General features: G+C 40.8%; 1 long non-coding RNA gene across 1 annotated transcript; it reads right to left on the bottom strand.

The window, feature by feature from the left end:
- Window positions 1-37,178: 37,178 nt before the first annotated feature.
- Window positions 37,179-58,003, bottom strand: LOC122687918. Its single transcript, XR_006339264.1, has 3 exons — window positions 57,991-58,003; window positions 54,992-54,996; window positions 37,179-37,247 (listed from the first exon to the last, which is right to left on the bottom strand). It is a non-coding gene; the product is annotated as an uncharacterized LOC122687918 (long non-coding RNA).
- Between the last annotated feature and the right edge of the window lie 14,086 nt (window positions 58,004-72,089).

Below are 72,089 nucleotides of genomic sequence, written 5' to 3'. Positions count from 1 at the left end.
TGTAGCATCTTCCTTTTTTGGTGGAGAGGACACACAAGCCCAAAGAAAGTTTCTTCATAACTAGCTCAAAGAGGACACTAAAAAGGTTCAATAACTGAAATCAGTACAAAATATGATTATTGCAATAGAAATAGTCTACTTTCTTACAAAAAGCTACTTGCAGAAAGTTGACCAGCAATCAAAACCCATTTCATTTGACTAGGATGGGATAATAAATCCTGTAGCTATTTAGCAAAAAAAAAAAAGCCATTTCTAGATATTTGTAAAATTTCAATAAACTGTATGATGGAGCAAAGCTATACTGCCTGATTATTATTAACTTAGATTGTATTCCACTGGCTTAGGGCAGAATATTCTCCTCTTTTTGCTTTGGAAGTTAACCAACGTCCCATGGGTTATTTACCTATATAATAGTATCTTAGAAATGACTGACTGTTGAGAAACTGATTACCAATGAGAATTTGCATTGCCATAGGTATCTTCAAAGTCTAAGGTGTGTAATATTATAGATCCAAGATTAAAGAGTATACATAGCATGGGAGAAAAAAAATATATTGCAACTCCCCTCTAGACTATGAGATATTTGAGGGCAAAGACTGGATCATATTCATCTTAATGTCCAACTTTTGAGAGTACTTAGAACTAGTAGGCAATTGTGAAATGTTTCCTGTTGAACTGAAATCCAATTTTCAATTATTTTGTGCCAGTGAATCTACACACAAAATGACTATTGCACTAAGTTTTGCTGACATTGATGGTCAAGGTTTGCCATGAGAACTGGATGGAGCATTACAGTTGAATGTCAATGCATATTATTTGGAGCAACTTTTCACTTTGTCAGGACCTTACAGGAGAATTTTGAGTTCTGTGTATCTAAAATAGGAGAAAGCATTTATAGGTCTGACTTGGACTGCAGCTGTTTGGGATTACATCTAATTGCTTTGCTGCTGCTATTTTTATCAGCCTGCTGAAAGGATTTTTCTAAATGCTGGAAAAGAGCCTAACTTAAAGGGGTTAAGCTTCTAAACTGCTGTGATCTACAGTCAGTTAGAAGTGACAAATTGTAAGCAAAAGATAATCTCTTCCACTTACAGAAATGCCAGTCCAAATATCATCTGTAGAAAGACTTCAATAACTTTAATATATTCATGTTTGAGAAGCAGAATTTAAAAATAGGCATTTGTGGATCTTTTAAGTCCCTGTTGCTTTACAGATTTTTACTCTGCTCCTTAGCAAGTCTTTTCAGCTGTGGTCTGAAGGTTTACATTGAAATTCTGCTTTCGTGGAGGTTTATGGAAAGCCTGTACCACAGAGTAAGCTAATACCTAGCTTTCCACCTTCATGCATCTTCCACACAATGGAAACCACAGCTTGTGAGGTAAAGGACCTTGAATCCATTAGGAAAATCTTAAGCTGCAGGTAACAGAACACTCTGGGGCTTCCTTAGTGGCTCAGTGGTAAAGAATTCACCTGCAATGCAGAAAATGTGGGTCCCCTGGAGAAGGAAATGGTAACCCACTCCAGTATGCTTGCCTGGGAAATCCCATGGTGAGCTACAGTCCATGGGGTTACAAGAGTCAGACACGACTGAGCAGCTAAACTACCACCACCAACAGAACACTCTACCAAATGTGGCTTTAATAGACAAAAGTTTTTTTTTTCTTTTTTTTTTACAAATAAATTATGGAGTATATTTCTTTAACTAGCATCTAAATTATACCAGGGATGTGGGTATTTTTTGCTTATCTCTCATCCTTCCCTCCAGGGAAGCTGCAGTTGTAGCCCCAGGCAAGCAGGATATCACCACATCCCTTCCTAAACAAGAAGGAAGGTAAAAAAGAGGTCTTCCTTTTGCTAAGAAGTAAAATCCTTCTTGGATTCCCAAGTTGCCTCTCTTTATGTCCAATTAGCTAAAATCAGATAACATGGCCATTTCTGAGTACAAGAGCAGCTGGGAATGGGTGTGCATGCTCAGTGGCTCAGTTGTGTCTGACTGTGATCCCATAGACTGCACAACATGACAAAGAATGAGACACATAATTATAACCAGCTTGGATAAAGCATCTTTAGTTCCATGAGATTGGTTGCACTTTTCATTTTAAAGAAATTTGAAGATTATTAGCAAGGAAAATAGAAATCTAGAGGAGAACCTTGTAACACTGTTTGCAGACTCCTGGTCAATCCTATGATTATCCTAATTTAAAAGAGAGTCAAGTGAATTTCTGGCTTCCCTCAGAGCTCAGTCGGTAAATTATCTGCCTGCAATGCGGGAGACCCAGGTTCGATTCCTGGGTCGGGAAGATCCCCTGGAGAACAAAATGGCAACCCATTCCAGTATTCCTGCCTGAAGAATCCCATGGACAGAGGAGCCTGGCAGGCTACAGTCCATGGGGACGCAGAGAGTCAGACACGACCTGGCGACTAAACCACCAAACCAGCACCACCAGGTGAATTTTATCTGTCTCCACATATGCTAATGTTGATACATGTTCAGTAAAAAAGATCAAAAAGAAAATTAAAGCTAGTAAAAGTTAACAACAAACACATAACATTTTTCCATAATCTTATCACTAAGAAAATAATTTGTTTTCAAATTCACATATTATTGTTAACTTGTTCATATTATTTTTATGCAGTTGTAACCTCAAAGTTAGTATTCTTTTGCATTCTGTTTGTTTCATGGGTCGTAAGTATTTTCCTTTTTCCCCAATTATTAATTTTTGCTTCCTAGTTTCCTAGTTTTTCATCTTTTGTTGGTCCCAAGTATATGTGACAGTCTTCTTATGACGGGAAGTCAGTGCAGCATTAAGGAAGCCACTTAGTTGCCTGATTATGAGTTAAAGCATAATCCTACCTGGTCTAAAATTTCAGTTATATCACTTACAAAGTGGATATGCCTTGCAAGTTATTTAACTTTCTTTTGCTACAATTTTCACAAAAGTAGAATAAAGTTAATAGGCAGATGTTAAAGTTGATAATAATTAACTGGTATTAATACTTCATTAGGGTGAAACAGGAAAGTAAGAAATAACCTGCTTAAAGCTCAACATTCACAAAAAGAAGATCATGGCATCTGGTCCCATCACTTCATGCAAATAGAAGGGGGAAAAGGAGAAGCAGTGACAGATTTTATTTTCTTGGGCTCCAAAATCACTGTGGATGGTGACTACAGCCATGAAATTAAAAGAGGCTGGCTCATTGGAAGAAAAGCTATAACAAACTTAGACAGCATATTAAAAGGCAGAAACATTGCTTAGCTGACAAAGGTCCATATAGTCAAAGCTATGGTTTTTCCAGTAGGCATGTACATGTGATTGTTGGACCTATCATAAAGAAGGTTGAGTGCCAAAGAATTGATGCTTGCAAACTGTGCTGTTGAAGAGGACTCTTGAGAGTCCTATGGATTGCAAGGAGATCAAACCAGTCAATCATAAAGGAAATCAACCCTGAATATTCATTGGAAGGACTGATGCTGAAGCTCCAATATTTTGGCCATCTGATGTGAAGAGCTGACTTATTGGAAAAGACCCTGATGTTGGGAAAGATTGAAGGCAGGAGAAAGAGGTGACAGAGGATCAGATGGTTGGATGGCATCACTGACTTAATGGACTTGAGTTTGAGCAAACTCTGGGAGACAGTGAAGGACAGGGAAGCCTGGTGAGCTACAGTCCATGGGATCACAAAAGTCAGACAAGCATTAGCGACTAAACAATAACAAATACTTGAGTAAAAGTACACTTTTATTAATTTAATATGCAAAGTTAACAGTTAAATATTTCATATAATTGCTTAATATGTGTCTTACTGTGTAGCCTAATATGGTAGTTACACATGGCTACTTAAATTTAAAATTAAATTAATGTAAAAGAAATTAAATATTCAGTTCCTCAGCTGCACACTACATTTCAAGTGCTCTGTAGCCACAAGTGGTTACCATAGTCAACAGTGCAAGTAAAAAACATTTACATCATCACAGACAATTTTATTCAGCAACACTGGCTAAAATATACTAAGAGCTTGGTACATAGTTATGCATTTGCCTTTTTCTTCTTAATGTCTTTGGGGAAATAGGTCTAGGAGTATTGTTTCTGCATCAAAGAAAATGGACTTATTTATTGTTCAGCTCATACATGACTAGTGGAAAAACCATAGCTTTGACTATATGGACCTTTGTCAGCAAAGCAATGTCTATGCTTTTTAATACACTGTCTAAGTTTGTCATAGCTTTTCTTCCAAGGAGCAACCATTGTTAAATTTTCGTGGCTGCAGTCACCACCTGCAGTGATTTTGGAGCCCAAGAAAATAAAGTCTCTCACTGTTTCCATTGATTCCTCATCTACTTGCCATGAAGTGATGGAACCAGATGCCATGATCTTCATTGTTTGAATGCTGAGTTTTAAGCCAGCTTTTTCATGCTCCTCTGTCACCTTCATCAAGAAGTTCTTTAATTCGTCTTGGCCTCTGTCATTAGGGTGGTGTCATTTGCATATCTGAGGATATTTATATTTCTCCCCACAATCCTGATTCCAGCTTGTGCTTCACCCAGCCTGGATTTTGCATGATGTACTCTGCATACAAGTCAAATAAGCAGAGTGACAGTCTTGATGTACTCCTTTCCCAATTTGGAACCTGTCTGTTGCCCCATATCTGGTTCTAACTGTTGCCTCTAGACCTGCATACAGGTTTTTCAGGAAGCAGGTCAGGTGGTCTGGTATTCCCATCTCTTTAAGAATTTTCCAGTTTGTTGTGATCCACACAGTCAAAGGCTTCAGTGTAGTCAATGAAGCAGAAGTAGATGTTTTTTCTGGAATTCTCTTGCTTTTTGTATGATCTGACAGATGTTGACAATTTGATGAAAAAATGTCCTTTTCATCATAAAGGACTGGAATGCAAAAGTAGGAAGTCAAGAGATCCCTGGAATAAGAGGAAAGTTTGGCTATGGAGTATAGAATGAAGCAGGGTGAAAACTAACAGAGTTTTGCCAAGAAAATTCTCTGGTTATAGCAAATACCCTCTTCCAACAACACAAGCGATATCTCCATACATGGACATCACCAAATGTTCAATAATGAAATCAGATTGATTATATTCTTTGCAGCCAAATATGGAAAATTTCTATACAGTCAGCAAAAACAAGACCAGGAGCTGACTGTGGCTCAGATCATGAACTCCTTATTGCAAAATTCAGACTTAATTGAAGAAAGTAAGGAAAACTAGTAGGCCATTCAGGTATGACCTAAATCAAATCCCTTATGATTATACAGTGGAAGCGACAAATAAATTTAAGGGATTGGATTTGGTAGACAAGAGTGCCTGAAGAACTATGGATGGAGGATTGTAATACTGTACAGGAGATGGTGATCAAAACCATCCCCAAGAAAAATAAATGCAACAAGGCTAAGTGGTTGTCCGAGGAGGCCCTACAAAGACCTGAGAAAAGAGAAGCAAAAGACAAAGGAGAAAAGGAAAGACACAGCCATCTGAATGCAGATTTCCAGAAAATAGCAAGGAGAGATAAGAAAGCCTTTTTACGTGAACAATGCAAAGAAATAGAGGGAAATAATAGAATGGAAAGATTAGAGATCTCTTCAAGAAAATTAGAGATACCAAGGGAACATTTCAGGTGAAGATGGGCACAATAATGGACAGAAACATTAAGGACCTAACAGAAGCAGAAGATATTAAGAAGAGGTGTCAAAAATACACAGAAGAACTATACAAAAAAGATCCTAATGACCCAGATAACCATGATGGTGTGATCACTCACCTAGAGCCAGACATCCTGGAATGTGAAGTCAAGTGGGCCTTAGGAAGCATCACTCTGGAAAAAGCAAGTGGAGGTGATGGAATTCTAGCTGACCTATTTCAAATTCTAAAATATGATGCCTTGCAAGTGTTGTACTCAATATGCCAGCAAATTTGGAATACTCAGCAGTGACCACAGGACTGGGAAAGGTCAGTTTTCATTCCAGTCCCAAAGAAAAGTAATGCCAAAGAATCTTCAGACTACCCCATATGTCTAAATTTTACTATAAATCAGTTTTCAGAGGCTGATTGCTCACCAAGCAACAATACTTACAAATATTTCAACATGGCAGCCATGGCTGTCTTTACTGATCTTGCAGCATGAACAGAAGATCCTAAAAGTGAGCTCCAGAGCAATCCCTAACTTCTTTCAGAGCTGACTTCCCCAGAGCACGCCCTGCTTTGGTATCCAGGGAACAGGAGGAAGAAGGGAGAACACAGAAGGATTACATCCATGTCTCTGAGCATCACCTTTTAATGCACAGTCATCTTTCCACTAGTAAAGTGGTCTCATTAGAGTTCCAAGGCATGACCTGATACAATGAGCTGCTTCTTTATTAAGGAGGAACAGACAGTGAGGCGGCATGGAGCAGTGGACCGTCCCTCTTCTACACTGTCAAGGAACAGACTCACTCTTCTTGATCTCTTGGAGAGATTTTGTATTTAGTTCTAGAACCAGGTCTGCCAAACTTTGTTTAAACAACATTTATCTAAAAGTATCTCTTGGAAGTGCTTTTCACAGTTCCGTAGGCAAACTTTTTTTTTTTTAATATAGATATTATACAGGCTCTTCTTTAGACTGCATGTTTCTCTTTTCCCAAAAATCATATGTTGAATCTTAAGAAATTAAACATAGAACTCCCATGTGCTATGTGCTCAGTCACTTCAGTCATGTCCAGCTCTTTGTGACCATGTAAACTGTAGCCTGCCAGGCTCCTCTGGCCATGGGATTCTCCAGGCAAAAATACTGGAGTGGGTTGCCAGGCCCTTGTTCTGGGCATCTCCCAACTCAAGGATTGAACCCCTGTCTCCTGCATCTACTGCAATGCAGGTAGATTCTTTTCCTGATCCATCAGTCCCATGACTGGTCATATACCAGAGAAAAACACACTTCAAAAAGACACATGCATCCCAATGCAGCACTGTTTACAAGAACCAAGACATGGAAGTGGCTCAAATGTCTTGACAGAGGAGTGGATAAAGATGATGTGGTCCATACATACAGTGGGATAGTACTCAGCAATAAAAAGGGATGAAATCGGGTCCTTTGTAGAAATGTGGATGGACATAGAGACTGTCATACAGAGTGAAGTAAGTCAGAAAGAGAAAAACACATATCATATATTAACACATCCATGTGGAATATAGAAAAATGACATAGATGATCTTATTTGCAAAACAGAAATAGAGAACAGACATATGGACACCAAGGGAGGAAAGGGGAGGTTGGATGAATTGGGAGGTGGGGACTGACGTGTGTACACTGCTGTGCATAAAACGGATCCCTAATGAGGCCTACTGTACAGCACAAGGAACCCTACTCAGGGCTCTGCGGTGACCTAAGTGGGGAGGAAATCCAAAAAGGGGTGATCTGTGTATACACACAGCTGACTCACTTTGCTGTGCAGTAGAAGCTAACTCAACGCTGTAAAGCAATTATGCTCTGATTTAAAAAAATCAAAACAAAACAGCATGTTGAAACCTAATCTCCTATGTGATGGTATTTGGAGGTGAAGCTTTTAAGAGGTGATTAGGTCATGAGGGCACAGGGCCTCCGTGAGTGGAATCAGAGCCCCTGTAAGGAAACCCAGAGAGTTCCCTTGCCTGTTCTTCCACACGAGGGCAGAGAGTGCACGGGGCTCTGTGCAACCCGTATGAGGGCTTTCCTCAGAATGCGACCGTGCTGGTGCCCTCATCTTGAATTTCAAGCCCCAAGAACCAGGAGAAGCAAACTTCTGTTGTTCAAAAGCTTCCCCAGTCTTTGGCACCTTATTGTAGCAGCCCAGACTGACAAAGGCAGACTGGAACTGAATTTAAGCAGAGACTGACAGAAGCTGTTTAGCCAGATTCAACCATACGTACTGAACGGTTGAAGCCTCGTGACATACAAGAGGTTCAAAGAAAGAAGAATTATGAAACATCATTGAGTAAAATTGTGTGGGTCTTGGGTGATCTTTGTTTGTGTCAGATATCATCCTGAGAGAAATCATTCATCCTTAGTTCCTAAGAATATCTGGAGGCAGCAAAATGATAGTACCTTCTTCCCAAAGGAGTTTTCATAGACTAAATATCATTACTTTATTCCACAGATGGAAGGGTATTTTTAGCCTTATTTTCATCCAATTGCTGATTGCTGTATGGACTGATTTAAATACAGAGTGTGACCTAACTTTTCTGTTTTGACATACATTAAGATTTACCTCATATATATAATGCTTTTAAATTGGGCAAAACAGTGATAATCAATTTGGTGTTGGCCATTTTCCTCTCACAATTATAGAAATAGTGATAAAAAATGAAAAACAACTAAAATTTTCTGAAGAACAAAGAGTCTATCGGGGACCATGATCACACATAACTAGTGTAGTAAATCCTGTTCTTTGGTCTACATAATTTTGTGCACTATCCTAGATTAGGAAATTTATCCAGGATTTTAATAAAAATATAAAGTTGGACTTCCATTATTTATGATAAATTACTATCATCTAACTCCACTCTTTTTATAATAATGTTGATATATCATTATTTCAGCTTGTTAACTATTGGATGAAGCCTATCAAAAGATGAGACATATCGCTTCTGTTTATAAATTACTGTATTAAATACAAAATGAAATAGTTCTATGGAATTAATAGTCAAAGGTTATGAAAACCTCAAATGGCAAGGAGATGGATGTGTGTGTGTATATCTGTGCAGCAGTATGATAAGCAGTGGGGGTGGAGGAACGGAGCTAGTGTGAGTTTTCTCCAAGTTCTGAGTGGACTATGGTCGCATTACAGTGCTGTGTTAGTCTCCGCTGTGCAGCAAAGTGAATCAGGCACGTGCATACATACATCCCCTCTTTTCCGCAATCCCTTCCCAGTTAGGTCACCGTGGAGTACAGAATTGCTGTTGACAGGATATGTACTGTGTTCAAGGCAGGGTCCTGGGTTCTTTTATTCTCAGAATACTTTTCATTAATTATATTTTAGAGGTTAATCCATCCAAATGCAGCATTTTTTTTTTTTTTTTGTCGTGAAAAACATTCTGATTTAGTCCACTTGGTGGCGTTAAAATCAATTCACATTTCATCTTTTGGCAATGCCTTTAGTTTTTGAAGTTAGTATAAATGAGTATAAATGCTGCTTAACTATAAACAAATCTTTTAGTCCCAGAGGGAGACTGAAATTAGCATATCGAGTAAACATACTTAGTTTAAAAAACAAACTATTTTTGTCTGTGGTTTCTATGTAAAAATGTGTCTGTGTATACTCATACAAAAGTATCCTCACAGTCTATTAAAATTAATACCTTGTATGATTTCAGATGTAGTGTGTACATACATGTATTAATCTGGTAGGGCAGCCATTATAAAATACCACAGACTGGGTGGCTTAACGACAGAAATTTATCTTCTCACACTTGTGGAAGCTGGAAGTTCCAGATCAAGGAAGCAGCTGGCTTGTTTTCTGGGAAGAACACTCCTCTGCTTGCAAATGGTGACTTTCTTGCTGTATTCCCGTGTCTTCAACCCTCTCCTGTGTGTAGTGAGAGAGATCTCTTCCATCTCCTCCTTTTCTCACAAGGACGCCAACTCTAATGTATAGGGACCCCACCCTCATAACCTCATTTTAAGTGAATTACCTCCTAAAGACCCTGTCTCCAAATACAGTCCCATCTCAGGGCTTTGAACAATGAAGAACCCTAAGCACATAACTGTTCAGACTCCTGCAGGAAGAGACTTGGCCAAACTCTGGTACAGATTCCATGTCCCTAGGATGACCCCAGAGCCCCCATTCAATTCCTGCCTGAGAAGGCTTCAATGCTGCCTAGAGAATCTATTCTAGTCAACACTGGGGGAGAGGCCCCTGACTTCCCTTTCTCAGAGCCTTTACTGAAAAGGGCTCACAGTTGTGAATGTGAATCTCCTAGAGCATGTCTTCTCTGAAAGACCTAAGAGCCGTTCTACTGAAATGAGATCCTCAGGATGGATAGAGCCAGTGTCTTCCGGTTTTTGTGCAGGGAAAGAATCCTAACTCTGCTAAGTGCCAGCTCACAAGCACACGTGACCAATCACATTACACTGACCATTTATAACTCTTCACTTCTCTGACTCCAATGGGACCCCCAAACTCTCCATATACTTCTTCCTTCAAACTGACCAACCACCCCGGCACCAAGCAGAGTGGAGCTCAGCCGCTGTCAACAGTTACTAAGTAAAATCTGCTTTCCCCACTTTCACTGGTGTTTGTCATGTTTATCTTGCACAGGATCAACAAAATGTAATTTGCTCCATAACAGAATTACATCAGGGAGTAGCACTGAAGTGACACGCAGGCCCTTCCGGGTCTACCGGAAGTGAATGCAAGCAAGGGCATCCTCTCCCCTTTCCAGGAAGGACATTATCAATTATCCCCTGCCTCCTCCCTCCTTCCTAGAATTTCTGTCAGTATCTGTGACCGGTCAGCTCCGCTCCCTACTCACCCTTTTCAGGAACGGCCCACTCTTCACTATAGGCCAGTTTAGGTCACTAGGGATCATGAAAGCGTCTCCTTGCTTGGAAAGCGGAAGAGCGCAACCGTGTCTTACCTATCAGTGCTGTTGCGGCCTGGAAGCTACGGGCAGCTAACTCTGAGAGGGAGATGGGCGGAGAGGGCTGAGGCGGGAACACCCTTGGAAGGAAAGGGAAGGAAGCAGGATTGGGCAGAAGAGACGTTTGGCGGCAACACAGTCTCGCCGGGGGCTCATCTGGAGCCGCTGGGAGTCCTGGAGCGACCGTGACCTGTTGGCGCTGGCGGAGCGGCGTGCGGGGAAGCCTCAGGCCCGTCATTGCACGCAGGCCCTCCAGGCAGGGACGTGCAGTTCCCCAGAGGCTCTTAGCGAGCGCTTCCTGCTGACAGCGCCCTCAACACCCAGGTGAGGGCTTTCCTCGCTCCACAGCATGCGCGCACCACAAGGCCCAGTAACAGCGGGCCACTTTCTGAGAAAATGCGCCCTGAGCTGGCAACACAAGAGAAGACAGAACCAGAACGGTCAGAGTTCATTCGTCCCAGCGACAAAATGGCTAGAGCTCATAAACAATGTTCAGGGAAAGAAGTCAAATATAAGAATATGCACCCTATAATTCCATGGCCTAAGATGAAAAAATTAACTGGTAACTTTAAAGTTTAGATGTTAGAAGTCAACATTATGTTTATACTTGATTTCTTTTTTGTCTGGTAGAATTTTTACCATTAGCTAGTGTTGATATTTATAATTATAGAGAGCTTTAAGCACAGATTCTATACCTGATTTTGTATGTGTTTTTGTGAAACATTATAATCTTAAAGAATATTTCGTATAAATTTATACAGTCAAAATCAGTGCTCCATAAAAGTTTTTATTTAAGAAAATTCCATCAGATTTTCAAACTTTTAAAAATGTCTTCATATGAATTCAGTTTGGCAGTGGCCAATGTTTGGCAGACAAGTATAAGCAGGTAGGAAAATGAAAGCTAGATTACCTGGCTGAAGGCAAAACGTGAAATCAGAACTGAGGAGCCTGAGCAAGACATTGGGAAAGACAACACTAGATGCTAGGAAGTAGGGCACAGAGCTCTGGCACAAGGTTGGGGATGACTTTTTGCAGAATAATAACAATAGTGACATATATTTCAATCTCTGGGTTGGGAAGATCCCCTGGAGGAGGAAATGGCAACCTGCTCCAGTATTCTTGCCTGGGAAATCCCATGGACAGAGAAGCCTGGTGGGCTAGAGTTCATGGGGTCGCAAAGAGTCAGGCATGACTGATGACTGAACACACACACATGCCATATATTGAGCACTTTCATGCGTCAGACATCCTGGTCCATGCATTTTAAAATGCTTTTTAAAAATATCATCAACAATATTCAGAATAAATAAGCTGTCGTTTTTATCTGACATTTTACTGAAGCAGCTACTGAGATACAAATTGGTTAATATGCCAAAATCATGAAGCAAAGTATTTTAGCCAGAATTCAATCCAAATCTGTTCCAAAGAAAGTTTATACTATTTATATTATCTAATAATAAACTGAAAGTGATTATATGTAGATTTATATAAAATATATACACAAAAATGTGTATATATACATGCATTATATGTATATGTGACAATAATAAATGTATTTAGCCACACAGCCATGACACAAACCATAAAACAGACAAGTCAGAAATGATCTGACTGAGAAATTGTTTAGTTCTGAGGCCATTCTGCTCAGACATTGCATACATTTTTGTTTCCTTTTCCTCATGTTAATCAGCAGAAGAATTTACTCGGAAACAAAAAAACCTCAGTTTCTTAACTATTATAACCCACCTGAAGTCATCATTTCTGTTTATTACATCATAATCATCTCTGCTTGCCACCAACTGTACATTCTCAAAGAGGAAATTATGATCTCAAGTAAAGACAATGAAACAGGAACAGATGTGCTACTAAAACACAGACATCCTATTATCCTGAAAATGTTCTCCATAATGAAGAACAAGGGAACAGAGATCAGAAGGTATTGTCATATTTCAAAATAGTGTCTGTTCTAGCAGTAGGATTATATTCAAATAGTAATATCTGCCAAACTTTCCATGTACCCTTCATGGTACTTTATGCTTGACACTTTGTGTTCTAGAGACACTGCAAAAAGTTAGGGGGAAAAAATCCCTCTGCACACAGTTGTAGTATATTTTTTGCTGTAGCTTTTGCAAAAGTTTTCTCTTTTTTGATTTTCCTTGGTCAAGGCACAGCAAGTTGACCCTTCTTCCAATTATGGCATTTCGGTTTGGTTCTGACTTCCCTATTCCCAAGACCTCTGTTGGACTGCGCTACCTGATTCTTAATATCTGTGTCTTTTCACCCTGAGAAAAGAGACATTGATAGAATGGGAAAGTGTGAAATAATTCACATTGTTTAAAAAAAAAAAGATGCTTGGTTATACACATTAATTCATTAAAGCAGATCTTGCTCAGTTGATATCTGTCAGACATTTGGTAGGCTAACAATACAGAGAAAAAAGATCTGTTGTAGAATAGTAAAGTGGCCATAGTAGAGTGAGGGAGACAGACAAGGTAATTGTGCACCTGCGTGGGTGCTCATTCGTGTCCAACTCTTTGCAAACCCATGGACTGCAGCACGCCAGGCTTCCCTGTCCTTCCCATCCCCCAGAGCTTGTACAAACTCAGGTCCATCAGGTCGGTGAGGCCATCCAACCATCTCGTCCTCTGTCGCCCCTTCTCTTCCTGTCCTCAGTCTTTCCCAGAAACTCTTCCTTTTTGCTGTTTCTTAGTTTAACCACCTTCTCCATAATTCCGTTTCTTTCTGCAAGACTGCCACATTGTTTATAAGCTGATTTCTGCATAGGACTGTTAAGCCTAAGCACACACTAAATTATGTAGTCCTTTGTAAGTAAAACTATAGGTTATTTTAACCCAGTAAGTATAACTGCTTCTTGCTAATATTGTTTTCTTCCAGTAAATTAGAGTCCTGGGATAAAACAATGATTCATTCACATCCACAGAAACACACAATCCCAAATATGATGTTAGGTGGAAAAAGTCATAAGTTTTTGGTTGATGATCTTTTTTCTTATTTTAAATTTCTGTTAAGATTACTGTTGTTTTTCTGTAGTATAGACAAAAACCAAACCTTGTTTCTTATACAAAACTCACAAAACTGAGTAGAAACAAAGAAGGCCATATTTTGTGATGTCCATGGACGTTTACTACACAACATAATGCATTTTGGGAGGGAGTCACAGAAGACTGATTTATAAAGAAATGCTTATATCACTGGATCTGCATAGTATCATATGATGATTTAATGCTGAACTCTGAAGCTATACTTGGAGAGAATACAAAAGATGAAATAAATAGACCTTAAGGAGAGGAAGTAGTCACTTTCTTTCTTGGGAACAAAGCAACAAATAATAAGCTAAGTGAAAGTAGAATTTACTCTGAAAATACCAGAAATTTATCTGACCACAGTGATGATTTGACAAGGGAAGAAACTTACTCCAAGGGAAGCAAATTACTCCAATAGCTGTATCCCTAGTAGATTTTTAAATCACACTAGATGAAATACAGCAAAACATATTGAAATGAACAGCAATAAGCAGGCAGAAAGATCTAATGAGAAATATCTTAAGTCATTTTCATTACTATTCATTAGTTTTAAAAAATGCATTTGATATCTTAAAAGGTCTTGGAGTTTATGAACATATTTTTCTGCCATCTTCTAAGTCAAAAAAATTAAATAAAATATCAGTTCAGTTCAGTCGCTCAGTCATGTCCAACTCTTCGCGACCCCATGGACTGCAGCACATGCCAGGCCTCCCTGTCCATCACCATCTCCTGGAGCTTACTCAAACTCATGTCCATTGCGTTGGTGATGCCATCCAAACATCTCATGCTCTGTTGTCCCCTTCCCCTCCTGCCTTCAATCTTTCCCAGCATCAGAGTCTTTTCAAACGAGACAGCTCTTCGCATCAGGTGGCCAAAGTATTGGAGTTTCAGCTTCAGCATCAGTCCTTCCAATGAACACTCAGGACTGAGCTCCTTTTAGGATGGAGTGGTTGGATCTCCTTGCAGTCCAAGGGACTCTCAGGAGTCTTCTCCAACACCACAGTTCAAAAGAATAAATTCTTAGGGACTCAGCTTTCTTTATAGTCCAACTCTCACATCCATACATGACTACTGAAAAAACCGTAGCCTTGACTAGATGGACCATTGTTGGCAAAGTAATGTCTCTGCTTTTTAATATGCCATCTAGGTTGGTCATAACTTTCCTTCCAAGAAGTAAGCATCTTTTAATTTCATCGCTGCACTCACTATTTGCAGTGATTTTGGAGCCGAAAAAATAAAGTCTGCCACTGTTTCCACTGTTTCCCCAACTATTTGCCATGAAGTGATGGGACCAGATACCATGATCTTAGTTTTCTGAATGCTGAGCTTTAAGCCAAGTTTTTCACTCGCCTCTTTTACTCTCACCAAGAGGCTCTTTAGTTCTTCACTTTCTGCCATAAGGGTGGTATCATGTGCATATCTGAGGTTATTGATATTTCTCCTGGCAATCTTGATTCCAGCTTGTGCTTCCTCCAGCCCAGCGTTTCTCATGATGTACTCTGCATATAAGTTAAATAAGCAGGGTGACAATGTACAGCCTTGACGTATTCCTTTTCCTATTTGGAACCAATCTGTTGTACCATATCCAGTTCTAACTGCTGCTTTCTGACCTACATACAGATTTCTCCAGAGGCAGGTCAGGTTTCCTGGCATTCCCATCCCTTTTAGAATTTTCCACAGTTTATTGTGATCCACACAGTCAAAGGCTTTGGCATAGTCAACAAAGAAGAAATAGATGTTTCTCTGGAATTCTCTTGCTTTTTTGATGATCCAGTGGATGTTGGCAATTTGATCTCTGGTTCCTCTGCCTTTGCTAAAACCAGCTTGAACATTTGGAAGCTCACAGTTCATGTATTACTGAAGCCTGTCTTGGAGAATTTTGAGCATTACTTTGCTAATGTGTGAGATGAGTGCAATTATGTGGTAGTTCGAGCATTCTTTGCCATTGCCTTTCTTTGGGATTGGAATGAAACTGACCTTTTCCAGACCTGTGGCCACTGCTGAGTTTTCCAAATTTGCCGGCATATTGAGTGTAGCACTTTCACAGCACCGTCTATTAGGGTTTGAAATAGCTCAACTTGAATTCCATCACTTCCACTAGCTTTGTTCATAATGATGCTTCCTAAGGCCCACTTGACTTCACATTCCAGGATGTCTGGCTGTAGGTGAGTGATCACACCATCATGATTATCTGGGTCATGAAGATCTTTTTTTGTACAGTTCTTCTGTGTATTCTTGCCACCTCTTCTTAATATCTTCTGCTTCTGTTATGTCCATACCATTTCTGTCCTTTATTGAGCCCATCTTTGCTTGAAATGTCTCCTTGGTATCTTTAATTTTCTTTAAGAGATCTCTAGTCTTTCCCTTTCTATTGTTTTCCTCTATTTCTTTTCATTGATCGCTGAGGAAGGCTTTCTTATCTCTCCTTGCTATTCTTTGGAACTCTGCCTTCAAATCGGTATATCTTTCCTTTTCTCCTTTGCTTTTCATGTCTCTTCTTTAACAGCTATTTGTAAGTCCTCCTCAGACAGCCATTTTGCCTTTTTACATTTCTTTTTCTTGGGGATGGACTTGATTCCTGTCTCCTGTATAATATCACAAACCTCCATCCATAGTTCATCAGGCACTCTGTCTATCAGATCTAGTCCCTTAAATCTACTTCTCACTTCCACTCTATAATTGTAAGGGATTTGATTTAGGTCTTACCTGAATGGTCTGGTGGTTTTCCCCAATTTCTTCAATTTAAATCTGAATTTGGCAATAAGGAGTTCATGATCTGAGCCACAGTCAGCTCCCAGTCTTGTTTTTGCTGACTGTATAGAGCTTCTCCATCTTTGGCTACAAAGAATATCATCAATCTGATTTTGGTGTTGACCATCTGGTCAACATGTGTAGTGTCATCTCTTGTGTTGTTGGAAGAGGGTGTTTGCTAGGACCAGTGTGTTCTCTTGGCAAAACTCTATTAACCTTTGCCCTGCTCCATTCCATACTCCAAGGCCAAATTTGCCTGTTACTCCAGGTGTTTCTTGACTTCCTCCTTTAGCATTCCAGTCCCCTATAATGAAAAGGACACCTTTTTTGGGTGTTAGTTCTAAAAGGTCTTGTAGGTCTTCATAGAACCGTTCAACTTCAGCTTCTTCAGCATTACTGGTTGGGGCATAGACTTGGATTACTGTGATACTGAATGGTTTGCCTTGGAAACAAACAGAGATCATTCTGTCATTTTTGAGATTACATCCAAATACTACATTTTGGACTCTTTGTTGCTTATGATGGCTACTCCATTTCTTCTAAGGGATTCTTGCCCACAGTGGTAGATAAAATGGTCATCTGTGTTAAATTCACTCATTCAAGTCCATTTTAGTTCACTGATTCCTAAAATGTCAATGTTCACTATTGCCATCTCCTGTTTGACCACTTGGAATTTGCCTTGATTCGTGGACCTAACATTCCAGGTTCCTATGCAATATTGCTCTTTACAGCATTGGACCTTGCATCCATCACCAGTCACATCCACAACTGGATGTTGTTTTTACTTTGGTCCTGTCTCTTCATTCTTTCTGGAGTTATTTCTCCACTGATCTCCAGTAGCATATTGGGCACCTACTGACCTGGGGAGTTCATCTTTCAGTGTCCTATCTTTTTGCCTTTTCATATTGTTCATGGGGTTCTCAAGGCAAGAATACTGAAGTGGTTTTCCATTCCCTTCTCCAGTGGACCACATTTATCAGATCGCTCCTGACCCATCCATCTTGTGAGACCCTTCGTGGCACGGCATATAGTATAGTTTCATTGAATTAGAAAAGGCTGTGGTCCGTGTGATTAGATTGGTTAGCTTTCTGTGATTGTGGTTTTCGGTCTGTCTGCCCTCTGATGGAGAAGGATAAGAGGCTTATAGAAGCTTCCTGATGGGAGAGACTGACTGAGGGGGAAGCTGGGTCTTGTTCTGAGGGGCGGGGCCATGTTCCCTCCCTGCTATTTACCTGGGGCCAAACTATGGTGGCTTCCCTTGTAGCTCAGTCGGTAAGGAATCTGCCTGCAGTGTAAGAGACCCCATTTTGATCCCTGGGTTGGAAAGATCCCCTGGAGAAGCAAATGGCAAACCACTCCAGTATCCTTGCCTGGAAAATCTCATGGACAGAGGAGCCTGGTGGGCTGCAGTCCATGGGGTGGCAGAGTCAGGCACGACTGAACAACTAACAATTCCACTTACTTACTTAAATTATCGTGGAGGTAATAAAGACAATGGTGACCTCACTCAAAAGATCCCATGCGTGTACTGGTGCCCCCAGCCCTGCAGCAGGCCACCACTGACCCACGCCTTCCCTGGAGACTCCCAGACACTCACAGGCAAGTCTGGATTGGTCTCCTGTGGGGTCACTGCTCCTTTCTCCTGGGTCCTGGTGCACAAGGTTCTGTTTGTGCCTGCCATGAGTATTTCCCAGTCCTCTGTAAGTTCTGGCAGCTCTATGGTGGGGTTAATGGCGACCTCCTCCAAGAAGACTTATGCCATACCCACACCCAGAGACCCCGTCTCTGTGGCAGACCCCTGCTGACCGGACCTCCATAGGAGACGCTCACGCACAGCTGTCTCAGCCTCTGTGGGGTCCCCGGGTCCTGGTGCACACAAGGTTTGAGCCTTCTGAACGTCTCTGGCAGGAATGGGGTTGATTCTAAACGTGATTTCACCCCTCCTACCGTCTTGCTGGGGCTTCTCCTTTGCCCTTGGAGATGTGGTATCTCCTCACAGCTGGTCCAGCATCTACCGTCTTACTGGGGTTTCTCTGACCTTGGACATTCTGTATCTCCTCACAGCCAGTCCAGCGAAGTGGAGCCGCCGCTCCTGACCTCGGACGTGGGGTATCTCCTCGTGGCCGCTCGCTGCTCCAGCGCTGCGCAAATACAAGGAATCTTAAAAAAAAAAAAAAAAAAACCGCCATGAAAGCAATTTCAACCATTTTCTCAACAAGTTGAACGTTTAGAAATGTTTTAGGGTGTAAATTAATGGAGTATCTAAAGACTTATGTGATAGCAAGAAATTCCTGGCTCCAGAACCGTAAGTCTTAAAAGTAGAGCTCAAGGACCTGAAGGACCTAATATTCAAGTTACATTCTGAGAACATTTTAACCCCCATCTTTTCATGTAGCTTATGCTGTATCCAAACAACCACCACAACAAAACCCCCAATTCTCTTCTTTCAGGCTCACACACCGAATGTTCTCTGAACTCCACGTCTTGCTCACACCAGTCTACTTCTGCACATCTGCCACACCTCACTCACACCCCAAGTATCCTCAAACACCCTTCTGAGTTCTCCTCTGGGTAAACTCTCAGAGACCTTTGTTCCAACCCCGTATCATCAACGTTCAATTTTGTTTTAACTATTTGAACACTTTGCTTACTTCCACCATAGCAGTGGTCCCCCAAACCTAAAACCATCCCCTGGGGAGAAATGGAGTGGTTGAAGGGGGCCCATACATTTGTATATGCATGTGTATTTTTTCAATCAGTAGGGTAGTAAAAATATAGTCATTATTGTGGAAGAAATGTAAAATGTTTAGTCTAACAGGAGATAGAAAATGACACTTTGTGGGCCAAATCCAGCCTGCTGCCTCGATTTGTAAATAAAATTTTATTAAAATACAGCCTCGCTTATTCATTCATGTTTTGTTTGTGGTTGCTTTCATGTGATTACAGCAGAACTGAGTGGTTGCAACATAGACCATGTGGCCCACAGAGGCTAAGGTATTTATTTGACTGTTTGCAGAATAATTCTGCTGACTCCTGGTCTAAAATATAATCACCTTGAGGACAATGGTAATACCTTAGATATGTTTAAATCACCTCCTGTGCACACCTCTGGGAAAGTATACAAACTGTGGAAGATAGAAATCAGGAGTTATTATCCGCCCCCCCCAAAAAAAAGAATATGGTCTTCTTCCTTATTATTACTCTTCCTTACAGTTGTCAACAAATACTCATGTGTTTTGAGGTTTAAAATATCAGTCTACTGACTGTTTTCTCCTCACTCTTCATATCTATAAATATGTCAGTTTTTGTGTTTATTCCATTGAATTTCCTGGGTTCAGTTCAGTTCAGTTCAGTCGCTCAGTCGTGTCCGACTCTTTGTGACCCCATGAATCAGAGCACGCCAGGCCTCCCTGTCCATCACCAACTCACGGAATTTACTCAAACCCATGTCCATTGAGTCAGTGATGCCATCCAGCCATCTCATCCTCTGTTGTCCCCTTCTCCTCCTGCCCCCAATCCCTCCCAGCATCAGGGTCTTTTCCAATGAGTCAACTCTTCGCATGAGGTGGCCAAAATATTGGAGTTTCCTCCTCAACTCAGTCCCCCACTTTCCTCCAGACATAACACTTAACTGAATATGTACCCTTCCCATACATGATCTCATGTTATAAACATACATTTTTGCATATATATGTATTCTTAATACAAAGTACCACTTGGAATATTTTAAGAGTTTTCATGTGTGGTATCATATTGTACCTAAATATCACAGAGAAAATCTTTTTTTTTTTTCTTTTCACTCAACATTCTACTTTAGTGGTGCATCCATGTTGACATACTTTCTGATTCATTCATTTGATGATGTGTCAGATGACTAGACTATCTGTTTTGGCAATTGATGGGCATCTGATTGTTCCCAATATTCCTAATACAAATGGTACCTGAATATCTTGACCACATGAATGAGAGTGTCTTTAAAGCCTAGAAATTGAAAATAGAAATACTGGTGATAGAGTATTACATTAGTTCTATTGCTGTCATAATAACAAATTACCACAAACTCTAGAGGGTTGAAATAACACAGATTCATTGTAGAATTCTGGATGTCAGAGTCTGAAATGGGATCCCCTTGACCATGCTCAAGGTGTCAATTCATCTGGGCCTGAAGTCTTTTTTATGGATAGGAGTTTGATAACATTTAGTTTTGGTAGAAGCTCCAGGAGAGGACCCTTCTGCTTGTCTCTCCAGCTTCTGGAGGTTGCCCACATCCCTTGGCTCACGGTCCTTTCCTGGATCCTCAGAGCCAACACGGTAGCATCTTCACATCCCTCTCTGGCTCTGATCCTCCTGCTTCCCTCTTCAAAAGACCCTTGAAATTACACTCTGTGTGTGTGTGTGTGTGTGTGTGTGTGTGTGTGTGTGTGTGTGGTGTGTGTTAGTTGTTCAGTTGTGTCCAACTCTTTGTGACCCAGGGACTGTAGCCACTAGGCTCCTCTGTCCATGGAATTCTCCAGGCAACAATATTGGAGTGGGTTGCCATTCCCTTCTCCAGGGTATCTTCCCAACCCAGGAATTGAACCTGGGTCTCCTACATTGCAGGCAGATTCTTTACCATCTGAGCCACCAGGGAAATTACACTGAGCCCCCACCTAAATAATCCAGGATTACCTCTTCATCTTAAGATCTTTAACTTAATCACATTGCAATCTCCCTTTTACCATGTAAAGTAACATATTTTAGAGATTAGGATGTGGACATCTTTGTGGGGACTTCCAGCCTACCACAGGTATAAACACTATCCCAACTGTTAGGTACTATCAATTTCCTCTCTGATGCAATTGTAGAGTTTAAACACCACCTCCGTGTCTTCATCAACACCTGGCATGGTCAGCCTCTCTGGAGAGTATAAAATTTAAATTGATTACTGTTGTTTATAACTTCAAGTTTTTATATAATTTCTATCATACAGAAAAGTTGCAAGAATAGTAAAATGAACTCTTAAATATAACTTACCTGCATTTGCTAATTCTATATATTTTTGCCCTGTTTGAGAGTAAGTCGGAAATATGTATCTCTTTATTTCTAAACATTTAAGCACACATTTCTGAGGAACAAGGATAGTCTATTATTTAGCCAAAATACAATCATGTGAGTCAGGAAATTTAGTATTTATTCATTGTTGTCATACAATTTCCCTGTCACTATATAAATTCTGTCAAATGTTCCAATAATATCCTTTATAACTACTTTCCCTTAGTCTGTGAGCCAATTCAGAATCATGTATTATATTCATTTAACATCTCATATATCAATGAAAAGTTTTCTATTTCTGTTATTTTGAAATAGAATATAAATTTATTGTATAGAATGCCCTTCCATTTGGATTTCTTTAGCGTTTCTTCACTACTTTATTCAGGTTATAAACATTTTGGCAGGAATAACCCAGAAATGATTCTGTCTTCTCAGCGCCTCATATTAGGAGGTAATGTATCCCAAAGCTAGTAATGATGTTTTAGGCTATTTGTTTGAATGGTTCCTGGCAGACTTCTCCACTGTGATATTATATTTCCCTTTGTAGTTAATAGTTATCTGCTGGGAGATACTTTGAGACTCTGCATCTTTTGTTCCTCATCAATCTGTCATTAATTTGAGCATCCATGGGTGATTCTAATTCCATCAACCATCCCATATATGTTAGTTGATGTTTTACTTCTTAAAAGAGTTCTTCTTTTTCTCTTCCTGTTTCTCTTTTTCTTCCTTCCTTCCTTCCTTTCATCTCTTTGAACTCATATGTTTTTATTTTATTCAATGGATTATAATCCATTAATATCATTTTTTTATTTTCCAACTGTCCAAGATTTGGCCACTTGGAGCCCCATCAGGCTGGCTTGTTAAGTGGATTTTTAACACAGTCCCATCATTCATTGAGTAATTCTCTTATCATATGACATAAACAGATGTTCCAGGCTCATTTTGTGCCTATGGCTATTTTTTTCTTTTTTCTGTTCACATAATCTTGCAATCTTTAACTATCAATCACAGCAATAAAAGATTGAGTGTTTTGCTAGATGGTCTAGAGAAAAGGATTTTAATACTGAAAAGTGAGGATGTAAGGAGGTTAAGATAAAGAGAGAAAAGAAAGGGCTGATGGTGAGAGAAAGCACCAGTGACGAGATAGCATCGTGCCCCCAGCACGACTGAATTTCTTGGAAAGTACTATCCTTGTGCTTTTTGCCTCAGGGCTGTGGCCTCAGCTCTCATGTAATGCTATGGATAAAATTCAGAAGAGTCTAGCAAAGTAGTAGTGAATAAAAACAAATGAGAGTAGTTTTGAACACTATTTCTAAGAAAAACATGTTTCATAAAGGTTAGTGTTCCTAAACCAAACACTAAGATGTTTTCTGTAGAGCAACATATGTAGTATATAAAATATCAGATGTAATTGTAATCACATAATGTTGCATTAAATCTGTCTGATACACATTTGACCTTATGTGCTTGTGTATGCTCTTCCCTGTAGCTGTTTGTGCCCTCTTAAATTGTGGCTTCATTATTCTAGTTGATCGTGCATTTCTTTATGAGTTTATAGCACATGTGTGCACACACACACACAATTTTCTTTATGAGTTTATAGCACGTGTGCACGCACACACACACACACACACACACACACAGTTGTTTCTATGGTACACTCACTGCTTTAGGTACTAGCAGCAGAACTGTTGTTGTTTGACTGACTCTGTGCAATCCTATGGTGGTAGCCCACCAGGCTCCTCTGTCCATGGGACTTTCCAGGCAAGAATACTGGAGTGGGTTGCCATGCCCTCCTCCAGGGGATCATCCTGACCCCATCTGCTGCATGGCAGGCAGATTCTTTTACTGCTGAGACACACATGTCCTGAGTAACACTGTTAGTTTGCTGGTGTAATGAACTGTCATAAGCCGTGGCTTCCAGGGGCTCCCAGGTGGGGCTAGTTAAGAACCCGCCTGCCAGTGCAGGAGACACGAGAGACTTGGGTTCGACCCCTGGGTTGGGAAGATCCCCTGGAGGAGGGCATGGCAACCCACTCCAGTGTTCTTGCCTGGAGAATCCTTTCCCATGCCATTTCCAGCTTCTAAAAGTCACCTGCATTTCTTGGTTTATCAACTCATTCCTTGATCTTCAAAGCTGGTGATGCTGGTCTGAGTCCTCACACTGCACTTGCTCTGAGCTCTGATCTTTCATTTAAGGACACAGACAATCAGAATAATGTCCCTATCTTAATGTCAGCTGATTAGCAAACTTAATTCAGCCTGCTACCTTACTTCCCCCCTCCCCATGTAATATAATACCTCTGGTTTCTAGGGACTGCGACATTAACATTTTTGGAGGGCCATTATGCTCCCTACCTCAGGATCCAACACTGACATTATCTCTGTCCTTGGAGAAACTATATTTTAAGGGGGAGAGAGAAGGTCAACAAACACAGAAATGTGTCATATATTTTCAAGAATAGATAAATATTGCAATAGAGCAATTTAGTGGAAAGAGATTGATGGGGTTGCAAATTACAAAACATTGACTATCTTATCTTCATTTTATAAATGAGAAATTAAGCGCAGGAAGAGTTAGGAACTTCCTTTTCATAATCTGATATCCATTTTTGACTCCAGATCTCACACTGTTTCCATGATACAGTTCAACTTTACCATCTACCTATTTTTCCAGCTAAATTGGGAATGAATATAACTACATTACTCACAATTGTATCCCTCATGCCTGGCATTCTGCCTGAAAATAACAAAATCTCACTAGTAATACATTCTTGACATTGCTTTCTTCTCTATACCATTCTCACCTCCTATTAGTCATTACTGCACTGAGCCAAGAGAATAAGATGATTATTTTTCAGATATGTAGTCATAAGTGAAAAGTGAAAGTGAAGTCGCTCAGTCATGTCTGACTCTTTGCGACCCCATGGACTATAGCCTACCAGGTTCTTCCATCTAAGGGATTTTCCAGTCAAGAGTACTAGAGTGGGTTATCATTTCCTTCTCCAGGTGATTTTCCCAATCCAGGGATTGAACCCAGGTCTCCCTCACTATAGGCACCAGGTACTGGTCTGAGCCATCAGGGGCAGTGTGTATTCATAAGTTTCCTTTAAAGAAAAAATCTGTAAGAGACAAACCCATAAAAATATTCTTGATTTTTTTTCTCAGATTTTTTGAATGGTTTCTGCAGGTGGGTTGGAATCACAGATGAAATATTAGCAAGCAAAGGATATGCCCCCTTAAAAAACCAAACAAGATAAATTACTTAAAATTGGGACCAAATAAGCCATATAATCACGACAGGTCATTTTTGAATAACGGGATTTCTCTGAAGTAGAGACTAGCACTCAAGAATCAGATTGGTTCCATGGACTTGAAAAACACTCGCAACTTACAGGTTGAGAGTTGTGTTTTATCCAGTGGGGATTTTTAAGGCCTTCAGGCCTGGGATCTCAAGTAGCCCTGAGAGAATGACTCCAAGGGGTGAGGGGGAAAGGTAGGTCATAGAAACGTTTTGCAACAAAGGGCAGGTGCTCTAAACATCAAAAGATGATTGTTAATTAAGGAAAACCAGATATCCCAAGTTAAGGAATTGAGTGCTTTTCTGTGTATGGAAAGCTGCAAGTGTTGAAGCTCACCGCTACCCCGAGCGAGTGTCCTGTGTTTTCACAGCATCCTGAGCTTCCTGAGGACTCAGCGTGGGCAGTGGCCGCCGCCTGATGGCTGCTGCTGCTGCTACTAAGTCGCTTCAGTCGTGTCCGACTCTGCGCGACGCCATAGGTGGCAGCCCAGCAGGCTCCGCCGTCCCTGGGATTCTCCAGGCAAGGACACTGGAGTGGGTCGCCATTTCCTTCTCGCTGATGGCTGCTAGATGGCAGGTATTCCTTCCTTTCTGAGTTTCCTCAGGGCTCACTGGCTCACTGCAGTCACTGATGACGGTGACATCCTTGTTTACTGATGTGGCAGGAAATATTCCAGTTCTTTATCAATCGTTTGTGGGGGGATGACTTTCTTCACTTAGTAGTATTGCTACTTAAGTCATCCCGCTGCTTTAAAGTAATTTCCTGTTACTTAGAATAATTTTGAATCCCTGTCATCACATTCAAGACCCTTCACACCCTGGACCCAACCAGCTTCATTCCTTCCGCTCTGTGTACTCTTGTAGACGGCATCTTCTTGTCTCATAAAGGTTTTCCCATCTTCCAAAGAAATTTCTTGCATCCACGCTTTGCATAAGAGTGTGGGTTCCGTAAAAAGAATGGCAATGACACTGATTTTTGTAGCACAGAGTCAGGCACATAATTGGGATTCAAAAGGCAAACTGTAACTGGCAGGCTAAGTGAATAAGTGAATGAATCCATGTCCTTGTCAGGAAAATTTTGACTGTTCAGTAAACTTGTCCTTGTTTCTTACATCTGTAATTGCATTTACCTTACTGAAAATCTGGAGCACTTCCTTCCTTTTCAGTGTTGAACCAGTCCCTACTTGAGAGATTCACAGCGCTGGCTTGACTATGTCTCACGGTGGGTGACTCTAAGGAAACTTAAGGCTGTCGGTAGCCATCTCCTGATCATCCATTTATTTTTGCTTTGGTACATTAGGATTTTAATAGAAACTGCCTAATGTGCAGGTAAAGTCAGCAAGAAATGAAATATAGGTCATTACTCGGTGGTATCAATTGAGCAGAGCAGCAAAATGTAAATCACTGGGAAACAGGGATGGTTCGTGCCATTTTGTATTTTGAAGTAAATTGGAGGACTTCCTGTGTCTGAGAAGTCTGAGGGGTCCACTTTAGAAAGCGGAGGAAAAAATCTCTCCCCGTGAGGGTTGACCTGGTAACCCACGCAATCTCAGTGTGAGAGAAGGGAGTGAAGCTCTGCTTTTCCTTCTGCTTCACAAGCGTCTACCCCCATGTGTCACGTGCGTATGTTACCAAGTCCAAGCCGTCTGCTTGCCGGTGGCAAGCCAATAAATAGGAGATTGGGTTTTGAGGCAAAGAATAGTAACTTCATTTGGAAAGCTGCACGTTCAAGAAGATGACGGGCTAGAGTCCGAGTACCATCTTATCAGAGTCTGCTCACCACTTTCTTTTATAGAACAGAGAGAAGAAGTAGGTATGTAAGTTAAGTAAAAAGGCCATAAATCTTACAAACTATCCCCTGGCTTGGCCAGCATTGGGGAGGGGATATGTTAATTTTTTTTCTTTTCTGCAGCCATTTAGAGGTGGGCAGCACCTGAATGTCTCCCGCTGAGCTGAACAAAGGCATTTTAGTTTAACATTCAGACAGAGGGGGCTGGGTTCCCCAGGCAGGCCATTGCATACGTTTTACAGCTAGAGACAGCACCCTTTCAGTGACGACTGACTTTTTTTTCTGGAACCATGCAAGCTTCATTACCTGTGTGCACATGAGTCTGCGCATCCATGAAATAGGCGGGATGCTGAGGAATCAGCACTTCACAAGCAACTCCCAACCTCATTGGTTCTTCAGAATTAATATATAAATATCCCAGTTACAATGATCATGTGTGTATTTTGTATTAATCTCCAGAGTCCATGCAGACTTTAGCTCAAATTTTACTATTTCAGCTTGTTTAATAACACACCTTCCATTGGCTGCTTCATGGCAAATAGATGGGGAAACAATAGAAACAGTGACAGATTTTTTTTTTTTGGACTCCAAAATCACTGCAGATGGTGACTGCAGCCATGAAATTAAAAGGTGCCTGCTCCTTGGGAGAAAAGCTATGACAAACCTAGACAGCATATTAAAAAGCAGAGACATTACTTTACCGACAAATGTCCATACAGTCAAAGGTATGGTTTTTCTGGTAGTCATGTATGGATGTGAGAGTTGGACTATAAAGAAAGCTGAGCACTGAAAAAATTGATGCTTTTGAACTGTGGTGTTGGAGAAGACTCTTGAGAGTCCCTTGGACTACAAGGAGATCCATCCTGTCCATCCTAAGGAAAATCAGTCCTGAGTATTCATTGAAAGGACTGATGTTGAAGCTGAAGCTCCAGTATTTTGGCCACCTGATGTGAAGAGCTGACTCCTTTGAAAAGACCCTGATGCTGGGAAAGACTGAAGGCGGGAGGAGAAGGGGATGACAGAGGATGAGATGGTGGGATAGCATCACCAACTCAATGGACATGAATTTGAGCAAGCTCCGGGAGTTGGTGATGGACAGGGAGGCCTGGCGTGCTGCGGTTCACAGGGTTGCAAATAGTCGGACACGACTGAGCAACAGGACTGATTGGTTGCTTTCTATTCCTTTTACCATGCCTCTGCCTGTGTTATCCAAACTTCCCAAATACACCACTTACAAAGGAATCCAGGTCTCAAGATCATCACCAAGGAGAACTCAAATAATAACCTATACATTGTGAAGGGCCTCCTGAGTGGGGGAGGATGTTAATATTTTGATAAATTGTAAACCCAAAATTAAATAGCTCTTTTGCATTTGGGGCTTTTCAGGGCACAGAAGGAACGCATTTGTGAATCGATCTGGGTGATGGCCTGAAGCTGGGTTAGTAGTAGACCAAAATAAGGATCTCACTGAGCACAAGGGCCTGGCCTAAGGGCAAATCATCAGACTTCAGCTCAGGGAGGGAAAAAAAAAAGATTTTCAAGCCCAATAAAGGTCTCTGCATTCATGACTATCTCAGACACAGAGAGGAGTGGTAACAAATCACACCGCAGATACATTCCTACGTGAGGGAACATCCATGACGTAGAGCTTTACCTTAAAAGGGGGCCAGTCCAGCTCACATCCACTTACTTTCACAGACTATTTTTTTGCTACTTCTAACAGACTGATTTTCAAAACTAACCCAGAAAAAAATTTGAGAAAAAAATCAATGATGGTAATACTGGATTATTACTCATAGAATAAAAGGAAAAAGCATGAGTTCATACAAGTAGAAAATTTAAAAAACAAACAAACAAACAAAAAAAAAACGATTATATAGTAGGCAAGGGTTGATCTTCCTTAAGGCAGAATTCCAAGTAATAAGTTTATAAGGAAAGAAAGAAATATAATCATCATTTCAGTCAGGAATCATCTATGGATGCTAGACAGAAGTATGATGAAGAAAAAGATATTCACAGGGTTTCAAAGTATCTCTCCATATGATACTAATTAAAAAGAGAAAAATGGCAGCTTTACTGTGGAAAAATCATGTAGATGGCGCATAACCTCATCAGCAATTAGACATGTGGGCTTCTTGAGACTGGGATAGCTATAACACACTGCAAAGACACAACATCACTTCTGTGGCATTCTTACCAAAAATGCATAATCATGGGAAAATATTAGAGTAAGTTACATTGAGAGAAATTCCAAAAGTGAACACTACAGTATGCTTGAATAGTATCAGTGACATGAAAGACAAAAGTCAGTGAAAGACAATTTCCAAGCCATGGCAGCAAACTTCGCCCTCATCTTACATTGGATCCTGGGTCAGTATAAGAACATTTGTGGGTCAGTTGGAAAAACCAGTCTGCAGATTTAAGTATTACATTGTATCAAGGTTAATTTTCTGATTTTGATTATTGGACTGTACTTATGTGAGATGTTAACTTTTAAAGAATTTGGGTAAAATGTATTAGAAATTCTTTGTACTAACTTTATAATTCTCTTAAAATCTAAAATTATTTCAAAAGTTGCAACTACAATGACATGAGTCAGCCATGGATTTACATGTATTCCCCATCCCGATCCCCCCTCCCACCTCCCTCCCCACCCCATCCCTCTGGGTCATCCCAGTGCACCAGCCCCAAGCACTTGTCTCATGCGTCCAACCTGGACTGGCGATCTGTTTCACAATTGATAATATATATATATGTTTCAATGCCATTCTCTCAGATCATGTCAATGTATGGCAAAAACCACTATAATATTGTAAAGTAATTAGTCTCCAACTAATAAAAATAAATGAAAAACAAAAACAAACAAAAAAAAGTTGCAATTAAATGTTGTTCTTTTTAAAGCCTCTATTTAGTTAGAAAGCTTTTGTGTATATGTAGAGAGAGACATACATATATAGATAGTATGTATAATATATATATATATATTTTATAAAATTTAAGGATTTTTGCCTAACTAAAAATTTTGTGACATTTTGATTCCACTTGTTTGACTTGGTATGAATAGAATGCTAGTAAAGAACTACTATGCTATTAAAAAAAAAGAAAGAAAGAAAAGGAAAGCAATATGTGATACAGTATTATTAAGTAAAATACATATTTTGTTGAAGTTTCACAAAATTTTACGCTCATGTCCATTATTTGTTTTCATACCTTATTCAAGATTCCACTTTGTATTTAGTTGCATTGAGCATCTTCAGCTGCATGCAGCAAATTCTGATAAATTCTCTTTTCATTTTTATTTTGTTACAAATATTTTCTAATTTTCCTTGTTATGGCTTCTTAGATCCACCCATCATATAAAAATGGACACTTGATTTCCAAATATATAGGGTTTTTACAGTATCTTTGATATTAATTTTCATTTCTATATTAATGTCTCATTTAAATGCTTTTTAGTCTGCAATCACTCTCTGTTTTTCAGTCTTCTAACTATATTAAGGTTTTCAATGGCTAAGTCAAAGATCTTGGTAAAGGTCACACTGCACTTAAAAATATATGGCTTATTTTCAAATCTGTTTTGATATTGATTTCTAATATAACTCCACAGTGATAAGAGAACAGACTCTGTTTGACTTCAATACCTTTAGACCATGACACTTTAGCGCCTTGTTCTATGTCTCTGGATATGTTTCAGCATCTCCTAGTTTATAGCCTATGGGAACTTGAACAGAATTTGTGTTGTGTGAAATTTATGTAAATCTTAATTATGTTGAATTGGTTCATGGTGCCTTTCTGTCTATTCACGCTATTAATTTTGAGAGTTCGATATGGAAGATTCAACTAAAAATCTTAATTTATCTACTTAAATATAATTGCAATATATAGTGGAACTATATGTAACTTTGTTCTGTATTTTCCAACTCTCCTATAATGTGTCATCAGACTTTAATAATTTAAAAAATAAAAAAGAGAAAAAAATTGCAACTAAAAGAGTGATAGGCTATTACAGACATCTTGAGGAAGGCATGGTTCGCAGGACACCAGTGTGATAACCACGGACTGTTGGGGAGAGTTCCTGGTGCTGCACAGGGGGTCCTTGTTGGCTACGTGTCTCTTATACAGTAATGTGTGTGTGTTCACCCCAAACTCCTCACATCCCTCCTCTCCTCATTTCCTCTTTGGTAACCATACGTTTGTTTTTGATAGAAAAGTCTGGCTCTGATTTGTAAATAAATTCATTTGCATATTTTTTTTTCATTTATTTTTATTAGTTGGAGGCTAATTACTTTACAATATTGTAGTGGTTTTTGCCATACATTGACATGAATCAGCCATGGGTATACGTGTGTTCCCCATCCTGATCCCCCCTCCCACCTGCCTCCCCATCCCATCCCTCTGGGTCTTCCCAGTGCACCAGCCCTGAGCACTTGTCTCATGTATCCAACCTGGGCTGGTGATCTGTTTCACACTTGATAATATACATGTTTCAATGCTGTTCTCTCAGATCATCCCACCCTTGCCTTCTCCCATAGAGTCTTAAAAGTCTGTTCTGTACATCTGTGTCTCTTTTTCTGTTTTGCATATAGGGTTATTGTTACCATCTTTCTAAATTCTATATATATGTGTTAGTATACTGTACTGGTATTTATCTTTCTGGCTTACTTCACTCTATATAATGGGCTCCAGTTTCATTCATCTCATTAGAACTGATTCAAATGTATTCTTTTTAATGGCTGAGTAATATTCCATTGTGTATATGTACCATAGCTTTCTTATCCATTGGTCTGCTGATGGGCATCTAGGTTGCTTCCATGTCCTGACTATTATAAACAGTGTGTGATGAACATTGGGGTGCACGTGTCTCTTTCAGATCTGGTTTCCTCGGTGTGTATGCCCAGGAGTGGGATTGCTGGGTCATATGGCAGTTCTATTTCCAGTTTTTTAAGGAATCTCCACACTGTTCTCCATAGTGGCTGTACTAGTTTGCATTCCCACTAACAGTGTAAGAGGGTTCCCTTTTCTCCACACCCTCTCCAGCATTTATTGCTTGTAGACTTTTGGATAGCAGCCATCCTGACTGGCGTGTAATGGTACCTCATTGTGATTTTGATTTGCATTTCTCTGATAATGAGTGATGTTGAGCATCATTTTTAAGAATTAGATACCACATATGAGCAGCAAACTCATGTTTGTCAGGATTTGTGTGTGCCCTGTGCAGGCCTCAGCCGATCAGTAACCAACCTCACGGCTGGACCAGCCCTTGTGGTTATTATGATTGCAAGATGCCCTTCAGCAATAGCAACCTGGAAACCTAAAGAAGAAAAAAAAATAGTTCATCACCTACAAGGTGTGGAGATTGCTGACACACGGGGAGCCGGGCAGAAAAGAAGGCGCGTGGGCAGTGGTCCTGCTTTTATTGGGGCCCTTGGATTGTGTGGGCTCACTGTTTGTTTGTGAGTTCAAAATAAAGGTGGAGATTTAAAGCATGGGAAAGGAACAAAGAAGTGGCCCCAGCCCAAATTGTCAGGTGTCAAAAACAACCAACATCTCTAAAACAAAGGCGACTCAGTGGGGCCAGATGACCTGGCCCTTTGTGTAGCCGGTGGCTGGCAGCGTGTTGATTCTAACAGCTGTCTTTCAGGCGGGCCCCTCTTTGAAAGCAGATGCCTCAGCAACCAAACCTTGAGTCAGGCACTTGCATTACGGACAAGAGAAAACCCAACTTCAAGGCTCACACTACACAAGGACTCAAAAACCAGTATTTCTCTTTATCGTCATCACTTGGGTCCATATCATTGGAGATGTCTATGTTCATTTCCTTCTCAGAGAAACAAAAATGGAGACAGCAATCATCCAGACCTTGAGATCTTGCAAGTAATTGTGACAAAGACAATCAACACAACTGTAATGGCAATCCTCCTTGAAGCAGCTCTTGCTTTTCTCTGTATATTCAGGCTCGACATTCCATTCTGAATGGAAAGTGCAAAGCAAAAAAAAAAAGGACCACCATTTTTTCTCTTAAAAGTGGAGTGTTTTCAACTATGGTTACATTCTCAAGAGGTTTCCTTTTATTGAAACTTGATTTTTTTTTAAACCCCAAACCTTCTCAGGTTTCAAGAAGACTGCCTTTTAATTATATCATTCTTTGGTCTGAAGCTTTTCTTATTATGTGTTTAAATGGTATTGTTTGGACTCAGCGTTGATCTCCCCTGTTCAGTTTCAGAGTTCGCATTTGCTGCCACACAGAATGGATTTCTCCTCTTGTTGCCTTGAGGACATTCATTGGAAACATCGTGTTGTACTTGATGGAGATTCTCTTGATGAAAAGGTTCACAGCAAAGAACAAATTAATATTTGGTAACAATCAATAGCACCATCCAAGGCAGTTCCCCGTTTCCTTCACTTTTCCATTTTCTTTCTCATTGTCCCTAGCTTCCTGATTCTTTTCAAGTAGAAAACAAACTTTAATTTATTGCTGAAGAACTCCTATGGCTATCTCTTGGTCTTAATTAAAACAAGGACCATAGCTTGTCTGGAATCCTATGAATTCTCAACAAAGAGCTCAAATCAGAAAAAAGTAAAGAATCAAGGGGAATCTATCTGTCCCTTTGCTAAAGAGAAATGTATCCTCTGGGCTGTTAGGAGACAAATTGCTATCTTATTTTTTAAAATATGTGTATGTGCGTGTGTGTCAGGCGTGGTATTTGAGATTCATTTTGTTATTTCCATACTAAAGGGTATACTATGAATCTACTTGGAATGGCTATTAGTGATTTTACTGTACACAGACTTCTCACTGCTATTAATCTTGTATAGCACCCGGGAGGCTTCCTTCATGGTGCATGGGGATTATAGAAATAACAGCACGCAGTGTTACAACATTGTTCTGTCTTCCACACAGCATCAAGGGCAGCCCAGCTGGCCTGAAATGGCCAGTTTGCCTGGCTCACTTTGTCGGAGTGGTTTTTGCATGATGAAAATTGCCTAATCTATTCAATTCAGAAAAAGTATTTTCTTTCACAAATGCATATCTGGTATGTGTATGCATTATTAACTGTTTGTCAAGGGTTATTCTCCCTAAATTGCTACAGAAAAAGCAAATGGCCCATGTTTCTGAAAAGTTGTGGATAGAAGAAAGCAACTATGAATTATGACCATCAAGTCCACTCTCTTACTGTAACAAAGAGGATAATTGCATACTCATAATTGCAACACTTTAGTGAATTATCGCTCTTCTACACCTACTAAGCAGTGCTGACGTAACAGAATGTGTATGGTTGAATGGCACAACAGAGGTGGCACTTACTGTCTGGAAATACGGTTTATGATTAAAGAGTTTCCTGCTTTGCTTGTGTGTTTTTTCTCCCAAAGGTCTGATATTATCTTCAAAATACACTAAAAAGACCACTGAAAAATTCATATTGTCAGAGAATGTGCATGTGTCTGGGTGGAAATACCCTGGTTGAAGTAGGAGAAATGGGCAAAAGGAATCATAAGAAAAAGAAAGAGAAGAATGAACACAGAGATTCCAAAAATATGTCCAAGGTCATCATTCGCGGCTTCTCAGCTTTACCTCGGGCCGAAATTGTCTTCCTTTAGTTCATTTCTTAAAGTGGAAAATAGATTTCTTCTCTTACTTATAAATATTCTGAGAGTGTAGGTCATCTGTTTAATGGTTTCCATTAAGATTCTTCCAATCTTTCTTTCTGCTTGATTTTCATGTAATTGTGCTAACATTACCATAGAAAGCTCCACTAAATTAAAATATTGTTATAGCTAAATGTTACAGGTGTTACATTATGATTCATGATAAAAGGTTATTCATTAGTTCAAGGTTCTATTAGCACAATCTTTCTGCCTTTACAACTAAGAAGTAATAATGCATTTTGGTTCTGTAATAGTGAGTTAATTGTTCATTTTCCTAATGTTAGCCCCTAAGAAAGTATAAATAATGTGAAGACGATATTACTCCATGTCTAATTAAATAGAAGAAGGACAAAATAGTATACTAGAAAGAACTACAGTCACAAAATTAGGAAAACTGTATGTTTTAAGAAAGTAATTTCTTCTTTTTGAACTTATTTCTTAGCTGTAAGCTATTACTAACAATTGAACCCCTCCTAAAAGAACTCAAATGTGCGAATATATGTGATCATGCATGTATTCATTTTAAAATGTAAGGTGTTATTACCATTATCTTCTACAACTTCTAAGCACTTTCCTGTGAGTATATGTGACCAATTGCTACCCAGTGCACCAAAAGCTCTCTAGATGTTTACATGCACTCATGATACAAGTGTAAATCTTTAAATAATCACAGGTTATGTCAATATTGAAAGCCATTTGAAAGAAGGGAAATATCACACAAAACTGTTTACTGTTGTTGGGTACTGAAGCTCTGGGAAATCACAGATGGTTCTGGGATGGGTCCCATGAATTCTGCCTCCTTCTTAAGCACCCCTGTGTGATCATCTGACACCTGGAGAATCCAAAGACACAGTCCTCTAAGGAAGAGGTGTGTGCTTCATTAGGGAGCAACTAAAGAAGAGGAACTGGGAAATTCAAAAGAGAGGGCTACCAGGAGCAAGTGAGATCTGGAGAGAAAGAAGCTACAAAAGCCAATTACTTAACAGACAAGTGTCGGCAGACAGGAAAGACGCTTTACTCAGAAAAACTGGCAATCTGGGGAGAAGAAGGTGGACTTGTGTTCAGTCATCAGCTCAAAAGATCTGCTCAGCACGACAGTTTTTAAAGAGAAAAAGGAGAAAAAATCTCAGTGAATCATTAGGGCAGGGAGTCAGATTCTTCTCCATTTTTCCGTGGTGTGAAGACCTGCTGGCTTCTCCTATCGTCCTTTGGATGCCATCCTGCCCATGTGGTCCACCCGCAGATTTACTCGGGGGTGAGAGTCAGTCATTCTTTCACGACTTCACTCTTCATTCTCATTGTCACTCTACTCCAGGAAAAAAATCAATAGGTTTGAGAAGGCATTGAGCGCATTCATTAAAGCAAAACTGAGGAGCTGGGTTAAATGTTGCCTAATGATATCGTTTTTATGATTTAGATCTGAGGGAAATCAGGATGAACAAGCAGACGGGGAGCAAAGGAGCTGTTTACAAGGACATCTTCATGGGCTGAGTCTGGGAGAGCGCCCATAATCTAAGTGACCAAGTCATTCAGGTAGAACGCCCACCTTCCTGTCTCCACACTGCACTTTCCTTCGATCTACTCAATCCAGCCATGGGTTCTCCCATATCGCATCTCAACTGGATTGCTTGGAATGAGACGAGAGAGGGCCAGGACGGTGTGGAGAAGGACAGACTTTATCTATCTCCAATCTGCTCTGAAGGAGCCGTGACCAAAAGTGTGTCTGCCCATGCACCTTGTGAGTTTCACCGGGCTGAGGCCCCACCCAGAGGCAGCAACCACAGCATCCTGCGTGGTCTTGCCCGGTGAATCTTTACATTTCATCATGAATCTGGACTTAGGACACTCTAGACATCCCAACCTACTATTCATTCTTAAAAAAGGAGATCCTTCCATCTTGGGACTTCTGCATTTTCTGCTTTCTTAACCAAGAACACTCTCCCCTCTCTTCTTCCAATGATTGGCTTCTCACCCATGAGTCACATGCAGATTGGTGGGTTAGGGAGACATCATTAATTCACAGCATGGTGTAAAATAAAGTTGGCACCAATACCTTGAGAAGAAAGGATGGACTGTTAGCTAAAGACTATTAGGATATTTAAATAGATATAAAATTTGGAGAAAACTATTAGCTTATAAAAATAAGTTCAGATGACTTAAAGGCCAATGTAGCAAAAAGAAAACATTGGAAACAAATTTTAATTTAAAAGTAACAAGGGCCTCTTAAACCAACACAAATAAAAACCTTTAATCATTCTAAAATTAAAGTAAAATTCTTCTGTAGGAAAAGCACATAAATGCAATTAAAATGTAAACAGCAGACCTGGGGAAAATATTTATGATATGTGTTTCAAGGGAATGATATTCTGTAACCAAGAGGACATCATTCTCCTCAGTTTCTTCCTGATTCTTCATCCCTGACCCAACTTTTATTAGATCACTTTCTTAAGAAAATTTATAATGTAAATTCTTTTCTTGCCCCTGTGAGATACACGCATATCTTCTTTTCTCATCTTTTTTAATGTGGAAAAACACAAGAAATGTACATTTCTAATTGTGTTAACTATAGTCCAGGATGTTAAATGCATTCATAATGTAGTACAACCACCATGATTCATCCTTTTAACTCTTTTTTCATCTGGACAAACAAGCTCTGTCCACATTGAACAGTGATTCCCCCTCCCTGTTTCCCCAGCCCCTGACAACCACCATCTGACCTTTGTCTCTGTGGTGTTGGCTACTCTAAGTATCTCCTGCGAGTAAAACCACAGCCAAATGAAAGTGTTAGTTTCCCAGTCGTGTGTGACTCTCTGCAGCCCCACGGACTTTGTAGCCCACCAGGCTCCTCTGTCCTGGGATTCTCCAGACAAGAACACTGGAGTGGGCTGCCATTTCCTCCTCCAGGGATCTTCTCTACCCAGGGATCGAACTCATGTCTCTTGTGTCTCCTGCATTATCAGGTGGATTCTCTACCACTAGCACCACCTGGGAAGCCCCAATTCCATCTACTAAAGTAAAGGAAATTAGAGCAAAAATCAACAAATGGGACCAAATTAAACTTATAAATTTTTGCAGAGCAAAATACAACCTATTGAAGGGGAGAAAATCTTTGCAAATGATATGACCAATAAGGGATTAATAGCCAATGTATGTTAACACCTCATACAACCCAACATCAAACAAACAACCCAATTAAAAATAGGCAGTAGAACTGAATAGATATTTTTCCAAAGCAGAAATGCAGATGACCCACAATCACAAGAAAAGATGCTCAACATTGCCAAACATCATGGAAATGCAAATGAAAACGACAATAAGATATCATCTCACAGCTGTCAGAATGGCTATCATCAAAATGCCTACAAGTAACAAATGTTGGCGAGAATATGAACCCTCATACACTGTTGGTAGGGATGTAAATTGTTGGTACCACAGTGAAAATCAGTATGGTGGTTCCTCAAAAAACTAACAACAAAACTACCATATGACCTAACAATTCCACTCTTGGGTATAACCAAAAAAAGAAAAACCCACTAATTAAAAAAGACACATGCACCCCAATGTTCATAATAGCATTATTTATGATACCTAAGATATGAAAGCAACGCTAGCGTCCATCAACCAATGAATGTGATATATATATATATATATATATAGACCCACACATATATATGGTGTTGGAGAAGACTCTTGAGAATCAGGAGAAGGGGATGACAGAAGACAAGTTGGTCGGATGGCATCACTGACTCAATGGACTCGAGTTTGTGCAAGTTCTGGGAGATGGTGAAGGATGGGAAACCTGGCGTGCTACGGTCCATGGGACTGCAACGAGTCAAACACGACTGAGCGACTGAACATCGGCAAACATGTATTGCTGTTGTTGTTGCTAAGTCGTGTCTGACTCTTTTGCAACCCCATGGCCTGTGGCCTGCCTGGCTCCCCTGTTCATGGGGTTTCTCAGGCAAGGGCACTGGAGTGAGCTGCCATTTCCTTCTCCAGAGGATCGTCCTGACCTTCCATCACCTGCATTGGCAGGCAGATTCTTTACCACTGAGCCACCAGGGAAGCCAATACACGCACACACACACACATGCACACACACACACACACTCACAGGTGTAGGGAACAAGCTAGTGATTACCAGTGGAGTTTGGGAGAAGAGCAATATATGAGTAAGGGAGTTGATGGTACAAACTATTTGGTGTAAGATAAGCTCAAGAGTGTATTGTTCAGCGGGGTGAATATAGCCAATATTTTATAATAAGTATTAAAAAAGCATTAGTTGGTATCCATCAAAATATAAAGTGAGCATGACTTTTTGTTCCAGAGATATATTTTCCATTTATATACCATAAGGAATTTTTAATAATCAGCTATTGAAAAGAATAATAGAAATCATTTGCTAGAATATTAAATGAGAAAGTACTTACATTTTAATGGCAGAGAGAAAATTAAAAGTTTCATAAGGAAAATGCTTTCTAAATGGAAATATGACTGAATGGAAATGTAGCACACAAAATGTTAAATGTGGTGAAATTAAGAAATTGACTTTTATTACATTCTTTATACATTTCAAAACTTTATATAATTTCTCCTGTTAGTTTTCAATCAAAAACTTAATAAATTGCCAGAGTAGAAATATAAAATCAAATCAAAATTGCTGATGGTATTGACTCACATCAAAATATAAATCTTTGCTTCAGTACAGAATGTTTTCTATTATTCTACAGTAACCACCCAGAAACAAGTGAGTTCTCAGAGTGATTTAACCTCTTAGTGTGATGCTTGAAATATAAGGCTGTGCATCTGCCTTCTTCTCTTGACCTCTAGGAAAAAAGAAAGACAGCACACCCTCTATGTAGCATCCAACCTTATCTTGATATCAGGGTCATTCCTTAAAGATTCTCAGGTCTCACGTTTGCTTCTTCTCCTGTGGAAGGCCTGTTAGTGCAGGACGGGATGTTCCCACCACTGCGTGCAATATCAAGACTCAGAAGTGAGCTGTGTCTCCCTAAATATCACATGAACGTTGGACGGCGCCGGGTATTGGGTTTGAGCTGACTTGCATCTCCTTCTCTCTTCTGATGCACAGTGACGTCTGCAGCCTGTAAAGGATAAGGCGCGCTGTGGGCGCCCTGATAAATATTAAATGACGAAGATGGTATTTACAGAGCAGAGGCCAGTCTTTGCATCACTGTGATTTCTCCTGGCACTGTGAGCCGCCTCAGACAGCTGTCACCTCCTTGTTTCAGAGGCAGGGATTCCTTGCCAAATTAAAGCTTGAGAGGAGCCCATTACATCTTCACGTCATTGTGGGAGCGTGAGATGTGAATGCCTGCAGCCACACACATCACTCAGAGCCACGTCTATTTGATAAATACTGTCTCAAGAGCCAATTCAGGTCGACTGCACGGCCAGCTGAATCAATCATTCAGATATCTTATCCAGAGAGTGTGTGGTGCTGAAAACACAGGCCAATTCCAGGAGTAACAAAATCCCAGCCCATCGAAGACCTTTCAGTCAGCACATGTTAGCAGAATTATATTGACTTAATAATCATGAGTTTCTGGATAAATATTTTAAAACATGCATTTTAATGAATTTATTGAAGAACTGAGATTATTAATATTATCATATCAACATCAATTTTTAAGGAACTGATTACTGTACTAACTACTTTCTTGTTTAATTTTGAATTTTTTGCTTACTATCCAAACAAACCCCTCAAAAGCTAGGTCTAATACCTTGGATAAACCTAGGCCAAGAAAATATAAGCAATTTGTCATGGATCATGAGAAAAAGGATTGGTCCGATGCCATTTCCTGTGACTTCAAAGTATTCATAGGCTTTTTGGGGGATACTTTTAGAATAGAAAGAATACTTCAGCAATAATACTGTTCTTTCACTTCTGTATTTTAAAAATGTGTACTAAGTATCTCTTACTCAAGGTCTAGCAAGAAATAGTAAGAAAAGTAGAAAAAGATTCAAGTTCTTTTGCTTCAAGCTAGTAAATCTACTTCTTGTACTTAATAATTACCATTATTAAAGTGGCAGTTCTATTCAAATTACAATAAAAAATACAGACAAGAAAACGCCCAAATGCAGTAATAAAGGAATAGTTTAAAACCACAGAATGGAATATTTTTCCACCATTAAATAGTGTTACAGAGACTAATAACCTCAAAATGCTGACTCTATAACAGAGAGTAAGAAAAGATCTGCATATAAACACTGTAATGCTTTAAAAAAAAAGCTGAATAGGAAATAAGATTGAAAAAAATATAAAATTTGTGCTAGGTTGTTAACGTTATGAGTGTTTTTCTTTTATGTTTCAGTAATTTCTAAAAATTTGTATAGTAACTTTATAATAGAAGACACTTCTAAAAGAGATCTATTATCCATCAAATCAGATCAGCATCTTTGTTCTAAATGGTGGTCATGTTAAACTAGTGATAGCATGATAAGTTTAAATTAATCATATGTATTTTCTTTCTCAAATAGCTAACTGATTCACCAAAGAGAACAGTCATGATCTATGAAGGGTGTTTACAAAAGAGCTATTTCGCTATATCATTGGCTGGATTCTTTTGCATAGTGCAATATATTTTCTTTGATCACACATTTCAAAGTGTATGCTTACTCATAAGTTCTTTTATTAAGGGAGCAAGTTTTAGGAATTTTTATTATGATTTATGCAATTCCTGATTTACACAGTTTACTGGCACTTTATATTTTAATTAACTCACTATCACTAGCATATTGAAATCATATTTTAGTGCACTAATTGAAAAAAAGCTGTCAATTTCTGCACTTAGCCATGCAGCTACAAATTTCATTGTCTCCTTCATGAGATTAAAGAAGTTTCCAATTAAGAAAATGATTTTAATCTATGAATTCATGAGACATTTCCTGAGCTTTTCTTGGTTTCTACTAAACTGTGTGATAAACCACATTGTAATGGCAAGGCACATCATGAAGAAAAACAATTGTCACCTTGTCATAGAAATGGAAACACAATCATGCAGAAGCTTCCTCATAGTGGGGGTGCAGAGGGCGTGGTGTGGATTCTTAGGGTTCAGAGACAGGCCCCGAGATAAGCCCCCTGGACATCAAGAGGGCAGCGAAGGTGGACAGGAAGGTGCTTGCAGAAAAAAAGCGTGTGTGTATTCTCAGTCGCTTGGTCGTGTCTGACTCTGTGACCCCATGGACTGTGGCCGCCAGGCTCCTCTGTCCATGGAATCTCCAGGCCAGGATACTGGAGTGGGTGCCATTTGCTCGAGAGGATCTTCCCGACCCGGGGATCGAACCTGCATCTGCTTTACTGCAAGTGGATCCCTAACCACCAAGACAAAAGGAGGCTGTTCCAGCTCCGTCTTTGTAGTACATACATCATTTTTTAAAGTACTTTACTATAGTTGTGGCAACCTGTGATATCAATTCATCTCTGAAACAGCATCTGTAATAAAATTTTTAAACTAGAAGTGCTTGTTTAAAGTAAGCACGTAGACTATGAAAGAACATATTTTATTATTCAAATTGGAGAAATAAATACCGCTTTTGGCTTTCTATCACACATCTCCCTGCATATCTGTTACTCACCTTTTGTCTGTATTTTTCTTTCTATGTATTATCTATCTACTAATTGCTATTTTCTCCCGAGTGTTCTGTTACTCTCTCATTTACAGATTGAAAATAAGTATATTCCCTCTTTAAGTATCAAGGGAATTATAGCAATTTGTGATGGGAATTATTTATCTTTTCTTCAACCTGCAAGTTAATATTAATGATTTCTTTAAAAAATTCACTTCAAAATGGCAGTCCATTCCAGTAATTTTCCCCGGAAAACCCCGTGGACGGAGGAGCCTGGTGGGCTACAGTCCCTGGGGTCACAGAGTCGGACAAAACTGAGTGACTAAAAAACAGCAGCAACAGCAAGATGTCCACGTGGAGTCGTTCACTTAACCGCAAATGCGAAACAGTGGTTCAGTTTTCTTCAACTGTTTTCTTTGATAATCCTTGAAATATCCATAAAAAAAAGATACCACCTTTAAAAAATAGGTTTTGGGGAAAATAATTTTACTTTGCTATATTCTAAGGTTTAACTATTAGCATAAATAGTGCTATGAAGAAATTAATAAAGGCTGGCTGTTTTACAAACATAGTGGGCAGATTTATCATTCTATTCAGACATGATAGTTTATGCTGTCCCAATGCTGATTTAAAATGCGATGGTTGAGATGTAGGAAAGACAAAATTGAGTTATATCGAGGTGCTGCGTGTCACTGTGCCAGCCAGGGTATCTAATGTAATTTGTTTCTTGTAGTGCTTATGAAACGTTCCATCTGGCACGATGTGCCCCTAAGACAGAAGGTGCTGGTATATTAAAGATGCAAGCATCTCACACTTGATATTTACCCATTTATTATTTCAGCAGAAAGGAAGACAACCTTTAGAAGACGGGGAAGATAAGAACAAACTCAGACGTTCGATTCAGATATAAATGTGAGGACTACCATGCTCACAGCACATCAAGATGTTTTAATAGGATAGGATTTTGTTTTTAAGCTAAAAGCAAATAAATCCAAGGAATTTTTTTTTTTTTCAGGAAAAGGGGACGTTTTACACTGCTTCACTGGTTTTCATTTTAAGAAAAAGGGATTTTTAAAGCAAAAATTGCGATGTCACAATATGATATGTTAACAGAGCACATTTTCAGTCAGAGTCTGAAACAGAAACATACTCCATTATAGACCCAACTCTCTCGTAAAACAAAACCCGGAACTACTGGGTGGTCACTGATTGTGTTTTGTAGTTGTTCAGTCTCTCAGTCTTGTCTGACTCTTTGTGACCCCATGGACTGCAGAACGCCAGGCCTCCCTCTCCATCACCAACTCCTTCCCGGAGTTTGCTCAAACTCATGTCCATCAAGTCGGTGATGCCATCCAACCATGTCATCCTCTGTCGTCCCCTTCTCCTCCTGCCCTCAATCTTTCCTACATCAGGGTCTTTTCTAATGAGTCAGTTCTTCGCATCAGGTGGCCAAAGCATTGGAGCTCCAGTTTCAGCGTCAGTACTTCTAATGAATATTCAGGACTGATCTCCTATAGGATGGACTGGTTGGATCTCCTTGCAGTCCAAGGGATTCTCAAGAGTCTTCTCCAACACCACAGTTCAAAAACATCAATTCTTTAGGGCTTAGCCTTCTTTATGGCCCAGCTCTAACATCCATACATGACCACTGGAAAAAGCATACCTTTGACCTTTGTCACCAAAGTGATGTCTCTGCTTCTTAATACACTGTCTAGGTTTGTCACAGCTTTCCTTCCAGGGAGCAAACATCTTTTAAATTCATGCCCATAATCACCATCCGCAGTGATTTTGGAGCCCAAGAAAATAAAGTCTGTCACTGTTTCCATTGTTTCCCCATCTATTTGCCATGAAGTGATGACACCAGATGCCATCATCTTAGGTTTTTGAATGTTGAGTTTTAAGTCAGCTTTTTCACTCTCTTCCTTCACCTTCATCAAGAGACTCTCTAGTCCCTCTTTGCTTTCTGGCATTAGAGTGGTATCATTTGCACATTTGAGGTGATCGATATTGCTCCTGCCAACCTTGATTCCAGCTTGTGGTTCATCCTGGACCTGGGATCTTCCCGTGTCCCCTGCATCGGCAGGTGGATTCTTAACCCCTGAACCACCAAGAAAGGCCCTCTATTTCTTTTCTCAGGGAACTCCCAGACATCTTGTCATTCTGATCTATAAACCCACTTCTTTAAACTTTAAAGTAGCGTTAGAGTGGGGGTGGAGGGCTCAGGGCTTCTAGTAAGATGGTGGGGGAGATCTCCCGATGATGAGAGGACCACCGTGGGCACTCCTGGTGACAGGCACCAGAATGAAGGGGTGGCAGAGGCCACGGTCCAGAGGTAGGGAGAGGCAGGGTGTTCAGGGAACAGAAGAGAGATCACTGTGGCTGTGTGGGGATGAGCCTGGTACTCCATGCCCAGCAGGACATAGGCCCAGCTGGTGTGCATATCCGCCCATGAACCTTAAATGCTCAGGGCTTTTTTTTTTTTTGGTGGGGGGGACCTCACTTTTGGCATCCCAGGTGGCTCAGTGGTAAAAGAGTCTGCCTGCCAATGCTGGAGACACAGGAGATATGGGTTCAATTCCTGGAACCAGAAGATTCCCTGAAGTAGGAAATGGCAACCCACAGCAGTATCCTTGCCTCAGAATCCCATGGACAGAGGAGTCCGGTGGGCTACAGTCCATAGGGTCGCAAAGAGTCGGACACGACTGAGCACGCAAGTACAAGCTGGTGACAATATACAGCCTTGTTGTACTCCTTTCCCAGCTTTGAACCAGCTCATTGTTTCATGTCTGGTTCTAACTGTTGGTTCTTGACCTGCATACAGGTTTATCAGGAGACAGATAATGTGGTCTGGTATTCCCATCTCTTTAAGAAATTTCCACAGTTTTTTGTGACCCACAGAGTCAAAGGTGATGGAATTCCAGCTGAGCTACTGAAAATTGTAAAAAAGATGAAGCTGTTAAAGGGATGCCCTCAATATGTCTGCAAATTCAGAAAACTCAGCAGTGGCCACAGAACTGGAAAAGCTCAGTTTTCATTCCAATCCCTAAGAAGGGCCATGCCGAAGAGTGTTCAAACTACTAGACAATTGTTCTTATTTCACATGCTAGCAAGATTATGCTCAAAATCCTTCAAGCCAGGCTTCAACAGTATGTGACCCAAAACTTCCAAATGTACAAGCTGGGTTTTGAAGAAGCAGAGGAAACAGAAATCAAATTACCAACAATATACCATGATCATGTTGGATCATGAAGCAAGGGGGTTCCAGAAAAACATTTGCTTCATTGATGGTGCTAAAGACTTTGACTGTAGGGATTACAACAAACTGTGTGGACAGAGAACATCTTCCCAAAGTGCTGTTCCTGAAGTACTCTGTTTTAAGTACTCGAGGCACTGGGATGCTTCCTACGTCCTCTATTCTTAAATATTAGAGCTCCGTTTGTTCCTCAACAGTTAATCTCTTGTTATTTAATCATCCTTTGCGTTTAACATTTCCTATTGACTTTACTGTGTGATTTCCATGTCTGGACACAAAGATCAAGTCCCTTTTCTTAGTGAGTGCCCTACAGTGTTTCAGGAAGTACCTGACCTATCTCCACTTCTATAGTCACCCTTACTGAACTCCCCTGCAACCAAAACTAGTCTAGAACCTGTTTGGATAGCATTTGTTTTCCTTTTCCTTTGAGTAACCAGGTTTTGCACCTTTCACAGTATGGCTCTGATAGTTTTCTCTGACCTTTCAGGGCAAGCAAATTACTTCTGAAATGTCCTTTCAGAAGCAGAATATCCAGTTTCCATTGAATATGATTGTAAGTCAGCTTCATGTTCACTTTGAATAGGGAAAATAAATAGTAAAAGATAATTTTTAAAAGCCAATATACTCCAACAAGTGATATATTTTGTGCCACAGAGAATAAATGACTTCAATAATCACAAATGAATGCTACTGGAGTCACAATTTCCCGCCCCCCCCCCCCAAATCAGGCTTTATTCTAGGAGATGAGTAAGCTACTTGTCAACCACTGGTTTTGCCTTCATGTGCCACTGTTTCTGCTCATTGAAAACTAAAGACTCCCTTTCTTTTACCTAAATGATTAATGGCACATGCTAATCAGCTCTTGCTTTCATCATAGTTCATTGCAGCTTTGGGAAATATTGTCAGAAACTAAATAAGCCTTTTAGAATTGACTCATTACTCCTTTTTGTAAATTTTACCCAGCAACGGAATAACATTTAAAAAAAACGAAGTAAAAGAAGAAAACCACACCAAGATTTTGACTTCTGAACCACATTCCTAAGGCAGAAGAAAACACAGTCTAAATAAGTTGTTGCCAGACTTCACCTGATAAAAGTCTCTTGCTTTTTCAAGGCCTTATCAAAGGGCATTGAAAGAGCAAATTTACATTTTTCTTTTATTATTATTGTTCCATACTTAACTTCTGTCCAACCTACTTCACTTCTAAACTTGTACCGTTCCAACAACAGAAGACATTTACTGACAAATGTAAAATTTTAAATATGATGCATGCTGGTTGGAAACAGAGAATGAGGTGATAAAGGTGTTATTCAGTTTTGTGAATATGTCTGATTTAGAAAGTTAAAGACAGTTTTAAAAAACTCACAGAATACTTGCTTATTGATGGATAATTATGAGCATTTCATTTGTCTTATACTTACAACACATATATAATATTTGTGTTTATATAAAAGCATACAGAAGCACACACAAGGTATATGCATGTTTTTATTATGAATCAAAAATGTCAAAATTAAAAAGTCAAATCCATAGAATTTACTTATGTCAAACATTGATATCAAAAGTAAATTGAAATCTTCAGACCATAATATTTTTACAGTCCAATTCTTGATGAATTGTTCAGTTTTTTCTTTGCTTATTTATTTTGTTTTGCTTTAATCAAGACAGTGATGTCTGTCACTACAATTGATTCCATGGCAGTACAGTATGTAGAAAAGCATGTGTAGAAAAGACTGAAGAGTCTGAACTGAAATCTGCCTGGTGACTTTAGATTAATAAATTTAGTTCTTTGGATCTTGGTATTTTGATCTATAAAGCAGAGATAATAATATTCAACTCAAAACCATTGAATGGACTAAATTAAATGATGCAAATGAATCCAAAATTTGAATCACAATAGGGATAACTTCCCTACTCCTCTGTACAGCCTAAGCATTTCAGTCAGTCAGTCAGTTCAGTCACTCAATTGTGTCCAACTCTTTGTGACCCCATGAATCGCAGCACGCCAGGCCTCCCTGTCCATCACCAACTCCCAGAGTTTACTCAAGCTCATGTCCATGGAGTCGGTGATGCCATCCAGCCATCTCATCCTCTGTCATCCCCTTCTCCTCCTGCCCCCAATCCCTCCCAGCATCAGGGTCTTTTCAAATGAGTCAGCTCTTCACATCAGGTGGCCAAAGTATTGGAGTTTCAGCTTCAGCATCAGTCCTTCCAATGAACACCCAGGACTGATCTCCTTTAGGACGGGCTGGTTGGATCTCCTTGCAGTCCAAGGGACTCTCAAGGGTCTTCTCCAACACCACAGTTCAAAAGCATCAATTCTTCCGCTCTCAGCTTTCTTCACAGTCCAACTCTCACATCCATACATGACCACTGGAAAAACCATAGCCTTGACCAGACGGACTTTTGTTGGCAAAGTAGTGTCTCTGTTTTTTAATATGCTATCTAGGTTGGTCATAACGTTCCTTCTAAGGAGTAAGCGTCTTTTAATCCCAAGCATTTAGGGCACCATAATTTGAAATTTTTTCCAAAGCAGGATTTGCATTTCAAATCCATCTAGGCATAGCTTACCCAAACGAGGTTTAACCAGGCCCTACTCTTCCTCAATACTGAGTAATAAATTCTTGATCTTCTTCTATCTATAAGAGCAGACATTTCCAGAATGGATTGATGAAATGGATGAAGCCATAGTTCACCTTTGGATTGCCTGTTTCCCTGAATATTACAATATAGTATAATAAAGTACAATAAATACATGCAAACGTGCATATATGGTGACTTTTCACACACTGAGCACACTCACGTGACCGACACGAAAACCACGGAACAAACACTGTGTGAACCCGGAAGGCTCCATCTGCTCCTTTCCGGTCGCTACCCCTGACCCCCCCCCCCCCCCCCCCGCAAGGAGAACCACTATGGTGGAGTTTCATGACAGAGATTAGTTTTGAGAATGTACTCAGTCTTTAAGCCACTTCTCAGTTAAATTATGCAAGATCTTATTCAACAAGTATATATTCAGTAACTCTTAATGACTCAGGAATTATCATTCAGTAAAGAGTCTGCCAGCAACGCGGGAGACCTGGGTTCAACCCCTGGGTCTGAGAGATCCCCTGGAGAAGGAAATAGCAACCCACTCCAGTGTCCTTGCCTGGAGAATCCCACTTGACAGAGGAGCCTGGCGGGCTGCAGTCCATGGGTCACAGAGAGTCGGACGTGACTGAGTGGCTAACTTTCCATTTTTTTTTTCATAAGGTGGTCAATGGAATAAAACTTAGCCATGCCCTCCTGGAGCATATGATCTAGTAAAAGTGAGAAAATAATGAAATTTTAATATCTAATCTATGAATACACACTTGGTGAGCCAAAGCCCACATTTAGTCCCTAGGATAACGGTGCCTAAGGAGTCCCCTGAACAAGCTGTTGACCACATTCCCCACAAAAGAGTTTACACTGAGGCATCATATCTGCAAATTGTATTCAGGATTCCATACTGAACTTAAAAATCTTCATAAACAAACAAGAAATAATCTCAGCAAAATCCTAGACATATTAAGAGAAGGGAGGAAAATTAAGGACGAGGTCACTTTTCCCTAACTCATGATATCCACTTACATTCTCTAGAGTACTAGCTCCATCAGAGGTCGAAAACCTCCTTCAATCAATATTTCAAAGTCATAACTGTAAAAAGTGATGGGTTACCCAAAAGTGTTTTATTTTTGATAAAGTGTGATATTTCTCACAGCCTTAATATATTTTAACCTTATTTCTAATTGTTCAGGGGCATGGGTATCCTTTCCAAACAATTTAAATCACAAAACAACTTTTCTTCCTGACTCATGTTACTAAATCATCTGCTAGGACGCTGGTGACGCGGTGATGATGGTTAAGGCAGGGTTTGGGGTTTGACAGTTCGTATGGAAGTATTTCACGTGGGGCAAGAAACTGACATCTCTGAGCTGTAATTATCTTATCCATAACATGGAATTAATTATATATACCTAATACCACATAGAATGGCTATCAAAATTTAAAAAATGCCTTCTATAATGTTTTATAAATTCCTTGAGAGAAAATGTGTGTGTGTGTGTGTAAAAACAGGCAACAGATCCTTATGAAAATATAACCTCAATTATCTACAAAGAAATATGGTTTAGTCCAGAAATTGACAAATCTGCTTATACAACATAATGTGAAAAGCACAGAACCAAACTGTAGGTGCCCCTCCCCTCTTTCCTTTAGCCTTCATTCAAACTCCTCCCCTCCCTTGGTGCTCTTATCCCCACCCCAAGATGCGTCCTCCGTGACCCTGTTCCCCCTACTAGACAGCTACCAAAGATGCTCTGATCATCTGTTCTTACCTGGGAACTAATGTGCAGTACAATATTTACTGATCGATTTTGAAGAACGGTCCTTATTCTTAAAGAAAAAAAAAATAGCATGAAGAGAAGATAGAAACAATCTTAAGGATCCAGCATAATGAATCTGGTAAGTTTCACAGGATGTCATTTGAGGATTGAAAGGCCTTTTCATATTCCCCATAGACTTACTGGTTAAGATTGTAAACTCAGGTTTCTCCATATACGTCATTCTTGTTTACTATTTAGACGTAGCCCTTGGCATAGTCTAAGAATCTAAGTCAAAGCAGAGTCCCACTTTGTCCCAACCTCCCGCCTTTTCCTAGTAGACACATTCAACTTCTGTAACATCTTGCTCTTAATTCCTCATCCACCTTCAAATCCAAGGGCTCTCAGTAGAGTGAGGACATTCAATTTCAGCAATGCATTGCTGACAGATGGAAGCCACCTAGTCTAAACATTAACTTTTTGTTCTCTTTTGCACAGGGTATTTTTTAAAATGTGACACTCTCATAATATATCTAATTTTTATGAGAAACAATGTTTACTCCAAAATGACAGAGTATCCTTAAATAGGTTCAAATTATACCAATCTTGTAGACATTTTGAATTTTAAATTATATGATATGATAGAATATAATGTATAGACATTTCCTTTTTTTTGTTTAATAGTCTTCTATTATGAGTCCATGATAACATCAAATGTTAAAATGTTACTTACTGGAAGTAGCAGATAATCACAAGGAAAGTAGTGAGTGTTGGCAAAAGTTCTGAATATGAAATAATAGTCTTTGCTATTTATAAAGCACCTTTTCCATAAAAATTCAAATTGCTTTCATTCAATTAGTACCAACACAAAACACTAATACATATTAATGTAATGTATGTATTCATACAGCAATTAACACCAATACAAAACTAATACATAGTTTTACATACTTGCATATATATGTGTATATATATATATATATATATATATATATATATATATATAATGTGTTAGAATTAAACTACAGGAAGGAGACCATTTCAGTGCCCTAAAAGGGTAAACAGCATCCATGCTATTAGAACTCAGGTATTTAAACTGGCCCTCATTCTTTTCTAGGTTGAAGGGGCCTCATTTCATCCACTGACAGTTAAACTTTAGCTCTATTACAGAGTCTAAAGATGGCATGTTAATCCAACAAAGTGTTATTCTTTTATGTCACACATAATCATAGCAAAACATAATTTTGCTTTCCAATGTAATTTTTTCCTTGAGCTTTCAGACTAGACAGACAATAAAACACTGATATAAAAATACCATGTGTTCCTTTTTTCAGAAAACAAATATGATGATACAAGGAGGGATAGCCTCTTTTGGTGGTAAAAATAGGTGAGTGGAGTTTGCTATTTCAGAGGAAGCCATATGGAACCCTTCTCATAATGTGGAATCTCAGTGAGGCTGAAAATGGGAGGATATTCAGAGGTTTTCATTCTACTACATTGGGACATATTTAGTACAAATGTTATTAGTGGGGTGCTAGTATATGTTTGACAACAGGCTCTTGGAGGAAAGAAGCTGTAGCATTTGTCAGCTTCTTTGTTGCGGATGCGCAATTTCATGCTGCCGAGAAGAAATCACGGCAAGAGAATTTGAAGAGAGAGAGCAATGCAGCATGAACCAACGACTGCATACCTGAGACTCAGGCAGCGCTGCTAACCGACTGTATTCTAATAGAAGTGACGCGGAAGTCACGTCTGACTCCACGACCCCATGGACTACTTCCCACCAGGCTCCCCTGTCAACAGAATTCTCCAGGCAATAATACTGGAGTGGGTTGACATTTCCTTCTCTGGGGGATCTTCCCAACCCAGGGATCGAAGCTGGGTCTCCTGCATTGTAGGCAATTGTTTACCATCTGAGCCACCAGGAAAGCCTATACTCTGATATAAAATAAAAATTAGAAAAAATTAAGATCTACCACTTTCTGGACTTCGCTGGTGGTCCAGTGATTAAGACTCCCCACTTTCAATGGAGGGGACATGGGTTTGCTCTCTTGTCCAGGAACTAAGATCCCACATGTCACATGGCATGACCAAATATATACATATATATATGTATATACCATATATATATATACCACTTTGTAACATCTGGTGAGACAATGGTTACACATAGGTGGTTAACACCTTAGGAAGCTGAGGTGAGCTGTAAGCCTCTGAAGTTCTAGGTCTGACTCTCAAGATGATTAAAAAAGTCCTTCTCATCTAAACCTCAGTTCAGTCGCTCAGTTGTGTCCAACTCTTTGCAACCCCACGGACTGCAGCACACCAGGCTTCCTTGTCCATCACCAACTCCCAGAGTTTTCTCAAACTCATGTACATTGCATTGGTGACACCATCCAACCATGTCATCCTCTGTCATCCCCTTCTCCTCCTGCCTTCAAATCTTTCCCAGCATCAGAGTCTTTTCAAATGAGTCAGTTCTTCGTATCAGGTGGCCAAAGTATTAGAGTTTCAGTTTCAGCATCACTCCTTCCAGTGAATATTCAGGACTGATTTCCTTTACGATGGACTGGTTGGATCTCCTTGCAGTCCAAGGGATGCTCAAGAGTCTTCTCCAACACCACAGTTCAAAAGCATCAATTCTTTGGCGCTTAGCTTTCTTTATAGCCCAACTCTCACATCCACATATGACTACTGGAAAAACCATAGCTTTGACTAGATGGACCCTTGTTTGCAAAGCAATGTCTCTGCTTTTTAATATGCTGTCTAGCTTGGTCATAGCTTTTCTTCCAAGGAGAAAGCATCTTTTCCTTCCATGGCTGCAGTCACCATCTGCAGTGATTTTGGAGTCCCCACAAATAAAGTCTCTCACTGTTTCCATCTAAACCACCTAGGTAACTGGAAAAATTACCTACCATCTCCAGATTTTATTTTACTGTAAAGAAAAGACACCAAGTATATAAGAAGTTCAAAGTATGACTGTATAAATACAAAAAAAAAAATTATTATGTTAGCCACACAGTTTGTAAAAAGCTATGAATATATGTTATTCTTTCTCCCCATTAAACTAACAATAGTCCATCACCACATGCTGTATTCCTGCCACATTTCTATTCCCACTTGTGGTGGTCATCAGAATGCACTCCACGGGCTGTCAACTGCAAGGATGGTAATTAACTAGCAGGTGTGCCCTGGAACCATCCCACTTGTGCAGAGGACACACCTCCCAGGAAGGCGCCCAGCCAATGGCAGGGCAGCAGGGATGCTAAGACACGCCCATTCCTGCAGACTTCCCCATGGCTTTGCCAAACCTTTCTTAGATGGCTCCGCAGTCTGCAGCACTTGACGCCATGCTTGTCTCCTTTCTTCTGCATTCCAGTTCAGACCTGCATCGAGGTCTCCTGACTCTCCTTTTCCCATGTTCTCTCTCAGGTATCTCCCCCAACAACATCTGTGTATGCTTACCTGAGTGTTAATCGATCAGTCATGTTTGACTCTGCAACCCCATGGCTGTAGCCTGCCAGGCTCCTCTCTCCGTGGAATTCTCCAGGCAAGAACACTGGAGCGGGTAGCCATTCCCTTCTCCAGGGGATCTTCCTGACCGAAGGATCGAACCCGATCTCCTGCATGACTGTGCATGCTTAATGCCATCTTACCGTCTTGCTCTCTAAGGGACCTGAACTAGCATTTCATTCAAGGAGGATTACTGTGGAGCAGAAACTACTCTTTGCTCATCCATATGACTTGGCACCATGGAGTCTTTCTGCAGCTGCCGTGGACCCTTCCGTGGACCCTTCTCACAAGCACCTGCAACTTCCTGACCAAGCCGCCGGGCTCCTGTGCGGTGTCCTGGAAGAAGGCTGAGCATGGAAGACACATACTGGCTCCCAGGGGTGGCCTCAACCCGTGAGCGAGGAGAAACGCTGGGGAAATGTTCTTTTCTTGACCCTCCGTTAGATCCTAAGTTGTAGTTCATATAGAAGACCCCCAGTTTCTCCGTGGAGCAGGCTGTCAGTCTACCCGCCCTGTCTTGACTCTCATGTGCCAGCTTCCTGGGGTCATCTCCCAAATAGACTCCTTGTACCCAAATCTGTGTTTTTGATCCTGCCTTTGGGGAGACTCACAAGAAGGGACGTCATGAAAATCGAGTGAGTTCCATTTTAAATTGTCTCACTTGTTTAGGAATTGGTGAATTCTAAGTCTCTTGAGGTCAGGAAAGTAAAGCCAGTGAGTGACTCTGGCCAGGTGAAGACAGATGGCGTGCAGAGCGTGGGCTCCATGGCAAGAGGGTGGTGGCTCCTTACTCCATGCCCGTTTGCTCCACAGAAGCGTGGCTCCAGAAAGTCTGGTGCTCTGATATTTACAGAGAGGGAAGGAAACCATCGAATATACATGGGTAAAATTTCAAAACTTTTAAAAAGCTTTGTGGGCAAAGCAAATGCATCTCTCTGCTATAGGCAGAAGTGGACCTGGAGAGTGTGATTAGAGATGCAGGACAAGGATCCTCGTGAATTTAAACATGTAGAAATGCAAAGCTAAACACCACTCCTTTGATGCCAACCACTTGCAGCAATAAGCTCTTGATCTCTTCCTGTTCTACTTTTTTTTAAACCCTCTTGAGAGAATTCTCAGGCTTGTGGCCTATCAAATCCAATAAGAAAAGGGTGAGTCAACATGGCATCAAGCACCTTACACAGTCTGTGTGTGTGGATGGATCAACAGACAAGAAGAGTTTTGTTCTTCTTTCTGAGGCATGAAGCTTCTGATGTTTTAAGAACAGAGGCAAGTTGAAGGAATACTCCTTCTTAAAGACACTGTTGCTAACTTAAAAAGAAACCCTTGAAGACTAAATACTCTTATGATGACTTGAAAGGCATCACACTTTACCATGCTTTCAAGTTCTGTTTGCTGTGTCTGTCTCATCTCTCTGTATTTTCCCCTATGGGTCCTCTCTATTGGTACATGTTAACCCTTCTATTGTTGCTTCATATCTTTGATGCTACAGGCGGCTCTCATCTTTCCTGTACCTCGTATTCCCCTGTCTTTGCTTAACTCCTGGTCATCCTTTACAAGATGCAGTTTGAATATGACAGTGAAATTTTTCTTCCCTGAACAGCTAGGCAGAGTTAAGAGTGCTAGGTATTCAGAGACACTTCTCTAGACCTCTTTAATAATCCTCCCGTTGGGTAATTATTATTTGTCTCATTGTCTATACCTCTACACAGGAATCTGGTTAGGGGCAAGTCCACAGATACATTTTTATTTCAGGGGGTAGCGCAGAGCCTGGCGCGGAGCACGTGGTTAGCAGGTGGCTCGTGAAAGGTGCGCGTCCCGTCTCACCCTGCAGCCGTCTCACCCTGCATCCTTCCGCCCTCCGGCCCCTCCCATCCTCTCTTGCTCTCACCCCAGCAGAGCTTGCGATAAACAAATGAAACTGGCGTCCCAGGGCCTCTTATCATACCTCAAAGATCCTGGAGTTTCTTCCTCGCTCTGTTCTTCTTCATGCCCTGGATGGATGCTCAGGGAGGTGGGAGACAGGAAAGCAAAGAGGACACCACAGAGGCACGAAGGTAAATGTGGTGATTCTAAGGGTTTTACTCACATAATTGGAGGACGACACCTTGGCCCTCATTTCAGCCTCACAGAAACTCTCAGAGATGAGGAGGGTAGACACCGCGGTCCCAGTGTCGAGAGTGCTAAACACGAGGATGCTGAGAGAAGCGACTGGATGGCCTTGTGTGATCTAGTCATCCCGCCCCACTCTCACAGAGCCCTGCTGCCGAGTGCCTCCGATTTAAAGGCCTGAGGACCACTGTTTGCGCGAGTCCCCTCTGAGTGACAGCCTCCCTGTCTCCTCCTGGTTTTCTTTCCTCCTTGCTGTTGTCTCTATTAGTCTGCTTCACTAAAAATCAAATCCAGCGACAACTCAGCCAGGATCAATGAGTAACCCACTAAGTAATGCTGCAGCTTCTTTTGTAAAGGAATTCGAGTACAACTTGACATCCATCTATCAAGCCTGGTTAGCGCTAATAAAATCAGGCCTCCCACAGTCCAGCTGGATGGACTGGCTGACCCTGCAGCTCAAATGATTTGTGGTAATTTGTGGTTCCTCACGATAATTTGAAGTCCTGGAGGGGGAAAAAGCTAAATAACTCCCTTCAAGTGACGGAGGTTGTCAGAAAACAGGCCTTCTATACCTGTATTTCTTTGTGCTCCTCCAGGAAAGTATCTAAAGCCCATTTTGGAAGATGTTGTGTAATTGCAAAATGGAAACGTGGATCAGATAGAGGGAAGCTAAGAAGAAACTACAGATGCCTTCAATTCCACATCTCCCCATGACACTGCAACTGAAAGCATCTGCCTTTGTCTAAAAGAAGAGTTCAGGGCAAGAAATACAGCCTCTTCTTGCCTTGCTGGTCTGGGTGAGGAAGAGTAAAAATATCCATGCGTGTGTGCTAAGTCACTTCAGTCATGTCCGACTCTTTGTGACCCCATGGGCTGTAGTCCACCAGGCTCCTCTATGCATGGGATTCTTCAGGCAAGGATACTGGAGTGGGTTGCCATGCCCTTATCCAGGAGATCTTTCCAACCAAGGGATCAAACCCACGTCTCTTATGTCTAACCTGCATTGGCAGATGGGTTCTTTACCACTAGCACCACCTAGGAAGCCCCAAAATATCCATAGGTAAGGATTTTCTCTTCAGAGAAGATGGAACAAACACAATTTTTCCTGTTTCTCCCACTACATATAAGCAAAATTTGGGGGCATTATATATCTGATAAACACAGACAGCTCTGAAAGATGGAAAGAAGAAGGTAGCCTGGCGGGGGTGTTGAGACCCGGGGAAGGCCATGTGTGTCTAGGTACGAGGCAGCGTCGCAGTCCGGCTTCAGAAAGCGCTCTTTCCCGCCTCTGCTCTTTAGGCAAAGCTTGTCTCTCTGTGCGCTCAGTTGGTTTAAAATGAGGTGATCAATATTAGGATATTTTGCTCTGTATTTTACTCCATAGTGTTTTCTTTTTCTTTTTTATTAGTTACTCATGAAATGAACATTAAACACCAGGGAATGATACAGTACTGACTTCTCTGGGTTTTCTCTTTGTCTAATATATTCCAAACTTGGAACTGAAGAAGCTGACAATCCAGAAATGCCAATAGGTAAAAATAGCCCCAGCAAAAGTCAGCACTCACTATTTAAAGGACCAGAAAAGGGTCAATCTGAGAAGACAGGAAACTTTAGATAATACCTCTCTACTTCAGCCAAACTCCACAGAGAACAGCTATGACCTCACTCCATCCACCCCGGCAAAGACAGAGTGGGTGGCCTAGGCATCCTCCTTTGTCAGCCCGGTTTCAAAGAGGTCAGAGAAGAGAGCCTGGGACCGCATGCCCAGGTGATAGCTTCCCACCAGGGGTCAGTGGAGACCGTGCATTTCCACAGACGTCTGGCAGTGTGGAAGCCTGCCTCCCAGTCCCAGGTGGGGGGTGTTACAGGGGCCCTAATGCACCACTGTTGGTGATAATCAGATCCACCTCCATGACGTCGCTTCATGGGAAATATACAGGCAAAACATGGAAACAGTGGCGAATTTTATTTTCTGCGGACAGTGCCTGCAGTCATGAAATTAAAAGATGCTTGCTCCTTGGAAGGAAAGCTGTGATGAAACCTAGACAGCTTATTAAAAAGCAGGGACATTACTTTCATAAAAAAAAAAGGTCAATATAGCCAAGGCTATGGTATTTCCAGTAGTCATGTATGAATGTGAGAGTTGGACCATAAAGAAAGCTGAGCGCTGAAGAATTGATGCTTTTGAACTGTGGTGTTGGAGAAGACTCTTGAGAGTCCCTTGGACTGCAAGGAGATCCAACCAGTCCATCCTAAAGGAGATCAGTCCTGGGTGTTCATTGGAAGGACCGACGCTGGACCTGAAACTTCACCTGAGTTCTCCTAGGGAAGAGTAAGGACATTTCTGCCCTTTCTGATTGGAGAGGTGTTAGTGGTGATGTTGTGGGGAAGAAGAACACTCACTCAGTAATGAGTAAAACCTGTACCTGCTCTAGTGTCAGTGGAGGCAGGACTGGGACTCTGACCTTCAGCTCCCACCTGGCAGTGAGGGAGGGGCCCACTCCTCACCCCCCACACACGGGTGTCAGAAGAAAAGGGCAAAGCGGAAGCTGCAGATCCGAAGTGCCCAGGTTTTACTAGAGTAAAACTCAAGCACGATGCTAAGAACTCAGATGGTCTCAAGCTGATAGGTTAAAAAAAAAAAAAAAAGACAATAACCTCAAGATAATAGATGATAAAAGAAATTGAAGGAAATAAAAATAGAGAGGCATACTGAATTTAGGAATTATAAAATGACACAGTGAATTCCTACAAAGAGTGTAAGTTTACAACAAGTCCTACCAAAATCTCAGCAACAATTTTTCATATAAATAAGCTTATTCTAAAATGCGTATGTAAAACAAAGGAACTAGAATATTTATTTTTAAAAAAAAGGATAAAATGGGAGGAATCTGTTTCCCTGGTTTCAATATGGTAATCAAGACCACGAAAGCAAATGGTCAAAAAGTGATCTTTCAGAGGCCACAAAAATAAAAGATGAACCTTGGTCTGTCTCATATCTTATACAAAAAATTAACCAAAATGAATAGAGTACACAGGGTGAAACAGAAAACTACTTAGAGGACAATGGCAGGAACAATAAATATTTAGTTGAACTTTAGTCTTTAGTTACAGCTTGTGTGTGTGTGTGTGCATTGCTCAGTTGTATCCAACACTTTGTGACCCCATGGACTTGGTCCCTCTAGACTCCTCTGTCCATGCAGTTTTCCAGGCAAGAACCCTGGCGTGGGATCCCATCTTCCCGACCCAGAGATCAAACCTATGTCTCTTGAGTCTCTTTCATTGGCAGGCAAATTTTTTACCACTGCTCCATCTGGGAAAACCATAGGATTTTGTGTGCATAGCCAAATATAATAATTATATAAATAATAATTCAAGCAGCAAATAATTATGAAACACATTATCTAAAATGATTAAGTTATACAATGTTACACAACCTTGATTTAAGATTTATTTAGAATTTGGGGATAGGTGGTTTGGGCAATTCAGAATTCTCTTTTGGATTCTCCATAATAGTAGACTCCAAGAGGTAACTCTGAATTCACTGACTTCTGCTTCTTTGACTATGATAAATCCTTGGACTGAATGGATCACAACAAACTGTGTAAAATTATTAAAGAGATGGGAATAACAGACCACCTTACCTGCCTCCTGAGAAACCTGTATGCAGGTCAAGAAGCAACAGTTAGAACCAGACATGGAACATTGGACTGGTTCAAAACTGGGAAAGAAGTACATCAAGGCTGTATATTGCCAGCCTGTTTATTTAACTTATGTGCATAGTACATCATGAGAAATGCTGGGCTGGATGAAGCACAAGCTGGAATCAAGATTGCCAGGAGAAATATCAATAACCTCAGATATGTAGGTGACACCACCCTTATGGCAGGAAGTGAAGAAGAACTAAAGAGCCTCTTGATGAAAGTGAAAGAGAAGAGTGAAAAAGCTGCCTTAAAACTCAAAATTCAGAAGACTAAGATCATGTCATCCTGTCCCATCACTTCATGGCAAATAGATGGGGGAAAAAAATGGAAACAGTGTGGCAGATTTTACTTTCCTGGGCTCCAAAATCACTGCTGATGGTAACCACAGCCATGAAATTAAAAGACACTTGCTCCTTGGAAGAAAAGCTATGATGAAACCTAGATAGCATATTAAAAAGCAGAAACATCACTTTGGTGACAAAGGTCCATATAGTCAAAGCTATGGTTTTTCTGGTAGTCATGTATGGATGTGAGAATCAGACCATAAAGAAGGCTGAGTACCCAAAAATTGATGCTTTTGAACTCTGGTGTTGGAGAAGACTTTCAAGAGTCCCTTGGACTGCAAGGAGATCAAACCAATCAGTCCTAAAGGAAGTCAAATCATAATATTCATTGGAAGGACTGATGCTGAAGCTGAAACTCCAATACTTTGGCCACCTGATGTGAAGAACTGACTCATTGGAAAAGACCCTGATACTGGGAAAGATTGAAGGCAGGAGGAGCAGGCGACAGAAGAGGAGATGGCTGGATGGCACCACCAACTAAAGGGACATAAGTTTGAGCAAACTCGGAGATAGTGAAGGACAGGGAAGCCTGGCGTGCTACAGTTCATGGGGTCACAAAGAATCAGGCACGGTTTAATGACTGAACAACAACAATAGCAATAGACATAATAGTTTAGCCAACAGTGTGGTGTCTCTTCAGGCGAGGTAACTTAGTGACCAGTATTGTGTTTATTATTTTTTAAAAATGTCAGTGATCAGTAAATTAAAAGCAAAATGAAATAAATTTTTTTCTAAGTCTGAGACAGGAGACTTTAATTAGAACTTGAGTGTTCATATGAATGAATTATCTTTCATGTGCCAAAATCTGTTTCCTTACTGTTAGGGATTATCTGCTTTTGAAAAAAGAGTGAAAATTGCATCACATGTTTCCCTATTGCACTCTATCCACTTTTCTCTCCATCTCCAGGGACAGATTATTTTTCTTTACCTTAAAGTCATGTAAACTTTTAACAAGAAGACAAAGGAGTAAAGAAAAAATATTTGAAATGGTATCCTTCTCATTTTATAACTTAGGAAAGAAACATTAGTAGAAATATAGTATGAGTCACAAATATACATCACATATGTAATTTTATATTTTCTAGTATCTGTATTACAAAAGGAAATCTATTACATTAGTAACAAGTTTAATCTAATATATTCAAATTATTTCAACATGTATTCAACATAGAAACATGAGTGAGATATTTTGCATATTTTCTCATACTGTCTTCAAAATCTGGTGTATATTTTACACTTTCACTGCATTCAATTCATACTGACCACATTCAAGGGCTCAGTAGCCACAGCGTAGTGGTTCTTAGGTTGAACAGTGATGCTTAGAGAATTTAAAAAAGAAGTGTTTTCTTTACTCAAAAAACCTTCATGTACTGATTAGAGCCACAGTGTTTCCTTGCTGTGCCTACAGGCTTCATATATTTATGCTGCTATATTAATCTATATAGCAGGCTTTCTAGTCACGATACACAATTGCGTATACAAGGTTAGCTTATTTCTTCTTTAGGTCCTTAGTTCTTTATGTGAATTTAAAATTGCCTGTAACTGTGTGGAAAATCAAGAACAAACTGTAATATTAGGCAATGGTTCTCTGGCAGGGATATAATACATCACATTCATCAAGAGGGAAAACTATACTCCTGAATTTTTTTTTTTTTTAAATTTTTCCTGAAAGACAAGAAAAAAGGCAAGGTCTGTAACTGAAATAAGAAATCAGGAATTATCATTCTATTCTAAAACAGAAATAAGCTGTTTTAACTACTTTTCAGTAAGAATTCCAGGGCAATAGAATCGTGTGTTGGAGGTCCCCAAATATACAGAAAGTGTGATCATTTTGTCTACTCAAGTGATAAATGGATCCAGTGGCTATATGTCTGTGTGTGTTCAGTTGCTCTGTAGTGTCCAACACTTTGCAACCCCGTGGACTGTGTAGCCCACCAGGCTCCTCTGTCCGTGGGATCTCCCAGGCAAGAACACTGGAGAGGGTTGCCGTTTCCTACTCCAGGGGATCTTCCCAATGCAGGGATTAAAACCCAAGTGTCCTGCGTCTCCCGCATTGGCAGGCGGGTTCTTTACCACTAAGCCATCAATGGCCAAATAGAACACCATATTAAAGTATGAAAGTTGTTCTTTCTTTGGGCTTTTTCTTTCTTCATTTTCGTTTTCTGACTTTGCTTTTATTTTCGTTATCCCCTGACGCATCGCAGTGAGAGACAGAAGCAGGAACTTCCTCCTGCTGCGCCGGCACTATCCGCTTCTAAGCCTCCTCGCGTCCTGCTTGGATGATGGAAGTCGCCCGAGAACCCACGCTCCTTCCGTCTGTGCCCCACACAGCCTATTCCAAACACAGACGTCAGAAGGAATAGGTCCAAGCTGGTAATTACTCCAAGGAAAACTGCCAAAGCTTTCATTTCCCTAAAGCTCAGGAACACCCACCGAGCTCTGCAGGCTCCGCCCCGTGAGCTCCCGGACCTCGGATCCTGCTGTTCTTCCTGAAGTTAACTCCACCCAAACTCCCGGCCTCACTGGTCTTTGAACAAACTGGCTGCCTCCCCTCATCGGTTCTTCACACTGGTTATTCGCTTTGCCCAGAAAGGCAAATATCACGTGCTCTGGCACCTGATTTCTTTTTCACCTACCTGAATTCTTGAGGCCTACCCTGACCATTGGTATTTTAATTTGCACCCAACTCTCTCTCTCCTCTCAGCTTTCTTAATTCCCTTTCTTCTCTCTTCCTCTCTCAACTTTTATTATCTTCTAGTATACTACATCATTCATAATCTTCTTATTGATCTGTCCTCTTTATTTTCTGCTATAGGACATTAGAATGTACATTCCACCAGGGTAGAGACCTTTATTTTTTCTTAGTTTTGCCTCTGAGCTAACAAATGGGTTTTGATCTTTATGCTTTCCAGGTGGCACCAGTGGTAAAGCGCCCACCTACCAAGGCAGGTGGAAGTAAGAGATGTGGGCTCAATCCTGGGTTGGGAAGATCCCCTGGAGGAAGGCACAGCAACCCTCCTTTTTCTTCAAGCATCCTTGGATCCTGGCTTCTCGACACTAACTATATCATCAAGTTAGGGATCTTGCTAGCAGTAGGTCATGTGTATTTGAAGCCAGAGGTTTTCAGCAAGGTATGAGCTTTCAGCAGCACTAGCTAGAGAGGAAAAACAGTTTGCTGCATTATGTACCTATTTGGAGGACACTGTGTTCCTTATAACACTTTGAGCCTTTTTAGAGAAATAACAGATCTGAATAAATAAACTTAAAACCAGTGTGTGAAGTCTCCCTCAGGACTTCTGTTTCAAGCTGATTGTTTTGGATTTTCCATTTTTACTTAAAATTGGAAAACTTCACATCCACTACAGCTTGGCTGGGGGCATATGACTCTATATGCTCAACTACTGGATTTTAGATGTCAGCAACCACCCACTGTGTGCTGAATAAATAATTAGCCAGAAGAGATTAATAGGATGAAGGTTTGCTGAAAACATCAAGATGCTTTCAAAATTAAATATGTATAATGTTTAATTTGTTACTAAATATGTCACTTTTAAAAACACTCTCAAAAATAAACATCCTTAAATCAACTATAATACTACCCAAGAAGTTTTTATTTCCTCCACAATGAAGTCTTGCATGCAAAAACTATATTTAGACAAAAGCAATATGGTAAAATCAATTATCTGCTTAAAGTAAGTAAACATTTTCAAAATCTTACTTCTAAAATTAAAACAAAATGATCAGTGAAAAAATAACAGTGCTTCCCTGCTTATTTAACTTATATGCAGAGTACCTCATGAGAAATGCTGGGCTGGATGAAACACAAGCTGGAATCAAGATTGCTGGGAGAAATATCAATAACCTCAGATATGTAGATGATACCACCCTTATGGCAGAAAATGAAGAAGAACTAAAGAGACTCTTGATGAAAGTGAAAGAGGAGAGTGAAAAAGTTGGCTTAAAGCTCAACATTCAGAAAACTAAGATCATGGCATCTGGTCCCATCACTTCATGGCAAATAGATGGGGAAACAGTGGAAACAGTGGCTGACTTTATTTTTCTGGGCTAAAAACTCACTGTAGATGGTGACTGCAGTAATGAAATTAAAAGATGCTTGCTCCTTGGAAGAAAAGCTATGACCAAACTAGACAGCATATTAAAAAGCAGAGGCATTACCTTGCCAACAATGGTCCATCTAGTCAAAGTATGGTTTTTCCAGTAGTCATGTATGGATGTGAGAGTTGGACTACAAAGAAAGCTGAGAGCCGAAGAATTGATGCTTTTGAACTGTGGTGTTGGAGAAGACTCTTGAGAGTCCCTTGGACTGCAAGGAGATCCAACCAGTCCATCTAAAAGGAGATCAGTCCTGGGTGTTCACTGGAAGGACTGATGCTGAAGCTGAAACTCCAATACTTTGGCCACCTGATGTGAAGAGCTGACTCATTTGAAAAGACCCTGATGCTGGGAAAGATCGAAGGTGGGAGAAGTAGGGGACGACAGAGGATGAGATGGTTGGATGGCATCACTGACTTGATGGACATGAGTTTGGGTAAACTCTGGGAGTTGGTGATGAACAGGGAGGCCTGGCGTGCTGCAGTCCATGGGGTCATAAGGAGTCGGACACGACTGAGTGACTGAACTGAACTGAACTGAACTGGCTTGAATATTTAGACCATTGCTTTTTTCCCAGTTCACATTCTGTGTGGACTCAAAGTTGAGGTGACTGAATGATAGGCAGGAACTCTGATGCTTTCTGAGTTGAGGTGTTCAATAAGTCAGGAGACCGGAGTGGCTCTCAGGAAATGAAGATAAGACAGTGTCAAATGATTTTTTGATCAATTTATTTGCCATCAGATGACATTATCCATTGTGTGATTGAAATTCATACATTCCAAATTAAGTTAAGGAAGTCTAAGCCCAGTGCAAAGATGAGAGAGCGTATCAGTGGCTTCTGTGTCTCATCTGTGGCCTGGTCATGACCCTTGGTTCAGAGACTGGACAGTAAACATGAAGAAGTAAACAAAAAGTATAACTAAACAGCAATTACTCCAAAATAGAGCAACTACAGATGGGAAAAGTAATTACTGGAGTAGAAATTACTGGAAGAGGTGAAGAGAATCCACTTTTGTTGTGCTATGTCATCATTTATTTGCTTCTGCCTTGTTAGTCATTGGGATTTCCCTGGTGACTCAAATGGTAAAGAATCTGCCCACAATGCAGGAGGCATGAGTTCAATCCCTGGGTTAGGAAGATCCGCTGCAGAAGAGAATGGCAACCCACTCCAGTATTCTTGCCTGGAGAATTCCATGGACAAAGGAGCCTGGTGGGCTGCACTCCACAGGATCGTACTGAGTTGGGCACAACTGAGAGACTTTCATGTTCAAGTTAGTCATTGAATCATTAGAGCTTGTCACTGAAAGAAAATGTGATCACATGAAAAAAAAAAGTTTAAATTTCACACATTCTGAATTTCATAGCAGAAGCCTACACTCAGGCCATAAAACCTTCAACCAAATTCCTTGAGCATTTCCTTAAACTTTTCTGTATATTAAACCTTGTTCACCAGTGATTGAATTGTGATTTGCTTTGTTTTCATAGAAAATTATACTAAAAAAATCTACAAACTAAAGATACCTCCCCCCAATTTTTTCTTTCTCTGTTTAATAACATCATGGGGAATTAACAAGCACCAGAATCACATATATTTAACACCAGTGCATTATTTTTCATTTTTTCTTTAAAAAAATTGAAAAAATCAATTTATGTACCTAAAATTATCATTTTTTTCTCTTTAGTTCCCTATTAAAAAGCTGTGTTATGATAAATGTGATTATTGTGATGAAAGAACAGAATTTTATATTTTACAAATTTCATGGAAAGTATGATATAATATAATGCTGTCTTTCACAGAGACTTCCAATAAGAATTTGGAGGAAGAGTTCATAGCTTTACAACTTTAAGTATCCTGGAATCTATTATATCTTTGTTTTAGATAAGAAGCTCTAACCACAATTTACCTGCAATTAAATATTCAGTGGCTGCTTATGCATTTTATGGATTATCCAAGTTCTTTGCTTCTCCTATCATGAATTCCAAGCTTGTTAGTTAGTCTTTCTTGCAATAGTGGGGACAGAATGAGTGGCCAGAGGTGAAAGGAGCCTTGGATGCATTTTGGGGTGGGAGCGAGCTACAGCTGCGAGCCAGGAGGAAGTCTGAAGTGATTTGAAGGCAAAGTCAGTCATAAACGAAGGTGTTCAGGTATTTACATAAGGGAAATTAAAGGGAACCCACCCCCAAATCATTCCAGTGACCCAACGTGTTCCTTTGCTATTGCTGTCTTGACAGACCATCACAAACATTGTTACTCAAACAAGGCAAGTTTATTATCTTATAGTTCTTTAAGTCAGAAGTCTGATAAAGGTCTCTTTGAACTAAAAGTTGTAAGTGATCTCAAGTGGCCTTGGCCTGCAGCTTGAAGCAGGGCCTGGGTTCCTGGGCAGAGACTGAGGTCAGATCACAGTGGTGAGAACAGCAAATACAAGGCACTAGGCCAGCGGTCAGTGGCAAGGGCTCTGGCCCTTCATCTTTGCAGAAAAGAATTCCCACCAAGGAGGAAAGTAGAGAAACAAGTAAGGTGTATATATATATCAGGAAGAAAAAAATTAAAAAGAATACAGCCCTTGTGGATAGGCACATGGCAGACTCGGAAAGCCGTGCCCGCGTGTGGTTTGAATCACTGTTTCGGGGCGTTTCCTCCCGGTTTCCTTTGGCCAGTCACGCGGCCCGTCTGGTCCTGGGTCCGCATTCGGTTCATCTCAGCGTCCTCCCGGACGTGCGGCAGCGTCTTCCAGCCGAGCTGCATCACCTACCGCGGGGTGGCGCCTCCCGCCGTGTTGACCTTCAGGGAGCCTTTCTGCACATGCGTGGTCTGAGGGGCTTCCTTAACTTCAGGAATGAGAAATGGGGTCTCTTGTCTGGGCAGGCCCAGGCCCAAGCAGGCAGGCCCTGCTTTTAGGGAGTGTTTGCTATCATCCAGTATCTTCCCTGATGGGGGAGATACTTGTCTTTTCCAGTTACTGATTCCACCCACATCCCTTGGCTCTTGGCCTCCTGCTTTTAGGAAGTGTTTGCTATCAGACAGTATCTTCCCTGATGGGGGAGAGTCCATCTCCTTGTCTTTCCCAGTTACTGATTCCACCCACATCCCTTGGCTCTTGGCCTCCTCCCTGTATCTTCATGCAACGAAGCACCTCTTTGGTCATCTTTACACTGTGTTTTGACCACAACCAGGAGAGGTTCTTCACCTTTAAACATCCAAATAATCTGGAATAATCTCTCTTTCTCAAGATCTACACTCCAAATTGTTTTTTTTTTTTTTTTTTGCTATGTAATATAAAATATTCATACATTTCAGGGGATTAGGGCACCAATGTCTTTGTGTTCAGATGCTTAGTTCGTGTCTGACTCTGAGACCCTAGGAACGGTAGCCCACCAGGCTCCTCTGTCCGTGGGATTCTCCAAGCAAGAATACTGAAGCAGGTTGCCATTTCCTCCTCCAGGGGACCTTCCCAACCTAGGGATTGACCCTGCATCTCTTATGTCTCCTGCATTAACAGGTGGGTTCTTTACCATTAGCACCACCTGGGAGGAGTCTTTATTCTGCCTGCCACACTCAGTGAGTATCACACTTTCATACTGCACCTCTTGTAGGTGAGACAGTGATTAGTGCTACCAAACACCTGAGTAACCCGTGAGTAATGAAGCAATAAGAAGGGACAAATCTGACTCGACATCAGATCTGTTTCTTTTACTTAAAACTTAGTATTCTGTTACTTTTACTACAAGCTAATCACTAAAGGGATGCTGTCTATGGCTTAAACTATATATGATGCCCATTTCCTGGGATCCCGTCTCCCTTGCCTGAGCTTTAAGCTAAAGCACCTGTGTTTTATTCACAGGCGGCATCCTGCCCATGCCTGCCTATGAATAGCTGCAGGAGAGAAGAAATTAGCACATCCCCTCCAGAATCTGGCTGGAACCAGGAAACCTTTGCAGCAATTTGGGAAGATCCCCTGGAGTAAGAAATAGCAACCCACTCCGGTATTCTTACCTGGAAAATCCCATGGACAGAGGAGACTGTGGACCACAGTTCATGGGGTCCCAAAGAATCAGACACAATTGTGCACACACATAACACACACACACACACACACATATCACCTTTTTTACTTTACCTCCCCCTCTTTTTTCTATAAAAGAAGCTGCACCCAAATGTGAGCAAGATGGTTCATCAGGCCACTAGGTCATCATCTTCTCAGTCTGCCGGCTTTCTGAATAAAATCACTAATCCTTACCCCTGTTGCAGTAAAAAAGGAAAAAAAGGGGAGGGAGTTTTTCTTTCCTTTCTTTCCTGAGAACAAAGCAGATAAAGAACAGTGAGCAGGCCCCGGCACCGCTAGTTTTTACTTTAACTGTTACTGATGTAGTCTATAACTGTGCGTTTCTGTCCCCTAAGTCTAATGTAACATGAGTTACATTCTGCACCTTCCATCTTTTAACTCTGCGCTAATCACATCCTGTCTGGTCTCACCTTCACAGCAGACCACCCCTTGTGGTTTTCTTTCTTTTTGTATTTCAGAAAGAAGGCCACAGTGCAGTAAACCAGAGACAAAGGGACCTAATAACAAGGCTGCCTGATGCCAACTATGACAGCTAGGAGACAATGCAAGAAGAAGAATGTCAGACCTTCATCGGTTTGCGTCTTATCCTCCACCCTAAGGCCAGGAGACAAACCTCTCAGACCCCTGAAGGGAGCGGCACAGTTCTTGAGGCTCTAGGCAGCAGGGTTTCCTCCCCGCTGACTGGGATTCTCAAACTCTGTCTCTTATTTTTTTATTCGGCTTCAGTGGGCAGAGAAAGCCAAGAGTTTGGTGATATCACCCCACCACCTTGTCTCTTGATTTATTGGCCTACCCTTCAGCTGCAGTGTGAGCTCGGATCAGGTAATCGTACCTCCCTGATAATGAGTGCTTATTAGTTTTCAGATAGTATCACAGAATTCTTACAATGGCCCATGAAATAGGCATTATTTTTATCACCATTTTACAGGTGAGGAGAGGGAGTATAAAGACCTGGGTCAAGTCACACATCCTTTGACCAAGCTCGGTGACAAAGGCCACGTCCCACACCAGGGTCTCCTGGCTCCAGAGTCCATGCCCTGATTTTGGAAAATTCACTTTACACTGCATCATACTCATGAAAGGCCTGTGTTAATGACTGTTTTCACTAACTGAAAGAAAGCTGAAGAGGATTTTCACTCTTACAAAAAGAGGGCAAGAAGCAGAAGTAGCATCTGGCGTCGGTGTTCCTGCAGCTGTTGGAGGGGCATCGCCTCTCGCCGCCGTCCCAGCAGCAAGGACCGCATTGCCTCCTAGCTCCTTCCCCAGGAGCCACACTCAGCGCTCAGCACAAAACCACCGTGTTCTGCGCTCTGTCCCTGAGCATCTGTGCTTTATCTGCATTTATCTCGTGCGTTCGTTAGCAAGATGCCTCCTAAGGTAGTTGTTTCTTTGCTTTATGCCATTTCAATTTATGAAAAATGTTGGGTGAAAAATGTAGTCACAACCTGAAAGTTGAGAGTTATGCTTATTCGGTGGGAATTTTTAGGACTTGAAGTCCAGGAGGCAGCATCCCAAGTAGCACTGAGAGAACTCTTCGAGGAGGCTGGGGGAGGAGTCTGGTTATATAGGAGTTTGCAACAAAGCAGGCAGATTCTCTGAACATCAAAGATTGGTATTAATTAAGGAAAAACAGATATCTCAGGTTCAGGAATTTAGCGCTCTTCTATGTTTGGAAAGATGCAAGCATCTGGGCTCGCTGAAATCATTCCTTTCGTATACATTTCTGCTATCTGGGGCCAAATCCTGCTCCTTAATTACTCACATTCTTAATCCCGTGTTCGCCATAGGGAGTTGTGGTGTGGCTGTCTCCTGAGCTATCTCGCATTCCCCCCTCCAACCCACCCAGCTCCTCAGCACTCACCACTGACCAGGAAGTGACTAACGGCTACTGGACAGACAGTATTGCTCTTGCTGGGCTCAGAAATTTAGTTTTGGAAGACTGGAATCCCTGATGGCTGTGACCTCCTTCTTTACCAATATGGCAGGAAATATTCCATTTCACAGGCTTCCCAGGTAGCTCAGCTGGTAAAGAATCTGCCTGCAATACAGGAGACACCAGTTCAATTCCTGGGTTAGGAAGTTCCCCTGGAGAAGGGATAGGCTATCCACTCCAGTATTCTTGGGCTTCTCTGGTGCCTCAGAGGGTAAAGAACCTCCCTCCCAGTGCAGGGGACCTGGATTCAATCCCTGGGTTGGGAAGATCCCCTGGAGGAGGGCATGGCAACCCACTGCAGTATTCTTGCCTGGAGAATCCCCATGGACAGAGGAGCCTGGTGGGCTACAGCCCCTGGGGTCACAAGAGTTAGACATTAGTAAGAGACTGAGCAGAATTCCATTGCACAAAGGTTTTCTTGGAAGCCTCTAAGACTTGAACTGAATGGAGGCCATGAGGGAGATGGACGGACGGGCCTAAAGCAGCGGTTCTAACACGTCAGTGCGTCAGAGCTCCTGGGGAGGGCTTGATAAAATGCAGGACGGGCTCCACTCCTAGAGTTTCTGATTCAGCAGGTGGGGGTGGGGGGGCCTCAGAATCTGCATTCTCCAACTTCCCAGGGGATGACGATGCTTCTGAACTCCACTTCAAGGACCACTGGCCTGGAAGATGGAAAGCCTGAGTCAGCTTGAGAATCTGCTCCAGGTGTTTTTGGAAGAAAGTGAACTTGAAGAAAATCACCTTGAAAAAAGTTACTGAGTCTTGCAGACTAGAAAGGGTTGGAGAGAGAAACAAATGAGCCAGCTCCACCCCATTAAGCAGAACAACTTGACCAGGCCCATTTGTCCAGGTAGTGACAGGGATCAGACTAAAACCAAAGTCTGGATAGGTACCAAAACTGTTGAGAACAAACATCACTTATTTTTAGCCTTTCCAGCATTTGATCCTGTAAGTAGATTTAATTACCTACACTGTTTCTACTCTCATGTCAGCAGATAAATGGAAGGCTGGCACCCTAGGTCTGTTTGGCCAATTGCTTTGAAAACATTCTGGAACACTTGGAGCATAAATAAAGAGTAAAATCTGGTTTTATTCTCATCATTTTATTAATGTAGGCTGTGCATAAAACACACGCTATTTGAACATCGAGAGGATTTTGCTAATTTTTCTCCCGAAAGGAGGCCGTTTTGGAAGGTGCCTTGATGCCCCATTTCTCATGTTTCTCTCTGCGGTTCCCTGGCAAGGCCTGTGCTAACAGCCCAGCTCCACTGGGCATCTGGCCGGCACCAGCATGACCCCGAGAGAGACAGAAGGACCTGCTCTCATCATCTTTTCAGAAAGAATTTCAGCTCTCTGGAGCTTGGCGGGGAGTCACGTCTTTGCTTCATCATTTTTGAGCATTGGCGTTCCTTTTGAAAGCCTATTTATTGAGGTTTCAGAAATGCCTTCTCTGACACCAAGCATGGTCATCATCTGACCATAAGATAATCAGAAGAACCTGGAAATGTTTGGAGTGAAATAGATGGCACGCCTTAGGACTGGGGCGGAAGGGGAGAGTGAGATGAGCCAGATGTGAGAGCAACAGCCTATGCACTGCATTTCTAGATGTCAGCGGTGTTGAAATATGTTGCTGAAAGCAAATGTAGATCAGCAAAGCCTGGAATAGAAATCACACTCTATTTCCTGCATGATTCATTTAAGGAGACTATTTATTGCATACTTAGTTTCAAGATCACGTGCCCATTTTCTGCTATAATTGTTCTTACATAAATACATTTTACTGGCCCTAAAATTAGCCTGACATCTTATCCAAAGAGACGTGGGAGGAGAGTTCATCTCCTGAGTACACAATGTCAAGTTTTAAATGGGCAAGATTATTGCAGCAACGATTGATGTCTCTAACATGAGGTCACCAAGGATGCTATTTGGTCCTCGATGGTTGATCTGAGTCAGAGATTAAGTGAAACACAAATCTCCAGGCCAAAGCTTCACTGGGAGGATAAATGGACGTCTTTCAACATCCATTTGAAAGGATGTCTTTCAACCACAAGGAGAGTTAAGCACATCATCTTTGGCTCAACCACTGGAAGTCTGCCATTTTGGTCCTCCTACTGAAATATTACTATGAATTCTCTGGGCTCTGTTTGTGGTGGTATGTGTGGGGTTTACCCAGAGTTTGACTGTACTTCTATGGCCTTGAGAAAGAATTTGATCCAATTCATAGCTCCTTGACTTGAAGGCAAATCCACCCGGAGAGAGTAGCCAGGAATTGTTTCATCAGATACAGGTGTTTTCTAGACTAGGGTTTAAAATATTGCTCATCTCCAGTGTGTCTATCAAGCTCTCACTAAAGAATCAAACAACCTCTTCTTGGTTACATTCAAACGTGCTCTTCACTGGCTTGACTCCTTCTACCTTTTTATCTTCTTTGCAGTTATGTTCTCTCCTTCCATCCAGGAACAGTTTCAGCAATCTCCTTAAGTCATTTTCATCAGAAGGCTGTCCAAATATTGTGTCCTGTGTCCTGACTCTCCCCTGCTTAAAGGTAACTTCTCTCCCGCCTCATGTTTGTATGGCTTATTTTTGCAAACAGCAGCATATTCAACTGGCTTCTGGTGCTCTTTAGCTCCATAAACAAGCAGTAGGAATAACAAACATCAATTTTGCATTCCACTTGGACGCTTCTCTCTGAGGATCCGTAGCACTTTAAAACTCCATTCTGAACTGGGAGAATCCATATGAAACCTAGAAATGAGAATTACCTAGGTAAAAATAAATTGAAAATAAAATTCAGTTTTATTAGGTATGATTTCTAGAGAGAAATTCATAGTGTACTAAAGAAAATAACACTAATGCTATAGTGCTTCACTGAGGTCACAGAAAGCACATTCTCTGTGAAATTGCTAAGACATCCCGAGGTTGACAAAAAGGTATTATTATTATTATCATTATTGT

The sequence above is a fragment of the Cervus elaphus genome, chromosome 32 (genome assembly GCF_910594005.1).
Source record: "Cervus elaphus chromosome 32, mCerEla1.1, whole genome shotgun sequence".
NCBI lineage: Eukaryota > Metazoa > Chordata > Mammalia > Artiodactyla > Cervidae > Cervus > Cervus elaphus.
Note: the sequence above shows the minus strand (reverse complement) of the source record. Positions and strands in the feature narration are given on the sequence as shown.